Source organism: Papio anubis, chromosome 5, assembly GCF_008728515.1.
Source record: "Papio anubis isolate 15944 chromosome 5, Panubis1.0, whole genome shotgun sequence".
Classification (NCBI taxonomy): Eukaryota; Metazoa; Chordata; class Mammalia; order Primates; family Cercopithecidae; genus Papio; species Papio anubis.
In genome coordinates this window covers 83079987-83152075 of record NC_044980.1, presented here as the reverse complement: position 1 = coordinate 83152075, position 72089 = coordinate 83079987, and the positions used below count along the sequence as shown (strand labels likewise).

At 39.0% G+C, this 72089-nt stretch overlaps 1 long non-coding RNA gene across 1 annotated transcript; it reads left to right on the top strand.

The window, feature by feature from the left end:
• Positions 1-14744: 14744 nt before the first annotated feature.
• Positions 14745-57800, top strand: LOC108586347. Its single transcript, XR_001903553.3, has 3 exons — positions 14745-22077; positions 34107-34336; positions 50753-57800. It is a non-coding gene; the product is annotated as an uncharacterized LOC108586347 (long non-coding RNA).
• The last annotated feature ends 14289 nt before the right edge of the window (positions 57801-72089 follow it).

The following is a 72089-nucleotide window of genomic DNA, read 5'->3' as shown; positions in this document are numbered from 1 at the left end:
TGGTTTTCTGTTCTTGCGATAGTTTGCTGAGAATGATGGTTTCTAGCTGCATCCATGTCCCTACAAAGGACACAAACTCATCCTTTTTTATAGCTGCATAGTATTCCATGGTGTATATGTGCCACATTTTCTTAATCCAGTCTGTCACTGATGGACATTTGGGTTGATTCCAAGTCTTTGCTATTGTGAGTAGTGCCGCAATAAACATACGTGTGCATGTGTCTTTATAGCAGCATGATTTATAATCCTATGGGAATATACCCAGTAATGGGATGGCTGGGTTGTATGGTACTTCTAGTTCTAGATCCTTGAGGAATCGCCATACTGTTTTCCATAATGGTTGAACTAGTTTACAATCCCACCAACAGTGTAAAAGTGTTCCTATTTCTCCACATCCTCTCCAGCACCTGTTGTTTCCTGACTTTTTAATGATTGCCATTCTAACTGATGTGAGATGGTATCTCATTATGGTTTTGATTTGCATTTCTCTGAAGGCCAGTGATGATGAGCATTTTTTCGTGTGTCTGTTGGCTATATGAATGTCTTCTTTTGAGAACTGTCTGTTCATATCCTTTGCCCACTTTTTGATGGGGTTGTTTGTTTTTTTCTTGTAAATTTGATTTAATTCTTTGTAGGTTCTGGATATTAGCCCTTTGTCAGATGAGTAGATTGCAAACATTTTCTCCCATTCTGTAGGTTGTCTGTTCACTCTGATGGTAGTTTCTTTTGCTGTGCAGAAGCTCTTTAGTTTAATTAGATCCCATTTGTCAATTTTGGCTTTTGTTGCCATTGCTTTTAGTGTTTTACACATGAAGTCCTTGCCCATGCCTATGTCCTGAATGGTATTGCCTAGGTTTTCTTCTAGGGTTTTTATGGTGTTAGGTCTAACATTTAAGTCTCTAATCCATCTTGAATTAATTTTCATATAAGGAGTAAGGAAAGGATCCAGTTTCAGCTTTCTACTTATGGCTAGCCAATTTTCCCAGCACCATTTATTAAATAGGGAATCCTTTCTCCATTTCTTGTTTTTCTCAGGTTTGTCAAAGATCAGATGGCTGTAGATGTGTGGTATTATTTATGAGGACTCTGTTCTGTTCCATTGGTCTATATCTCTGTTTTGGTACCAGTACCATGCTGTTTTGGTTACTGTAGCCTTGTAGTATAGTTTGAAGTCAGGTAGCGTGATGCCTCCAGCTTTGTTCTTTTGACTTAGGATTGTCTTGGAGATGCGGGCTCTTTTTTGGTTCCATATGAACTTTAAAGCAGTTTTTTCCAATTCTGTGAAGAAACTCATTGGTAGCTTGATGGGGATGGTATTGAATCTATAAATTACCTTGGGCAGTATGGCCATTTTCACGATATTGATTCTTCCTATCTATGAGCATGGTATGTTCTTCCATTTGTTTGTGTCCTCTTTTATTTCACTGAGCAGTGGTTTGTAGTTCTCCTTGAAGAGGTCCTTTACATCCCTTGTAAGTTGGATTCCTAGATATTTTATTCTCTTTGAAGCAATTGTGAATGGAAGTTCATTCCTGATTTGGCTCTGTGTTTGTCTGTTATTGGTGTATAAGAATGCTTGTGATTTTTGCACATTAATTTTGTATCCTGAGACTTTGCTGAAGTTGCTTATCAGCTTAAGGAGATTTTGGGCTGAGACAATGGGGTTTTCTAAATATACAATCCTGTCATCTGCAAACAGGGACAATTTGACTTCTTCTTTTCCTAACTGAATACCCTTTATTTCTTTCTCTTGCCTGATTGCCCTAGCCAGAACTTCCAACACTATGTTGAATAGGAGTGGTGAGAGGGCATCCCTGTCTTGTGCCAGTTTTCAAAGGGAATTTTTTCCAGTTTTTTGCCCATTCAGTATGATATTGGCTGTGGGTTTGTCTTCATAAATAGTTCTTTTATTATTTTGAGATACTGCCCATCATCAACGAATTTATTGAGAGTTTTTAGCATGAAGGGCTGTTGAATTTGTCAGCTAGTCTTTTCTGCATCTATTGAGATAATCATGGTTTTGTCTTTGGTCTCTGTTTATATGCTGGGCATTGCACACATGAGCCTAGACATGTTGAACCAGCCTGCTGGATCTTGGCTAGTATTTTATTGAGGATTTTTTGCATAGATGTTCATCAGGAGACAGCCTAAAATTTTGTTGTTGTTGTTGCAAGTTCTGCCAGGCTTTGGTCAGATGATAAGCCTCTATAAAGTGAGTGTTAGGAGGACTCTCTTTTTCTATTGATTGAATAGTTTCAGAAGGAATGGTACCAGCTCCTCCTCTGTACCTCTGGTAGAATTCAGCTGTAAATCCATCTGGTCCTGGACTTTTCGCCGCTGGTAGGCTATTAATTATTGCCTCAATTTCAGAGCCTGCTATTGATCTATTCAGAATTCAGCTTTCCTGGTTTAGTCTTGGGAGAGTGTGTGTCCAGGAAATTATCCATTTCTTTTCAGATTTTCTAGTTTATTTGCATAGAGGTGTTTATAGTATTCTCTGATGGTGAAGGGAGTTTGTGGGTCGGTGATATCCCTTGACATTTTTAATTGCTAGCTCATTTGATTCTTTTCTCTTTTTCTTCTTTTATTAGTCTTACATGTGTCTATCAATATTGTTGATCTTTTTCAAAACCAACTCCTGATTCATTGATTTTTTGAGGGTTTTTGTGTCTCTATCTCCTTTCCAAGTTCTGCTCTGATCTTAGTTATTTCTTTGCCTCTTCTAGCTTTTGAATGTGTTTGCTCTGCTTCTCTAGTTCTTTTTAATTGTGATGTTAGAGGTCAATTCTTTAGATCTTTCCAGCTTCTCTCTTTGTGGGCATTTAGTAAGCAATTCCCTCTACACACCGCTTTAAATGTGTCCCAGAAATTTGGTATGTTATATCTTTGTTCTCATTGGCTCTTAAAGATCTTTATTTGCCTTCATTTCCTGCTATGCACCCAGTAGTCATTCAGGAGCAAGTTATTCAGTTTCCATGTAGTTGAGCGGTTTTGATTGAGTTTCTTATTCCTGAGTTCTAGCTTGATTGCACTGTGGTCTGAGAGACAGTTTGTTATAATTTCTGTTCTTGTACATTTGCTGAGGAGTGCTTTACTCCAATTATGTGGTCAATTTTGGAATAAGTGTGATGTGGTGCTGAGTAGAATGTATATTCTGTTGATTTGTGGTGGAGAGTTCGTAGATGTTCATTAGGTCTGCTTTGCTGCAGAGATGAGTTCGATTCCTGATATCCTTTGTTAACTTTCTTGTCTCGCTGATCTGTCTAATGTTGACAGTGGGTGTTGAAGTCTCCATTATTATTGTATGGTCATCTAAGTCTCCTTTGTAAGTCTCTAAGGACTTGCTTTATGAATCTGGTGCTCCTGTATTGGGTGCATATATACTTAGGATAGTTAGCTCTTCCTGTTTAATTGATCCCTACCATTATGTAATGGCCTTCTTTGTCTCTTTGATCTTTGATGGTTTAAAGTCTGTTTTATCAGAGACTAGGATTGCAACTCCTGCTTTTTTGTTCTCCATGTGCTTGGTAGATCTTCCTCCATCCCTTTTATTTTGAGTTTTTTGTATGTTCTGCATGTGAGATGGCTCTGAATACAGCAAACTGATGGGTCTTGACTCTCTCTTTATCCAGTTTGCCAGTCTGTGTCTTTTTAATTGAGCATTTAGTCCATTTACATTTAAGGTTAATATTGTTATGTGTGAACTTGATCCCATATTATGATATTAACTGGCTATTTTGCTTGTTAGTTGATGCAGTTTCTTCCTAGCCCCGATGGTCTCTTACACTTTGGCATGTTTTTAAATGGCTGCTACCAGTTGTTCCTTTTCCATGTTTAGTGCTTCCTTCAGGGTCTCTTGTAAGGCAGGCCTGGTGGTGACAAAATCTCTAAGCATTTGCTTTATCTGTAAAGGATTTTATTTCTCCTTCACTATGAAACTTAGTTTGCTGGATATGAAATTTGGCTGAAAATTCTTCTTTTAAGAATGTTGAATATTGGCCCCCACTCTCTTCTGGCTTGTAGAGTTTCTGCCGGTGAGATCTGCTAAGTTAGTCTGATGGGCTTCCCTTTGTGGGTAACCTGATCTTTCTCTCTGGCTGCCCTTAAAAGATTTTTCCTTCATTTCCAACTTTCAGAATCTGGCACTATGTGTCTTGGAGTTGCTCTCTTCTCGAGGAATATCTTTGTATGCTTCTGTATTTCCTGGATTTGAATGTTGGCCTGCCCTACTAGGTTGGGAAGTTCTCCTGATGATATCCTGAAGAGTGTTTTCCAACTTGGTTCCATTTTCCCCCTCACTTTCAGGCACCCCAATCAGACGTAGATTTGGTCTATTTACATAATCCCATACTTCTTGCAGTCTTTGTTCATTTCTTTTTCTTCTTTTTTCTTTAGGTTTCTCTTCTGGCTTCATTTCATTCATTTGATCCTCAATCGCTGATACTCTTTCTTCCAGTTGATCGAGTTAGTTACTGAAGCTTGTGCATTTGTCACGTATTTCTCGTGTCATGGTTTTCATCTCTGTCAATTCATTTATGGCCTTCTCTGCATTAATTATTCTAGTTATCCATTCTTCCACTCTTTTTTCAAGATTTTTAGTTTCTTTGCGCTGTGTACGTGATTCCTCTTTTAGCTCTGAGAAGTTTGATGGACTGGAGCCTTCTTCTCTCATCTCATCAAAGTCATTCTCCGTCCAGCTTTGATCCATTGCTGGCGATGAGCTGCGTTCCTTTGCAGGGGACGATGTGCTCTTATTTTTTGAATGTCCAGCTTTTCTGCCCTGCTTTTTCCCCATCTTTGTGGTTTTATCTTCCTCTGGTCTTTGATGATGGTGACATACTGATGGGGTTTTGTTGTGGGTGTCCTTCCTGTTTGTTAGTTTTCCTTCTAACAGTCAGGACCCTCAGCTGTAGGTCTGTTGGAGATTGCTTGAGGTCCACTCCAGACCCTGTTTGCCTGGGTATCAGCAGCAGAGGCTGCAGAAGATAGAATATTGCTGAACAGCGAGTGTACCTGTCTGATTCTTGCTTTGGAAGCTTCCTCTCAGGGGTGTACTCCACCGTGTGAGGTGTGGGATGTCGGTCTGCCCCTAGTGGGGGATGTCTCCCAGTTAGGCTACTCAGGGGTCAGGGACCCACTTGAGCAGGCAGTCTGTCCGTTCTCAGATCTCAACCTCCATGTTGGGAGATCCACTGCTCTCTTCAAAGCTGTCAGACAGTCGTTTGCGTCTGCAAAGGTTTCAGCTGCTTTGTTGTTGTTGTTGCTGTTGTTTAGCTGTGCCCTGTCCCCAGAGGTGGAGTCTACGGAGACAGGCAGGACTACTTGAGCTGCTGTGAGCTCCACCCAGTTCGAGCTTCCTAGCCACTTTGTTTATCTACTTAAGCCTCAGCAATGGCGGGCACCCCTCCCCCAGCCTCGCTGCTGCCTTGCCCCGAGATCGCAGACTGCTGTGCTAGCAATGAGGGAGGCTCTGTGGGCGTGGGATCCTCCCGGCCAGGTGTGGGATATAATCTCCTGGTGTGCACGTTTGCTAAGATCCTTCGTAGAGCACAGTATTGGGGTGGGAGTTACCCAATTTTCCAGGTGTTGTGTGTCTCAGTTCCCCTGGCTAGGAAAAGGGATTCCCTTCCCCCTTGCGCTTCCCAGGTGAGGTGATGCCTCACCCTGCTTCATCTCTCGCTGGTCGGGCTGCAGCAGCTGACCAGCACCGACTGTCCCGCACTCCCTAGTGAGATGAACCCAGTACCTCAGTTGAAAATGCAGAAATCACCCGTCTTCTGTGTCACTCGCGCTGGGAGTTGGAGACTGAAGCTGTTCCTATTCGGCCATCTTCTGGATTCGGTTTTATTGAAGATTTTCTCATCGATATTCATCTAGGATATTGGCCTGAAGTTTTCTTTTTTCGTTGTGTCCCTTCCTGGTTTAGGTATCAGGATGATGCTGGCCTCATAAAATGAGTTAGGAGGCGTCCCTCCTTTTCAATTGTTTGGAATAGTTTCAGAAGGAATGGTAGCAGCTCCTCTTGAATCTCTGGTAGAATTTCGCTGTGAATCCTTCTGGTCCTGGACTTTTTTTGGTTGGTAGGCTATTAACTGCTGCTTCAATTTCAGAACTTGTTACAGGTCTATTCAGGGATTCGACTTCTTCCTGGTTTAGTCTTAGTAGGGTGTATATGTCCTGGAATTTATCAGTTTCTTCTAGATTTTCTAGTTTATTTGCATAGAAGTGTTTATAGTATTCTCTGAAGGTAGTTTGTATTTCTGTGGGGTCAGTGATAATATTCCCTTTATCGTTTTTATTGTGTCTATGTGATTCTTCTCTCTTTTCTTCTTTATTAGTCTAGCTAGCAGTCTAGTTTGTTAAATTTTTCAAAAAACCAGCTCCAGGATTCATTTTTTTTTTTGAGCGTTTTTTCCTGTCTCTTTCTCCTTCAATTCTTCTCTGATCTTAGTTATTTCTTGTTCTGCTATCTTTTTGATTAGCTTTCTCTTGCCCCTTGAGCGCTTTTAATTGTGATATTAGGGTGTCAATTTGAGATCTCTCTAGCTTTCCAATGTGGGCATTTAGTGCTGTAAATTTCCTTCTTAACACTGCTTTAGCTGTGTCCCAGAGATTCTGGTACATTGTCTCTTTTTTCTCATTGGTTTCAGATGACTTTCATAGCTTCCTTCTAGTAACTCTCCACTTATTTTTCAAACCCTTTACCATATCAGACATTTTAAAAAAAGTTTTTGAAACGTTTTCCCCTGCTGTCCTCATTACTTATTTTTCATCTTTTTGTTCCTATGTGGGAGAGTGATTAACAAGCTTGCTATAATGTAGTAATCTTAGAATAAGAAATGTCTCCCTGGTTGAGTCAACTGTTTCTTTTTTGGCATACTTTTTTGGCTTACTTTTGGCTTACTCCCATCTTTTGCTGGATCACATTCCCAAATAACTTCCTAAGAAAAGGTGTGTGTGAGGAAAATTGTATGAGCTCTTACCTGTCTGAGTATGTCTTTATATTTAAACATTTTATTTATAGTTTAGTTAAATTCTACAGATATAAACATTGAAAAGTGTTTTCCCTCAGAAATTTGAGGCATTGCTTCAGTTTTCATTCTTTAATATTCAATGTTGTTGAGAAGCAGCATTCTGAATTCAAATTTCCGCGTAAGAGTGCTGGAGGGAAATTTTAGCATCTCTTCCTTTTTATGATATTCTGAAATATCACTAGAACATACCATGGTATGATGATTTTCATTCATTTAATAATAATTATATTCTTTTTGTGGGGTGTTGGGAGTTAGAGACCAATCTCAAAAACTTTGGAAATTTTATTTTGTCTTTTTTTTTTTTTTTTTTAAAACGACTTCTTTCTTTCCATTTGTTCTGTTCTTTCTTTTGCCAGATGGTGAACCTCCAGTACCACAGTGTTATATTTTATAAAATTTCTGTCAGACTTTCCATCTCATATTTTTTCTCTCTTTTTGTTTAATCTTTTGGGAGATTCATATATTTTATCTTTTAACAATTTTTTTATTTCACTTATATTTTTTAATTTGCCAGAGGTCTTTCGAATTATCATTTCTTTTTTTCATAGCACTATGTTTCTGTGTAATAGATGCAACAGAATTGTTAAAGAATTTTTAAAAATGTTTACAGTTTTAATTGTCTTTGGGGTTGTATATTCTTTTTGATTCTTATTATTCTTTTTGTCTTTTTCTTGCATCTTGAATGTTTTCCTCAAGTCTGATGATTGTGTCCATATTTAAAAATAAGACCTCAAAAAGTTAAATGGGAAATCTGTGTTTTTGGATGTGGCTCATGGACTGGAAGGTATTGTTTTACAGTTATTTTGTGAAGAGCTGACACTTACGCTAGAGAAGCCCTATGGATCAGAATGTGGTCTTTCTCTAGGCTCATTCAGGTTCCTATAAAGGAAGAGCATTCATTCTCTTTCCAAGGACAGATTCCTGGTTTCTAGAGTTTTCTCTAGCACATGGCAAGTAAGTCCAGAGTTCCAGGGGCTAACTGACCCCTTTATTAGATGCATTCTCCTTGAAAACTTACTAATCTGTGGTTTCATCTACATAGTTATCATTCCTCTATTTTAAGATTTTCAACAATTTTGTTAAAATTTTTTGTCTGCCAATGGCGCCTCTCCAGATTCTATTCTGGGTGCCCTGGGCAGTGTAGGTGGAATCTTTGTGGGACATTCTGTCAGTGTAATTTGGACATTGTTCTAGACTAAGTAGCACTTGTTATAGGTTCATAGCTTTTCATTTCTTTACTTTTATTTTAGTAAGGTTTTGGAAAAAGCACAAGTACATTCTTCTGTATAATCCTCATCTGCAGCTCAAACTTAAAGCTTAATTTAATACTGAATTTCTCTATTAAACTTTCCTTTCTTAACTTCTTTATCCACTCTGATAGATGGCTCCTCAAAATCTTTATTGTAATAAAATCAATTTGCTCATTATACTAATAATTCCTTAACTTTTTTCTCTATGTTATTTCTAAGATTTTCAGTCTAATCATGGCTTATACTTTGTTTGAATTTCTCCAGCACAAGTAATTATACTGGATAATTACTTGAAACTAATTGTTGATTGATTGTATTCAGGAAATGAGGGAGAAAAAAGATACACATGACTGATAGAATCCTTGGTATTTGGTAAAATGATGGTAACATTGGCAGAGATAGAGAAGTGGGGAAGGAAAGCCAGTGAGTTAATGTAGTGGATATTTGTCAGATCTTTTTATTTGTGTAGAATCCTTGGATACCCTTTCCAGTTTGAGGATATTTCTTACCTTCTTAGTCACTCTCCACGGTTGAGGGTAGTAATTCATTTTCCCAGTCTCCCTCATAGGTGTAATAGTGTCATGACTGAGCTATTACCAATCAGATGGCCCTCAGTGAGACTTCAGTCGAGAAGTCAGCAATGGGAAAAAGTAGGCACAATGATTAATTCGTTTCTGGTGAAGCTGGTGGCCAAGACACTGCCCTTCTGAGGCAGCAGTAGAACAATATCTGATGTCCTATGCTGAGTGCCCTGGGCAGTGTGGCTGTGGTTTTTGCTGGACAGTCTCTGAGTGTGGTTTGGGCATTGGTCTTGACCGAGTAGAGACACCATACCTGACTCTTAGGTCATCCTGAATAATCATTATACATTCATTCTGTAGCATTTTTTGGTGTCTGTTTACATTTAAGAACCATGAATGACTGAATGATAAAGCAAACAAGAAAAAGAATGCATATATGAGATGAAATATAGAATAAGACAAAAGTAAATCTCATAGTTTTTTTGGAAACATGCAAACATGTGTAAAAAATAATCCAAGAAAAACAGGTCTCTGCCAAAAAAGTAGAACCAAAAATAAGAGGACAATAGACTGGTACGTTTAACATCAACCATAGCTAAGGAAAGGAAAGGAAACATGTAGCTTCCCATTTTAAAGTACAGTGGAAATGGAAGGAACCAGAAGCACTGCTCTGATTTGGTTCTAGGGTAGACGGTGCTATAGGGCCACCCTGAGGAAAGTCTGTTCAACATCATGAGTGTAGAAAATGAGGGAACAAAGAATGGAGGGATTTTTGTTGTTGGGCTTTTCTGTTATAAATATTTTTATCTAAGCCTGAATATTTGTGAGCTCTTTGGAGACTAAGCATATTACTTCTTCCTCAAATACTTGTCAGGTTAACGTTGTTAGTACATATGTAATTGCTTATTGACATTTCTTCATTTGTTCCCCCACTTATTTGGCACTGCATAAAAGACACTATGCTCTGAGGGAAGGTAAATACCTGTTTTCCTCCTATCATGAGTGAGTTGGCCTAAATTAAAGCAGACAAAGAAATAGATTGTTTGGATTGGAACTTCTGTTTTACTATTGTCCAGGAAGGCTTGGTTAACCCAAAAAGAGAGAGCGAGACAAGAAAGTTTATGTACATGTATGTAGGGGAGTGTGTCAGAGGAATATATTAGATGAGGTGTAGGAATGGGAGTATATGTAAGGTAAAGAAATCTGTTTAGTTTTAAACATGTTGGGATTTCATGGCTAGTGAGGTAATAAAGTGTAATTGGGACTATGAAACTGAAGCTTGGGTGGAAGTTTATGCCTAGAGACAGATGAAAATCATGTACAAAAGACAGTCAGTGAAGCTGGGAGAACTGATGCTATTTCAAAAGGAGAGAGCACAAAGGCAGAACAGAGGACCTGGTACTGAGCATTGGAGGAAACCTCTATTAAGGAGTATTGAAAGCAGATCAGCCCAGAAAAAGAATGAAATAATCAGAACAGTAGGATGAGAAGCAGAATGGTGTGTTTCCATGGAAATCATAAGAAGTTCAAGGAGATTCTTTAAAACAGTCCAATGTTATAAAACTGTGAAGATCTTCAAGCACTGTTCTTTGTATTCTAATCTGCCTATTTCATGACATATGGATGAGGCTCAATAAATGTTTGTTGAATGCATAAATAAATAGTCTAGGAACATAAGAAATGGGAAAATAGAGTGGTTATCTTTTAAGTGAAATTGTAGTAGATTGGGATGAAGCAGACACAAGTTTAGGGATTTAAGGAGAGAATGAGAATATAGGCATAGAAACAGTTGTCTTAGACCACATTGAGAAATTTGGGTAGAGAAAGTTATGTATAAAACGAATCTTATCAGAGGAACAGAAGAATCCAATAAAGAGATTTTATAAATTCAAACAGACCTTTGAGTGACTAAGGGTCCAAAGGAAGAAGCCAGTGGACAGATAGGAATTTAAAATATTGCAAAGAAACTGTTATATAAGGAAAATATGTGTATCAAAACTTTTCTTATCTGGGAAATTATAGAAACAGCATTTACAGATGTACTTCTTTGGATACAATGCCAGAAACATATTTCAGATCTGGTCTACTTCCAGTCATAGTAAAGTTCAGAACCTTAAACCATTGGATTTTGCAACTTCAACAGCCTCATCCTCCTTATTTTGCAGAACAGAGCCCATGAACTAAGTTTGATATTAAAGACAAGTTTAGTTCAAGAACCGCCAAAAATGAGGTTTAGCCTAAAGTTAAAGTTACTTTCAGTTTTGTTTACTAATGGACTGAACAATGCAAAAGATATACACAAAATTCAGGGCACAAAAGAAGATGCAACTTATTGATGCTCCCTTTGCTTTTCTTAGTTGAGGTACAACCTAACAAAGTAGCCCTCATCCACAGCGTATTAACAGTGATTGAAGTTTATTTCTCTCATGGAAGAGTATATAGAGGAATGATCCAAGGCTGTCAGGAAAGCTTTATCACCGATGTTGATCACCCAAGGTTGCTAAAATTATCACTTCATAGCCAGCAACAGGGGGACAGAGAAAATTCAAGGCAAACCATCTGTATAAAGGTGATTTGGAAGTTGTACACATCCTTTCCACTCACATCCTGTGAGACCAAACTTTGTCCTATGAGTACACCTAGCTACGAGAGAGGCTGAGAAATGTAGTCTGCAGCTGAGCATCCATTGCTGTTGCTGAATTTTTATTCTTCACAGTCCTCAATAAACATTGCTGCTCCAAAGCATTAGTTAGGTATTTCAGATGAGAGAACTGAGGCAAAGAAAAAGACGAGCAAGGTGAATACTTCATGAAACATCAAGAAATACTGAATACATATGAGAGAGATTAGACACAAATTTACAGAAGTATCTATTTAAAACAACAATTCTATTTGGGTACCCGTTTAAGTTTCTGCCATGCAGCATTATCAGCCAGTTTGTGTCTGTTGTCGCTGGTCAATTAAAATTATTCAGCATCAAAATCCTAGCTCTAGGACCGAAGAAAAAAAAAAAAAACCAAAAAGGAACCTAAGAGGCATTCACTGATAGTCTGATTCTGAACAACTGCTTTGCCTCTGGTCTATTCATGCATATTTCAATTGGCATTAAGGTAAAGTACCAAGTGGGCTCTCTTCTACATGAAATCCTTGTTCTCAACTTGGCAGCAATCCTGGCAGTAGGTTCTAAATGGTCATTCTGGGATGGTAAATCAGCAATCCTCAGCTGATGGGTCTAACAATGAGGAGATTGCTGGAGGCAGGTGGTGTTGTAAGGCCTAATTCTGTTGGCATTAAGTGACCATTCATATTTGCTGCAGGAGCAGTAAATTGCACTGTTTTAAAACAGGAAGTCTGAGTTAAAAGCTGTGTAAAACCATTATACTGTAGCCAGCACTCCAGGCTCTTCTAATTAGGTCATTTGGAAAAAGATGACCTTTTAGTTTCTGTGCCTCTTTGCTGGGGACACATGTTTCTAATTATCATTTGTATTTTACTTCACTAAAGCTGTTGACAAGCTGAGCTTTTTTTGTGTGCATGTACGAGTGTGTGTGTGTGTGTATACACACTTTGTGAAGTTAATAACATTTTTGTGTTCTAGTATTCCACAAATAGAAGACGAAAACAATGTGTGCAGTAATTTTAGTGTCAGAGCAACCAAAAACTCTAAGGACTTGAATGAAGAACACGCTAAGGGACATTTCTGGTATTTCTGGTGCTTTAGGCCGACTTGACTTGAACTTTGTCTGAAATCACCGTGTCAATATTTATTCTGTTTAGATCTGGCAAGTGGGTGTGTAAGACAAAATGGAGAAATGGACTTTGGTTCACACTGTTATTGGAAAAATACCTGCAGGTCCTGCTTGACATTCTGTCCAGCACCAAAGCCAAAAATCTCATGATGATCTTTTAAGGCTCATTGTTCTGCATGCTGTTTTTGGAATGCTTACAAATGCAGACAAATACTACCTTCTAATAACCACCTATTCCAGCAGAAGCTCAGAAATAAAGGGACAATATGAGTATCTACGGTTCTAACATACAGTCTATATTTTAGGAGATAGCCTGGGAAGTGAGGCATTCCCTAAGGCTGGTTTCTCCACTGACTTTCCTTTCTGTTTCAGGGACAGTTTCTCAATGTGCTATCAGGTTTTTCATCTGAAATCATAAAATCACAGAGCTGGCAGGCCTTTGAGAAGACTTCTAGCTCACAGTCTGCCTTGAGGCCTTTCTGAACTCAAACTCTCCTGGAATATAATGCTCTTCTCTTAACAATCTCTGACAAGGGAAAGTTGACAAGGAATGATGGTACTATCTAAATGTTTAATAGATGAATTACTCTGGCAGTTTGAAGAAAATGTATGGAAGATGATTTGAAGTTTATTATGAAATTGCTAATAATTTATTCAACTCAATTTTCCCTTAGAAGTTCTATGGTAGGTAATGATGGTTCTCTCACAGAGCATTTCAGAGTCTGGAAGGAGCTGGCAGTCATCGTATGACAGAGGCTGGCAACATGCCAAGGTGTCCTGCAGTGGGGTTCTGAGTGGCATAGCCTGGGCCAGTTTCAAGTGAAGTTAAAAAGTAGGTGAAGAGTTTCTTGATTTGGGTACTCTCTAAAATCTGAGAGTTTTCTCCTGCTTCTCTGGTGATTCTAGAACACTTGACTTCTCATTTTCTTTATTCTTACACTTGGCTGGCAGCTGTTTACTTTTGAGAGATTAATCAGCAGTTAAAGTATCTGTTGCTCCTCCTGTAGAAAAGAGGGCATATGAACAGATGGGGGGTTTGAGACATGGAAGTTCTGGGAAACACTTCCTCTTATCACGCAAATAGCTAGTTAGTTTTATTCAAGATGTGGCCATGAGAATGCACCTTGCTGACCTCCCAGTATAAGGACTGTAACTGACCTTAGCTGTTGCACTCTGAATCTATGGCTCCACTTACTTTGAGGCCACCCTTCCCAAGGGCTCAGCCAATTAAGGGCTCAACCAGTGACTAGGCCATGCAGGGATACTGAAGTATTTCATTCCTGGGAGACGCCAGATTCCCCTGACAGCCAACTTAACTCAGTAACTTCCCTGCTGCGTTGCAGAACCTCCGTTATGCTGTTGGGTGCTCTAGGAAGCTTCTGCCCAACCTTATTTCCCCCTATGCCACACTCAGGGTGTGGTATCTCACTGCTCTCCCAGTCTGCCCTGGCTTCCTTCACACTTTTACCTACTTCCTCTAAAGACATCCTTGAGTAGGTAATTCTTATTTCCTCAGACACAGTGAACACTAGGCTGTGGTGCTTTATAAAACTTTCTTTGAAGGCTTGCGGGTGTTATAAGAGAAAAACAGTGTGAAAAAGGAAAACTTACAGCTGGATGAAATCCCACCAATTCCAGATGCCATCTGCCATGCTCAGCATGGGGAGCACCATTTTGACTGGCTTTATTTAGCCTCTTGCCTACTGCGACATTGCTGAGCGTTATTTTATCTCCCTCCTTAGAAGAGAATTCCCTCAAATGAGTCCTTCCTGGAAATCTGGGACACTTCTTGACTCTTTCTTCCTTTCTCACTCAACGAATTTAATAGGAAGTTAACATCATACCAGTCTCTGCAGAGACGCTGTTCACAAAACCATCAGTAGGGCTTAGAGTCTGAAATGATCTATTTCAGAATAAGATTTTGACTTTTCTTTTGCATAAGTCAAAGGATTATTAAAGTGATTTCCCTCAAACAAGAAGCAATCTGGCATTTGCTTTTTGGACAGGGTCTCCCTCTGTCGTCCAGGCTGAAGTGCAGTGGCATGATCTCGGCTTACTGCAGCCTTGACCTCGTAGGATTAAGCAAGTCTCCCACCTCAGCCTCCACGAGGTGCGCACCATCACACCTCACTAATTATTTTTAATTTTTTGTAGAGACAAAGGTTTCACCATCTTTTCCAGGCTGAACTCAAACTCTTGGGCTCAAGTGATCCTCCTGCCTTGGCCTCCAAAAGCTCTGATTACAGGTGTGAGCCACTGCACCTGGCCAAGCATTCTTGGCTTGAAATGTTGTATTGCTTTTACTTCTGGGACAGAGTTTCTCAAACTTGACACTACTAACATTTTGGACCTAGTAATTCTTTGTTGTAGGAGATTGTCCTGTTTATTGTAGGATGTTTACCAGCATGCCAGTACTACCACTCCAGTCAAGACAGCCCAAAATGTCTTCAGACCTTGGCAAATGTCCCCTGGGGGCAGATTCACCCTTGGTTGAGAACTGCTGCCATAGAGCAATAGGCACAAACTGAAGGCAACTTTTAAAATAGCATTTTGCCTCTATAGGGATGAACAGCTGAATTGTATGTTTTAATGGTATTGTTAACCAAAAAGATAAAGTCCAAGGAAGATTGTGTGTGTGTGTGTGTGTGTGTGTGCAGCAATCTACCTCTATTAATGCCAGGAAAAGTGAACTTATTTACCATCTGAATCATATTGTTGACTAATGAGGAAAAAAACACTGAAAACTCCACACTTTACTAAACATGCCACTCTGCGGAAACATTTAAATGTATATAGCACTACATATTATCTCCAAAGGTAACAGAAATCTCCTGTTTTTATCTTTACTTTTATTTATGGTAAGGCATTTGCTTATATGCTATAAGCACTTGGCTTTTCAAGATTTCATTCCCTGGGTGTGTCTAGGATGTCTGTGCTCTGTGACATCTTTGTGATGCAGGCTATTTACCTGGAGGGTAGCTTATACCTGTGGGGCTGAGGGCAGGGTCTGTAGCTGACAGTAGCTGGGTGTTGATTTTTTCTGGTTATGCATGACACATTACTTCTGTCTGATTCTTTGTACAATTCCCACCCCCTGGCCCTGGCTGATGTTTCAGCCCTGCTGGTGAAGCAGTCTATTTGCTAGAGTGGCTAATCGTGATTATCTCAGTTTTGGCCTTCATTTGAGTATGACTACAAGAGGCACACAATTTGAGGGGTGACTCTTGCGGTAGATGGGTGGAGATGAAACTCTCTGTACCTTCTATGCTTATTGTAGATTAGATGCAGAAAATTTCTAAAAGTTGATGATCTAAGAATTGGGAAAGATCTTAGTTGCCATGTGGGTCTCTCCTGAAGAATTTCATTCTTTGGTTTATACATGTACCCTCCACTGTATGACATTTTGATCAAATGGAAGATCCAAGACATACACAATGAAGCAATTGCATGATGATGTAAAATAGAATAAGGCTAAACATCAGAATAAATGGCAAGCACAGCAATTGCTGTCAGAATTCACAGAAGTGAGTTATTGTTGAGGATAAATTTGATATGGGAAATGTTCCAGGAGTCTTTGGGAATTGGGTTAGGCTTTGAAGGTTGGACAGGATTTACATTGACAGACAGAAAACATTTGTGCATCACAGACACCGGGTACATGTGTGTTTAAATAGTGTGAGCAAAACCTCGGAGATAGAGCCAGCTCGGAAAGTTGCTAGGGAGGTGTACTTGACGGGGATGGAGGACTTTAGGGAGAGGATAGGGACAAATTTGGACAGGTAGAATGGGAACCATCCTGGGGCATTTATTTTGAGAGCTTTTGGAAATTTCTAACAAAGTTTTCTTCTGTATCTGCAATAATAGCATAACCGACAAAATCTGATGTAGGGTGGTACTCACTGTTCTCAAAACAAGTTTCACAAAAGAGCATTGCAGGAAAAAAATCTGTTTACTGAGAGCAAGGAAACCAAAGTGTATTTGTGAGAGCTATGTCCTCTAAAAATGAGCAGGGACTTTTGCAAAAATAAAAGTAGTTCTTTTTTGTGAGTGATGTGCATAAAAAATGAGTTAGTAAGAAACCTGAGTTAATGCTTGTGGACATTGAATGGCATGGACTTTACATGGCTCAGAGCATCTCACAGTGGTGAGCAATTGATAATGTCTGTATCAGAAACTGGCCACACTTACAAGAGGTAGGACTCGACTATTGACTTTTACAAACTATTGATCTTAAATTATCGTAGGCTGATTTTATAGATACAAAGAATGTTGGCAAGGGTGCTTCTAGAGTTTCAGATTATCTTAACTATATATAATTAGCTCTGAAAGACTGTGAGTGAGGGTGGGTTATGATTTTTAAGTCCTTTTCTTTTTTTAAAAAATCTGGTTGCTTTTCATCTGCTTTGAATTCTCCCACTTGAAAATTTAGGTTCATAAAATTCCAAAAGAGACTGAAAAAGCTAAGTTCCAATTAAAAAAAGAAAACATAAATGTTACTTCCAAACTTTACCTAAGATATTGCTTTTAAGAATGATCTGGCACTAAACTGACTGCAGAAGGTTATTTATTCAAACCCTGCCTTGTTCCAAAGATAGCTATTAAGGGATTGTTCATCACTGGGGAACCTTCTCAGAGACACACACACACACACACACGTACACACACAAACACACACACACACATACACACACTTTTTTTCTCTCCAATAGCTCATTATATTTAATGACCCCCAACATGGAGATAATTGATTAGATTATAAAGATTGAAAGTTGGAAAATTTGAGGGGAAAGGCAAACTTTGTCTATTTTTTATCTTTCTATGGTGAGAAGTTGGGAAAGAAAGGAAGGCAGAATATTTGTTACATCTCTGTGAACAGTGATGATTTGGTAGTGAGGTCAGCTACCTCACTGACACCATCCTAAGTCAGCAGTGAAGGGGCAATGGCTGGTTCTCACATGAGGATGACTGTCCCCCTTGTGTTGCTGAGAATACTAGAAGAATCATTACTGCACATGCTTAGGTATGTGTGGCCAAAAGAGCACTGGCCTTGGATCCACCAACCTGGGTTGCATTTCCTAGCTGTGTGACCTTGGATGAGTCACATAAATTGTCTGTGCCTCAGTTTCTCTTCTGTTCACTGAGGCTGCTTCTCTCAGAGGTCCCTTCTTTACTGGAACACCTTATTTTATCCACTAAATCTGTGCTTCTGAAATTCTTTGAAATCTCCTGTTTCATCTTAAAAACTAATAAAATTTTTGTACTCATTTGTGTATGTTTGAATATAAAAATAACATTTTAAATTAACAGTGAGTCCGGTGGACGCTCTGGTAATATGTGCCTCCCCTATCCCATGGCAGGGGATTACCCTGGCATAGAACAGTGTAACCCTGAAGGCACTTCAGTTTGAGAAGCAGGGGATTAAACATGGTGAGGTAATCACTGATTTTATTGATCAGGATAGGATGGGTTAAACTGTGATAAGAAATAATTCCAAGAGTTCAGTGGCTTAAAATAACAAAGGCTTGTTTCTTCTTCATATTAAATCGCCCCTACTGTTCATTTGGAGTACTTGGTTTCTTTCACTCAGGACCTTTGCAGAGCGAGTCTCTTTCTCTGTTTTCGTTGTGATCTGTGATGAGCAAGGTAGGACAATGGACATGCAGTGGCTCATTCTCTGGCTCTTAGGTCACTCACATTTCATTGGTTAAAACAAGTCAAGGCTATCCCGAATAGGAGAATGCAATTCTATAAAGTTCCAGAAGATGGAGAGCCAGAAAAATTTGGTGAACAGGACTAATAACTACCACATCAGCTGAGGTCAAGAATATGGCAGAAAGAGGTGCCCAGAACACAGCGTCGTTTTGGAGGTGTCATCTGAAGATGATCAGCTACCCCTGAGTCTCTTCACAAAGGGAACACACGCAATGAACTCATGGCTAACTTGTGTTTCCCTTTACTATTCACACACACTTTGTGTCACAATATCTTTCTCAAAAACAGTATGGGATTCTGGATTACATTAGAATCACATTCTAGTCCTGCTTCCCTGAGATCACTTCTGGAAACTAGCTTGATTGGAGTTCTGGATTTTTTAGAACCCTTTGGCTGCACATCACAGACAGTTTCCTGCTTGGCTTTCTCTCACATCTGGTGAAGCACAGCTATTGGCTCTAAGTTCCACTGGTTTACAAAGCTGCCTTATCTTCAAGTTCTTAGGAGGTGCTTTATTATCAAACAAAGAGGACAGCCCCCTTCTTTTGATGCTAATGCTGTTATCAGGAAGGAGACCAAGGTAGCTGTACAGGAGAGAGACCCTGAAAACACACACAACTGCTTTAGGGGCTCGCTCTAGCCAGTTTGCCTGGGATCTTTTCAGTTGCCCTGGGTCTCTGACTCTGCTTTTGTTATAGTCAAGTGCTGTAACAGTTTTGTACTTCTTCCCTCCATCTGCAGCATATCTGGTGACCATTAGGGAGCATTTTCTGCATTTATCTTTTGTAACAGAGTGCCAGGCACTACAGAAAATCTGAGGTAAACTAAATTATTTCTTTATTTTTGAGGCTTCTGGAGTATTAAAATAAGTAATACCAAAAGAGCATCATAGAAACTGATGAATTTTAAGTTGTTGGATGATATGCTTCTTTTAAAAACTCTTGCCAGTATGTCTATGAAAATTGAGGTATAACCTTATTTGGAGATATCATCAAAAATCTAAATTTGAGGCCTGTTTTAAATACGAGGCTTATGCCAAGTGGTCCTCTTGGGTCCCCTTTCCCCACTCTTCCTGTGATAGGTCCTGAAAGTAAGTGAAATACATTCTCTTTGCCCTTGAGACACTCAAAATCAATTTGGAGAGTCAGTATTAAAAATATAATACAGAGGCTAATACAGGTAAGTATATAATAAAGTGCTAAGTTGGCAGCAGATACTATATGTATTTTTAAGAGCTCCAAGAAAGGAGGGATTACTGTGGCTAGTGGAGTCAGGAGTAGTTTTGTAGAAGAGATGGGGGCATTGATATAGGACAAAAGGATTTTAGGAACAATACCACCGACAAAAGATATTGACTTCCTTCTATCAATTTACATTCAAATAAAACTGGCTCTGCTTTATGAGTTTCCACTTGTTGGTCTAGTCTCCATTCTCAGCCTGGGTCAGAACTTTTCTGAATCCTATATAATTTAAGCCCTGTGTTGCTAATCTTTTGAATTAAGTTAATATGTGAACCACTAGCCACCAGGGTTGCAGGTTTGAGAGAAAACAATGAACTCTGCTCCCCCTTCCCTTTGAGGCCAGGAGGGAGCTAATAGCTTTCCTTGACGGGCATGCAGAACCAGGAGGGGGATGAGCAGCATGGATGCTGAGTTGATGCAGGCAAGCCCTCTGGAAGGGCTTCTAAAGCTGCCCTGTCTTTGAAGTGAGTGAGAATACCTCACGTGGAGCTATCCCGAGGATTGACAGGACCAGACCCACAAAATTTTCTAGTTGTAGTGGGGCCGTGAGCATCCCCTACAGCTTCTCCTTTGGACAGCAGAAGGCTTGAGAGCACACCCCATGGAGCCACCAAGTCTGCAAGAGCAGTGGGGAGCAGTTACCACCAATTGAATTCTGCTCCCTGCTGCGGTGCTGAGTGGAGGGGGCTTCTCATCAGACGTAACTTTCTTTCCTTCTAAGAAGATATATATATATATGTAGTTTTTCCTCTTAAAACCAAAGTTGGAATATTTACTTGAAAATGAATTCCTAGACTCTGGTTTTAGTTAAAAATTTCCATAGGGAACAATAGAACTATAGTACATTTCTAATTTAAAACTTTGCATTGTTGATGAAGTTTTGAAAATAACAGAAGTAGGCAACCCAAACATCTGTTACTTTAATTTTTTTTTTCCTCCCTCAACTTGTAGCAAACTTGTGGCACTAGTCTTGGAATGTGGGCACTGTCTCTGATCAGTATTTTAGGGAGTTTTGGAATGCACAAGAAAATATAGATAAGATTCTTTGCTTAAAATTTATAATGCGTTGCAGATTGCACTGTGGGTTTCTGAAGCAACGAAAAGTCATGGTAGGTTTTAAAGCAGTTTCAGAGGAATAGCTCAGATCTTTGATGCAAGGCATTTAAATTAATGCTAGTCACAACATAAAGCTCAAGTTCAAAATTTATGTCTCCCTCTGATTACCACACATCAAACTACTTGAAATGGAGATGAAATTGCATTTCTCTGGGGGAAACATGGTGCTATTTTGATGATCAAATGTATTGGGAACAGAGGTTCTTGTTAGCCATGTTGTGTGTGGTGTGGGGAAGTTTCAGGCAACTTGGCGCTGGACCGGTGCGGGGAGGTTGAGCAGGGTGGCCAATACAATTAGACCCTCTGGTGAGGAAGAGGGGGCGCCAAACCCTTAGTTCTCATTGAGCTGGGTTACAGAATGCACTAGCTGCCTGTGCCATGGCTTCTGGGTCACTGGGAACGGGTGGCTCACTCTGTGTAGGTCAAGGAAATCTGCAGCGTCACAGCTTATCTTTCTAGAGGAAGCATTGGTCAAGGATTAACATTCTGGAACAAATCCTTGTATTTCACCGTTATTATTTTTGTTATTATTTTCTGGCAAATGAATGTGTCATTGAGATGATCATTACGTAACCAAAGTACTATTGCAATATAACTTGCCAAGAAGTTATCATTCTGCTCAAAATATTAAAGGTCTTTTGCTTCCCCTTTTAAAATGTCCTTCTGACCCCACCCCCCTGCACTGGGCAGGCTGCAGCCTGGCAGGTATGGGGCTGGGAGGCCACAACGAGATGGTAGTGTTCTTTGATCATCTGCCATGAGGTACTGGGCAGATCTAGTAGGGAATGAAAGATGACCAGGTAAGCTGGCTTGGTCTGGCACTATTTCTAAAGTAGAAGCTACAGAGGTATTGGTGTTCGCAGTTAGATGGCTCCTGCCAAGATACTTTCTGTGCTGACTAGGTTCACCTCTTTTCAGGGCTCTGTCTCTTGGGCAGACCTTTAGGTCTTAAGCAGACAAGTCTGCTTGGCTCCTTCAGCTTCACAATGAGCCCTGTTTTTTTTCACAGTGAGACATTTTCTCTTGTTGAAGTGAGTGTTGATCTTCCTGGGAAGAGCAATGGAGGGAATGTGGGTTCTAATAGTTTCTGGACACTCTTTCCACTTCAAAAAAAAATGAAGTTTTTTTTCTGAATTCCTAGGGCCTGGAGTTTTTTCCTATGTACTTCTCTAATGAAATAATAAGCTTCCAATAGGTGTGTGTTATATTTCTAAGCCAGAATTAATAACTGGATATCTATTAGTTTGGAAATCTTGGGTCTGGCTATTATAATTACTAATCTATTTTTATCTCTGCATAAATTACGGTTTAATATTCTATCATGTTGAATTTTTCTCAATGGTAATCTTATGATGGCTGCAGCCACCTGTTAACTTCAACAAGCATGCTGGCCTGGAGACTACATAATGGTGTATCGGTTATGATAAGAGCATCCTTTTCCCTACTGTCACTAGGTAAGTTGCTACCTACCTTAGAAGCATCTTATATATAGATTATTAATTTAGTTCCTTATTTCTGGCTATGAACGGCAATTGAAATATTGGCTTGCCAGAGATTAAGGAGAAAAGTTAATGGCCAGCCTCTACTTTTTCTTACTTTAGAAGTGAAAACGGTGGTCATTACTATTATTAATTACAACCCAAACAACCACAAATTTTAAGCAGTCTTCCTGACAACTTAAGGAGTATTTTTAAATAATCAAGTTTACTTTAAAATGTTGAATTAAAAAGTTTACAGAAGAATTTCCAATTTTAATTATTGCTCTCAAACAGTTTATCTTTTCTGCCTTTTCCTCCATGTCCTCTCCTAAGAGCAGGTGCCTCTCCATCACTGCCCATCAATGACATTTCTGATGCTCCAGAAGGATACCCTTGAGGTCATCCTGTCCTCACCTCTAATATTCATTATGATCTCTAACATCACTATATACAACATTTGTGTGTATATAGGATAATTTCTGGTGCCTTCATGTGGTTGGGGGTTTCTTCACATGAATATTTGCTCTTTCTCCTTAGGCCTTCCTCTTGGCTTTGCTTTTGCAGATATATTCACACATATGATTATAGTCATGTAAAATATACATGTCTATGTTTATACAATGTGTACAAATTAATGTAAACAACTCTCAGTAAAATTGTGTTGAATCAGTTAATAAACATACACACACACGTGCTTGTGTGTAGGGGGTGGTTTGTTTGGTCTGTACTCTATAGATGCAGGCACTGAGAATAATTTTCTTTTGTCCCTGAAGATTTTATTGTAAAGCTTCGGAGATTTTCCTTGCTGGATAATTTCTTTCAAAAAAAATTTGATGAAAATGTGCATAGCAATTTTGACTTACTTGTAGGTGGAAAGAAGAATAATTTTTACACTTTGAAGCAATTTTGGATTTTTTCACATGTGGATAATTCTCTGAGCTTTCAAAGCAAACATTTCAGAATTTCCTATTCTTCAGACTGAACTGGTTGAAAGTAATACTATAATATTTGTACCTTGCTTTTTATAATTATTTATACATGTACACTTATATTTATGTAATCAATGTTACTATACATTTCTAATTGCTAATTAGTTGCTTACTTTTTCAGTGCATTTTTAAATGCTCTGAAATCCATCCATCTATATATCTATCCTAGGGACAAAGGTAATATTCTTTTCCTTTTTGAATCTCTAGAAAATTTATTTATTTGCTTTTAGCCCTGGAAAAAAATTTATTTTTTGTCTAAGTAGGCATTTATTTTGAGGTAAATATAAAACATAAAATTTTCCCCAAAGTCTATTTTAATATTACCTTTTAACTGTGTGCCAGTAATGGGTACAGAGTAACTATCACCCTCACCCCATCCATTTTACCCCAGAATGGTTGACATTATGTGGAATTGGTCCTCTATGCAGGTGAAAGTCTGCCCATGAAGTTTACAATAGCTATGAAGCCCTATGGAGGGAATTAAAAATTCTCTCCCTTTGAAAGTGGAACATCCTCCACCAACTGGTAAAAATAAGCCTTTTTTTTTTTTTTTTTTTTTTTTTTGTATTGGAAGAACTTCAGGGATTCTGAAAACTAGGAGGAAAACATACCACACAGTCTGAGAATACTGTGTTTAGGAAGGTTTGACAACAGAGGGAAAAAAGCCTGTTTTAAAACTCTCAGGCTGGGAGGTAGCTGTTTTAGTGGGGCTACTGAAGTCTGAAATGACCTCTTTTTATATCTTGAAGAACTAAATCTACTGCAAAAAGGTAAGATTTTCAAGTTGTAATAAAGACTAAATTTTAACGTATGAGGTCTTTCGGTATACTAACTCAACTCTAATTCAATATTATTCATAAACTGGATATTATTTTAGAGTACACTGAATTAAAAAATGTAGTCCACAGGCAAAATATTGTTATGACATGAATCTCATGTATGGTATTCCCCTTCCTTCTCTGTGTAGGATTTACAACTGCAAACTTCTCAAGCAGCAGCGCCACATCCCTGCTACCTCTCTGCTTGTGCATGTGTCCCTACATTATCCAAAATAGGGGTGGGCTAACGATGATTGCAGGCTAACTCCAGCCCACCACTTGCTTCTGTAAATAAAGTCTTATTGTACACAAACATAGCCAGTTATTTAAGCACTGTCTGTGGCTGCTTTTGTGTTAAACATCAGGGTCAAGTAGATGAGACAGAGAGCATGTGGTTTGCAAAGTTAAAACTAGCCTTGCTCTTGTAGAAAAAGTTTGCCAACCCCTGACCTAAGATATTAATTTTCTTCAATTGATATGAATTTGCTTCACTGATGGTATCATAGAAAACTCTTAAGTGATGTGTGTTCCTTCTCCTGTGACTTATCTCTTTCTTTTTGATAGGAAAACTAAAAGCAAAACAAGAACACTTAAAAAATGGGGCTGGGGGGAGCCCCCCAAAACAACAACTAAATATCCTTACAAAATTTAAGAAGTGCTGATAAGAATCATGAAATAAGCCCATTAAAATATAGTGATGTTATTGAAAAATGATATTTTTGCCGAACAACATAGTAAGAAAAGAATACTTAGAACACTTATATTCTCGTTCTAGCTTTGCCATTCTCCAACTCTGAGATCAGCAAACCTTTTGGGTAGAGGGCAAGGCAGTAAATATTTTAGACTTTGTGGGCTGTATCTATTTTATTTTATATAAGACAAATGGTGGGCCAGATTTGGTGAGCAGGCCCATAATTTAACTACCTCTGCTCTAACTCAGTGGTCTTGATAGACCACAGCTTATACAGGCTGCATTTTCAGAACACTGAAATCAACATGCTTTCTAGTTTTAATGATTTTCTATCTTGTTGTGTGAATCAAAACCAATGTTGATAAAATCCACTACATTTTCCATGGATTGTTTTCTTACCATGTGGAAAACAGAGTCAGAACAATACAGGGGAGACAGCATTTCCTGCTGTATAAGTTTCTATTGCTGGGTAATAAATGACTTCCAAATGTAGAAGTGTAAAAACAACAAATATTTAATTTTACTCTAGTTTTGTGGGTCAGAAATTCAGGAAGAGGCTGGTTGGACATCTTCCCTTGGTGTTTCTCATTTGGTTGTAATTAGGTGTCAGCTAGGTCTGTGGCCATTTGAAGCCTGGCATAGGCTGGTGGCCAGCAGTTGATGCTGAGTGTCAAATGGGTGCTTAGCTGGGACGGTTGGTTGGATTGCCTATACATGGGCTCTTCATCAGGGAGGTCTTAGGGTAGGCAGACTCTTTTTTTTTTTTTTTTTTTTTAATTTATTTATTATTATTATACTTTTAAGTTGTAGGTACATGCATAACATGCAGGTTTGTTGCCATATGTATACTTGTGCCATGTTGGTCTGTTGCACCCATCAACTCGTCATTTTACATCAGGCATAACTCCTAATGCAATCCCTCCCTCCCTCCCATGATAGGCCCCGTGTGTGATGTTCCCTTCCTGAGTCCAAGTGATCTCATTGTTCAGTTCCACTCTATGAGTGAGAACATGTGTGTTTGGTTTTCTGTTCTTGTGGATAGTTTGCTAAGAATGATGGTTTCCAGCTGCATCCATGTCCCTACAAAGGACGCAAACCCATCCTTTTTTATGGCCGCATAGTATTCCATGGTGTATATGTGCCACATTTTCTTAATCCAATCTGTCACTGATGGACATTTGGGTTGATTCCAAGTCTCTTTGCTATTCAGGAATAGTGCTGCAATAAACATAATACGCGGTGCATGTGTGTCTTTATAGCAGCATAATTTATAATCCTTCTTGGGTATATCCCCAGTAATGGGATGGTTGGGTCATATGGTACATCTAGTTCTAGATCCTTTTGAGGAATCGGCCATACTGTTTTCCCCATAATGGTTGAACTAGCTTTACAATCCCACCAACAGTGTAAAAGTGTTCCTATTTCCACATCCTCTCCAGCACCTGTTGCTCTCTGACTTTTAATGATCGCTTATTCTAACTGGTATGAGATGGTGCATTCATTGTGGTTTTGATTTGCATTTCCTCTGATGGCCAGTGTGATGATGAGCATTTTTTTCATATGTCTGTTGGCTGTATGAATGTTCTCTTTGAGAAATGTCTGTCTTGTCCTTTGCCCAATTTTTTGATGGGTTGTTTGTTTTTCTTGTAAATTTGTTTGAGTTCTCCTTGTAGGTTCTGATATTAGCCTCTTGTCAGATGAGTAGATTGCAAAAATTTTCCCATTCTGTAGGTTGCCTGTTCACTGATGGTAGTTTCTTTGCTGTGCAGAAGCTCTTTAGTTTAATTAGATCCCATTTGTCAATTTTTCTTTTTGGCTGTCAGTTGTTTTGGTGTTTTAGGACATGAAGTCTTGCCCATGCCTATGTCCTGAATGGTACTACCTAGGTTTTCCTCTAGGGTTTTATGGTATTAGGTCTAACATTTAAGTCTCTAATCCATCTTGAATTAATTTTCGTATAAGGAGTGCTAGGAAAGGATCCAGTTTCAGCTTTCTACTCTATGGCTAGCCAATTTTCCCAGCACCATTTATTAAATAGGGAATCCTTTTCCCCATTTCTTTGTTTCCTTTTTCTCAGGTTTGTTTTCAAAGATCAGATGGCCGTAGATGTGTGGTGTATTATTTCTGAGGGACTCTGTTCTGTTCCATTGGTCTATCTCTGTTTTGGTACCAGTACCATGCTGTTTTGGTTACTGTAGCCTTGTAGTATAGTTTGAAGTCAGGGTAGCTGATGCCTCCAGCTTTGTTCTTTGACTTAGGATTGTCTTGAGATGCGGGCTCTTTGGTTCCATATGAACTTTTAAAGCAGTTTTTTCCACCTCTGTGAAGAAACTCATTGGTAGCTTTCTTGATGGGATGGTATTGAATCTTATAAATTACCTTAAGTAGTATGGTAATATTTTCACATATTGATTCTTCCTATCTATGAGCATGGTATGTTCTTCCATTTGTTTGTGTCCTCTTTTATTTCACTGAGCAGTGGCTTGTAGTTCTCCTTGAAGAGGTCCTTACATCCCTGTGTTGGATTCCTAGATATTTTATTCTTTGAAGCAATTGTGAATGGAAGTTCATTCCTGATTTGGCTCTGCGTTTGTCTGTTATTGGTGTATAAGAATGCTTGTGATTTTTGCACATTAATTTGTATCCTGAGACTTTGCTGAAGTTGCTTATCAGCTTAAGGAGATTTTGGGCTGAGACAATGGGGTTTTCTAAATATACAATCATGTCATCTGCAAACAGGGACAATTTGATCTCTTTCTTTTCCTAACTGAATACCCCTGATTTCTTTCTCTTGCCTAATTGCCCTAGCCAGAACTTCCAACACTATGTTGAATAGGAGTGGTGAGAGAGGGCATCCCTGTCTTGTGCCAGTTTTCAAAGGAATTTTTCCCAGTTTTGCCCATTCAGTATGATATTGGCTGTGGGTTTGCTTCATAAATAGCTCTATTATTTTGAGGTACATTCCATCAATACTCGAATTTATTGAGTTGTTTTAGCATGAAGGGCTGCTGAATTTTGTCAAAAGCCTTTTCTGCATCTATTGAGATAATCATGTGGTTCCTTTGTCTTGGTCTGTTTATATGCTGGATTATTATGTTTATTGATTTGCTAATGTTGAACCAGCTCTGTATCCCAGGGATGAAGCCCACTTTGATCATGGTGGATGTTTTACGTGTTGTTGAACTGGGTTTGCCAGTATTTTATTGAGGATTTTGCATCGATGTTCATCAGGATACATTCAAAAATTCTCTTTTTGTTGTGTTTCTGCCAGGCTTTGGTATCAGGGATGATGTTGGCCCCATAAAATGAGTTAGAGGATTCCCTTTTTCATTGGATTGAATAGTTTCAGAAGGAATGGTACCAACTCCTCCTTATACTCCTCTGGTAGAATTCAGCTGTGAACTATATCTGGTCCTGGACTTTTGGTTGGTAGGCTACACTATTGCCTCACCTCAGAGAGCCTACTATTGGTCTATTCAGGGATCTGAACTCTCCTGGTTTAGTCTTGAAGAGTGTATGTCCAGGAAATTCATCCATTTCTTCTAGGCTTCAGTCATTTTGGCGTAGAGGTGTTTATAGTATTCCTCTGATGGTAGTTTTGTATTTCTGTGGGTCGGTGGTGATATCCCCTTTATCATTTTAATTGCGCTCTATTTGATTCTCTTTCTCTCTTTCTCTTCTTTATTAGTCTCTTGCTAGTGGTCTGTCAATTTTTGTTGATCTTTTCAAAACCAACTCCTGGATTCATTGATTTTTGAGGGTTTTTGTGTCCTCTATCTCCTCCAGTCTGCTCTGATCTTAGTTATTTCTTGCCTCTGCTAGCTTTGAATGTTTGCTCTTGCTTCTCTAGTTCTTTTAATTAAGTGCATGTTAGAGTGTCAATTTTAGATCTTTCCTGCTTTCTCTCTTGTGGCATTTAGTGCTATAAATTTCCCTTACACACTGCTTTAAATGTGTCCCAGAGATTCTGTATGTTGTATCTTTTGTTCATTGGTTTCAAAGAACATCTTATTTCTGCCTTCATTTGTTATGTACCCAGTAGTCATTCAGGAGCAGGTTGTTCAGTTTCCATGTAGTTGAGCCGGGTTTTGATTGAGTTTCTAGTCCTGAGTTCTAGTTTGATTGCACTGTGGTCTGAGAGACAGTTTGTTATAATTTCTGTTCTTGTACATTTGCTGAGGAGTGCTTTACTTCCAATTATATGGTCAATTTGGAGTAAGTACGATGTGGTGCTGAGAAGAATGTATATTCTGTTGATTTGGGTGGAGAGTTCTATATGATGTTCATTAGGTCTGCTTGCTGCAGAGATGAGTTCAATTCCTGGATATCCTTGTTAACTTTCTGTCTTGTTGATCTGTCTAATGTTGACAGTGGAGTAAGCCAGTTCCCATTATTATTGTATGTGAGTCTGTCTCTTTGTAAGTCTCTAAGGACTTGCTTTATGAATCTGGGTGCCCTGTATTGGGTGCATATATATTTAGGATAGCTAGCTCTTCCTGTGGAATTGATCCCTTTACGATTATGTAATGGCCTTCTTTGTCTCTTTGATCTTGATGGTTTAAAGTCTGTTTTATCAGAGAGACTAGGATTGCAAACTCCCCTGCTTTTTTGTTCTCCATTTGCTTGGTAAATCTTCCTCCATCCCTTTATTTTGAGCCTATGTATGTCTCTGCTGTGAGATGGGTCTCCCCGAATACAGCAGACTGATGGGTCTGAGTCTCTTTATCCAGTTTGCCAGTCTGTGTCTTTTTCATTGGAGCATTTAGTCCATTTACATTTAAGGTTATGATTTTTATATGTGAACTTGATCCCAAGCATTATGATATTAACTGGTTATTTTGCTCAAGTTAGTTGATGCAGCTTCTTCCTAGCCCCTGACATGGTCTCACATTTTGGCATGTTTTTTGCAATGGCTGGTACCGGCTGTTCCCTCCATGTTGAGTGCTTCCTCTCAGGGTCTCTTGTAAGGCAGGCCTAGTGGAGGACAAAATCTCTAAGCATTTGCTTATCTGTAAAGGATTTTATTTCTCCTTCACTTATGAAACTTAGTTTATTGGATATGAAATTTTAGTTTAAAAATTTTTCTTTAAGAATGTTGAATATTGGCCCCACTATCTTCTGGCTTGAGAGTTTCTGCCGAGATCTGCTGTGAGTCTGATGGGCTTCCCTTGTGGGTAACCCTGATCTTTCTCTGGCTGCCCTTAAGATTTTTCCTTCATTCTCAACTTTTGGGTGAATCTTGGCAATTATGTGTCTTGGAGTTGCTCTTCTCGGTATCTTTTAGGGCGCTCTCTGTATTTCCTGGATTTGAATGTTGGTCTGCCCTACTTCAGTTTAAAGTTCTCCTGATGATATCCTGAAGAGTGTTTTCCAACTTGTCTCCATTTTCCCCAATTTCAGGCACCCCAATCAGACGTGATTTGGTCTTTTTACATAATCCCATACTCTGTTGCAGGCTTTGTTCATTTCCTTTTTCTTCTTTTTCTTTTTTGGTTTCTTCTCAGCTTCATTTCTTATCTATTTGATCCTCAATCGCTGATACTCTTTCCAGTTGATCGAGTCGGTTACTGAAGCTTGTGCATTTGTCAATGATTTCTCGTCATGGTTTTCATCTCTTTCATTTCGTTTTTCTTATGACCCTCTCTGTATTAATTACTCTAGCCACACCTCTTCCACTTTTTTTTCAAGATTTTTAGTTTCTTTGTGTTGGTAATGTAATTCCTCCTCTTTTTTAGCTCTGTTGAGAAATTTGATGGACTGAAGCCTTCTTCTTCCTCATCTCGCCAAAGTCATTCTCCCATTCAGCTTTGATCCGCTGGCTGCATGAGCTGCGCCCTTTGCCGGGGAGATGCACTCTATTTTTGAATTTCCAGCTTTTCTGCCCTGCTTTTTCCCCATCTTTGTGGTTTTATCTGCCTCTGGTCTTTGATGATGGTGGAAAATTGATGGGGTTTTAGTGTAGGTGTCCTTCCTGTTTGATAGTTTTCCTTCTAACAGTCAGGACCCCTCAGCTGTAGGTCTGTTGGAGATTGCTTGAGGTCCACTCCAGACCCTGTTGTCTGGGTATCAGCAGCAGAGGCTGCAGAAGATAGAATATTGCTGAACAGCCAGTGTACCTGTCTGATTCTTTGCTTTGAAGCTTCCTCCTCAGGGGTGTAGTCCACCCCGTGAGGGGTGTGGGTGTCAGACTGCCCCCTAGTGGGGATGTTCCCAGTTAGGGCTACTCCAGGGGTCAGGGACCCACTTGAGCAGGCAGTCTGTCCCTCTCAGATCCCCAGCCTCCGTGTTGGGAGAGATCCACTGCCTTCAAAGCTGCCGACAGAGTCGCTTGCTCCTGCAGAGGTTTCTGCTGCTTTGTTGTTGTTGTTGTTGTTTTGTGTAGCTGTGCCCCTGTCCCCAGAGGTGGAGTCTAAGCAGAGACAGGTAGGTTTCCTTGCTGTGAGCTCCACCCAGTTGGACCTTCCCAGCAGCTTTGTTTTTACCTACTTAAGCCTCAGCAATGGCGTGGCTTCCTCCCCCAGCCTCGCTGCTGCCTTGCCGGGTAGATCGCCAGACTGCTGTAAAAGCAGCAATGAGGCCTCCTGGGCGTGGGACCCCTCCCGCCAGGTGTGGGATGATCTCCTGGTGTGCCTGTTTGCTTGTGCCGCCACATTGGGGTGGGAGCTACCCGATTTTCCAGGTGTTGTGTGTCCCAGTTCCCTGGTTAGAAAAAGGGATTCTTCCCCCCTTGCGCCTTCCCAGGTGAGGCAATGCCTCAGCCCCAGCTCAGCTCGGCCTGGTCGGGCTGCAGCAGCTGACCAGCACCGGACGTGATCAGTCCTGCACTTCAGTGAGTATACGAACCCAGTACCTCAGCTTGAAAATGCAGAAATCACCGGGTTCTGTGTGTCGCTGGCGCTTGGGAGTTGGAGAGACTGGAGCTGTTCCTATTCGGCCATCTTGTTCCCTAGGCAGACTCTTTAGATGGTGCCTGGCTTACCCTCGTGTGAACGTTCTTAGAGAATAAAGTGGCAGTTGCACAATCTATTCTGATCTAGCACAGGAAATCCATGCTTTATAAGTCAAGAAGTCACAAGTTTGCCCACATTCAAGGGGAGGAGAGATAGACCTTACCTTCCAATGGAAGGGCTGTGAAATCATTTGGGGCCATATTTTAAAATTACTACACCCAGCTTTGGTGATTTTACGTTTATAACTCAAACATGGATTTAATAGAATTTTAAAATTCAATTATTATATAATTGTACCAGTATTGTATAATTAGCCAAGGTTATTAAGGTCAAGGTGTCATAACTAAGATCATCTCAGATATACAATTAAACTGATAAAAAACCAAAATAGGTTGATTTTCCAAGAAAGTAAAATAGTTGTAAGATTTCAAAAAGATCTGCTACCGAGTTTTTGTCTTAACGGGATCACATATTTATCCCTTCTGACAGAATAACATTCATTCAGGTATAAATCAGATCTGAGTTAGTGAAAAACTTGGTTATGGATTATATTAAGAAAAATGAATTTGTTATTTTCATGTAACTAAAATAGGCCATGAAAGGCATTACTAAGCAGAAGAAACCATCCATTTTTATATACTTGCTGAGAATTTACTATATGCCAGGCACTATTCTCCATGCAGAGGATATAGCAGGGAATAAAAGAGACAATAATCCTTCTTCTCACAGAGGCGAATCTGTTACGGAGAAACAGATATTAAACAAAAGCCACCTTCTAAGTCACATCCTGAGAAGTATTGTGAAGAAGAATAAAGCAGGGTGAGGGGCATACAGAGTGTCTGAGAGACTAAGGATGGAATGTTATTTTAAATAACATAACCAGGGAAGGTGGCATTGAACTGAGAGTGGGCAGACAAGCCATGTGACATTCTGGGAGGAGTGCATTTCAGGTTGGTGCAGAGCTTATGTGAAATGCCCATGTGACTAGGGTGGAAGGACCAACATTTCCAATTGAGAGAGTGGTAAAAGATGAGGTTAGGGAAGATGTGATGGTAGTGGGGGTGTGGGTGGGGGTAGTTCATGTGGGTCTTGTTGGCCACAAGAGGGAGTCTGAATTTTATTGAGTAAAATAGGAAGTCATTAGAGTTTCTATTAGAGGAGTGAAATAATCTGACTTAAAAAAAATCACTCTGGCCTCTATATAAATAATAGCCTATTTTTTTTTTGGCGGGAAGGGGGAAGGTGGAGTAGACAAGAATGGAGTCAGGGGAACTAGTTAGGAGAGTTTTGTAGTATTCTAGGTACAAAATGTTTGCAGGTTGGAATAGAGTGCTAGCAGTAGCAGTAATTAGAAAAAAATAAAGAGATTGTATCCATTTTACATATGAGTAAACAGAGGTTTAGAAATTTTAATAAGTTTTCAAGTGGTGAACTGGTATTCAAATCTAGATATAATTTCACAGATCAACTTCAGCCATATGGATTTTCATATATTTAAAATTAATAAAGTCCAAATACATGACATTTTACTGTACTTTTCGTGAATTGGGTTAAATTAAAAGTGGCTGGCCATGGTCCTGCTTTGTAGACATTTTCTATGAACATAGTTCTTCTTCATGATCTGCATGCAGAAAACATTTAAAATCCAGTAAATTGAATAAAATTTAAATTACATCATCATTGTTGTCCGGGCGCGGTGACTCATGCCTGTAATCCCAGCACTTTGGGAGGCCGAGGAGAGTGGATCATGAGGCCAGGAGATCGAGATCATCCTGGCTAACATGTTGAAACCTCATCTCTACTAACAAAAAATATAAAAAATTAGCCGGGCGTGGTGGCTGGCGCCTGTAGTCCCAGCTACTCAGGAGGCTGAGCCAGGAGAATGGCGTGAACTCAGGAGGTGGAGCTTGCAGTGAGCCAAGATCGCGCCACTGCACTCCAGCCTGGGGGACAGAGCGAGACACTGTCTCAAAAAAAAAAAAAAAAAAAAAAATTATATCATCATTGTTTATACGATTTCTATGGAAAAATGAAGGAATGACTGCAGATATAAAACCCATAAACTACATACAAACATTCAGCATAATCATGATGAATGAGGTTTAACAGTCAATCTAAGAACTGCCATCGTCAGTTTGGGGGATTGATAAGTGATCAATAATACATCAGAAATATTTTTTTCCAGGTTCAATAACAATGGAAGAGAGTACTCACAGTCATTTTGGGAGGAATTTGGAAGTGAATCTACGAGGTCCATACTTTCCATTGAAAGGTGGACATCAGTAGACCTATTCATTATGAGACTTTAGTCATCCTGGAGCGTCTCCTGTGATTAGACCTTTCTTCCTTTGGGCAAAGTGTGGGAAGGAGACTCTTTTCTTCTATTCTTGCTACGGTGCTTACAAAATGTTTATTGGAGAAGAAATTGATTCCTTTATCATCAGGTTCACGGACTCTTTATTTTATTCACCATGTTTACCTTCTTTGTGAGCTCTCTGAGTTATTGACATGGTGGTTTACTTGTGTCTCTAAAACCTCACTGTTTCTTGATTTATAGGTTACATCGTGCCTTTTCTCTTCCACATGACGGAGATCTTCAAAGTAAGCATCTTTCAAAGCAGTGACAAGCAAAATACAACTGGAAGATCAGTAACTCTCTGTTAAGCAGCTTTGCTTGCTGTCATTGTTGACTGCCAGGGGGTGGTGATCCATGTCAGTCACTAAAATGACACCTTGGCAAGACTGCTGTCTGCTCCTGGAGTTTTTGTGTATGGAAACAATTTTAAGGTAATGAGATTTTCATATATTTCTAGCACCTTTCACAGGGTCTGGAACATAGTAGGTACCAAGCAATTATTTATTAATGTTAATTATAAAATCATGTTTTGAAAGCCCTACTAACACATGGTAGGTAGTTTTGTTGCAGATTGGAGCGATGCAAGAATTTCTTCTCAATCCTAAAGTTTATTAATAGTAGAATAAATAACCCTCCAAAGAGGCAGAGTCATTTAGCGAGACCCAATGAATTGATATAAACTTATATTTTTAAGCCATCAAAGTAAGAAGAGATTAAGACTAACGTTTACTTATTAAGATAATTTCCTAATCATTCTTATAAGAACTTAATGAGTGACAAACTGACGCTGGATATAAATTTATGATTTCCCAAAATAACATTTGATTGGTTTGAGTGATGTCTTACATCAAGTAATCATAGTTAATTTTTGCTTCTGGAGAGATTTGACTTTACCAGTCTATCATGTCATCAGATGTATTTCAAGAATGATTTCTTTGTCTGTTGATACAGAGTTAAAGGATTCCTATGGATATTCTTGAATCTATAACTTGTGTTTTTATTGGGGCAGATGGGACAAATTCTGAATAGTGGCAAAAGATTACATCTTCATTTGAAATGTACTGCAAACATCAAAAGAATGATTTCACATTTAAAAATATTTTTGTCATAAATCAAGGGCAAAGGTAGGATTTTTCCTGTAAACTCAGAGTTGACAATAATGCAAGAAGCAATAGGTCACTTATTTTAAGTTGAAATAAAAGTCAATAAATGCTGTACCTTTGAAAGATTATGTTTCTGTTACCAGTCACCACCCTAACAATCAAAGCTCCAACAACAACAACAACACAATCATGAATGTCACAATGGTAACTGAAAATGGGGGTAATCCTTACCAGCTAGAAACAACTTGGGTAACATATAGATATGGAAAGCTTAGGCTGGATGAAGAAAAGAATGCTCCCTCTATTCTGGCACTTGCTGCTAGAGATGACATGAAGAATCTGGCTGTCTCTTCACTCAGATTCCCATTTTTGCCCCTGGAGCAGGCACAGTGCATGTCTTTCTCAGATCTCTGTCCTTCTCTGGAGCAGTGATGGGTGCTTATTTTAAGAGCTACTGTGGTTCCCCACTTTGCCTTTGAGATCTGTTGGTTATGCCAGCACACTGGTTTTCAAACTCTGGCTGCGCACTGGAAGCACCTAGGAGCTTTTGTAAACTCCCCATATCCCAGCTCCATCTTCAGAGATTCTGAGTTCATTGGCCCTGGGTGTGACTCAGGTTTTGGCATTTTTGGAGAGTTCCCCAGATATTTTTTAGGTGCAGTTAGAATTGAGAACCACTGGCCTAATCAAGTTTAGAAGAAGGAAGAGAGCACAAACTTTGAGTTTTGCCTTAGTTCTCACCCTTGATTTTGTTTTCCCAAAGGTTCCTTAGAGTCTCAGAAAAATCCAGTGAATTCAGTCTCAAGTGAATCCAGTGATGGTGATTCATGGTTCCTGATTCTTTTCTAAACTGCTTTCTCAATTCTCTTTGCCCATAATCTTTCCCAGGCAGGAAACTCAAAAGAGAGGTCAGAGAAGGACGAGAATCCTCATGCTATTTGGCATCTTATTGTAAGACGTGGTGGAATGTGTTCAGCAAGTCAATTTGGCAGAATTGAAGAGTAATGGATTGGCATATCAAAATGCATATACAAAAAATTAATCAAGGCAAACAACTTCATTCATAGTGTTACAGTAAACAAGTTTTAGTATAGGATTTTAAAAGTCTTAGATTCAAGTTGTGGCTTCACTATTTCCAGGAGCATGACTAGTTTGATTTATGCACCCACTCTGAACTTTAGTTTTCTTGTCCATAATATAGAAACAATATCTGCTGTACTTGTCATATGTGGTTGTTGTAAGATTAAATTAAATTATAAATTATAAAAGTGAATTATGAGATTAAATTAAATTATAAAAGTTTATAAAACACTTTATATTATATATGTGATATACAAATATTATTATTATGGCATGAACTGCTTTATTATGTATTTATGTGAATGCAATTCATGGTTCACTTTTTCCATAAAGGAATAATTCTGAGGAAACAATGCTTATACAAATGTAATTAAATCAATGTGTTAGAGTCTTCAATCTGCTGGGTGGGACGCTTCTTTTGTAAACCTGGATGTTTCAACCTTATATGGGATATAATTGGTTACTGCTTCTGAAAAACAAAGCTTCATATTATTTTCTCCTCACTTAAACTTATATTTAAGGGGTTTATTACAATATCAGTTATGCCAATTGTAGCCATTAAGAGAAAAATAACAAATCTATAGGACTAGAAACATTTGTGATTTTGTTAAGTTGTGGAAGAAGCCTTAGTTTTGTCTTAATTTATAGTATTTCAGTGAGTTCGGGCTGCTGTAACAAATTACCATAGACCGGGTGACTTGAACACAAATATTTATTTATTTATTTATTTATTTATTTATTTATTTATTTATCTATCTATCTATCGACACAGAGTCTCGCTCTGTCATCCAGGCTGGAGTGCAGTGGCACAATCTTGGTTCACTGCAAGCTCTGCCTCCCAGGTTCACACCATTCTCCTGACTCAGCCTCCCAAGTAGCTGGAACTACAGGCACCCACCACCATGCCCGGCTCATTTTTTTGTATTTTTAGTAGAGACAGGGTTTCACTGTGTTAGCCAGGATGGTCTCAATCTCCTGACCTCGTGATCAGCCCGGCTCAGCCTCCCAAAGTGCTGGGATTACAGGCAAACAAACATTTATTTATCACAGTTCTGGAGGTTGAGAAGTCCATAATCAGAGTGCCATCATGACTGGGCTCTGGTGAGGGCCCACATTCAGGTTGCAGATGGCTGACTTTGACTTGTATCTTCACATGGCAGAAAGAAAGCAAGCTAGTTCTCGGTCCTCTTCTGTAAGTGCACTAATCGCATTCATGAGGGCGCCACCCTCACCACCTAATCCCTTCCCAAAGACCCCACCTCAATGTAATAATTATTTCATTAATAATAATTGTTGTAATTAATAGTTACATTGTAATAATTATTACATTCATGAGGGTGGAGCCCTCATGAACAGAATGAGTGCACTTAAGGATTATCACGTAAGAATCTGGAGGAACATAAACATTAAGTTCATAAGTGGCTACCAGAAAAGGAGTGCTTGCTAATGTTACCATTTGCTGAGTTAATGATAAGTGCCAGGGCCCAATCTTAGTGTTTCAGATACTTCACCTTATTTAGGCCCACAAAATTTCTTTGTGAATTAGTATATTAGTCTGTTCTCAAACTGCTGTAAAGAAATGCCCGAGACTGGGTAATTTATAAAGGGAAGAGGTTTAGTTGACTCACAGTTTCACATGGCTGGGGAGGCCTCGCTAAACTTACAATCATGGCAGAATGCAAAGGAGAAGCAAGTACCTTCTTTACAAGGTAGCAGGAGAGAGAGTGAGTGTGTGCAGGAGGGACTGTCACATACTTATCAAACCATCAGATCTCGTGAGAACACACTCACTATCACGAGAAAAGCATGGGGGAAACCGGCCTTATGATCCAATCACCTCCCACCAGATCCCACCCTCCACACATGGGGATTATGAGGATTGCAATTTGAGATGAGATTTGGGTGGGGACACGGAGCCAAACTGTATCAATTAGGCTCTATTACTACATTACTTTTTTTTTTTTTTTTCCTGAAAACAACCCAAAAACTGAGGCACAGAGGGGCTGTTCTTTTCCCCTTAAATCTAAACAGTGTGACTCAGATCCTTTGCTTTTAACCACTGAACTCTACGTCTTCAAGAAGTCACTGTTGCAAGGGTTTACCAACGTGTTGATTTTGCAGGATATGGTGACAGGAGCTTGGAAGAGGGTAGGGATGAAAGCCTAGACTTTCTTTCAGAAATAGTTACTTTGACTGAATGCATGGAGTCACGTATATATGGCTGTGTGGAGAATAGGGTTGCATATAATAGCTAAATAAATTGTTCTCGTAAGACATTCTGTGGATTATTGGTGCTCTATCACCCTGCTCCAGGTGATAGAGTGTGACATTCTTGGAGTTTTGAGAGCAACAGAAGGCATCATCATAGGCTAGGACATGGGCATTCTCAGCAGTAGTAGTGACAGTGGTGTGGTCCCTTGGAAGCATAGACAGGGGATATATGTCAGGGCTCCAGGCAGGAGAGGAAGAACATGATGGATGCCTTGAGGCAGTTTTCCCTTGATCATGTGTACAGGGAGCATTCTCTTTGGAGTTCCCAGAGGAGACCTGTGAGGACACTGTGCATGAGAAAGGGAGACACATAGTAAACAAGTGATTCCAGAGGATGTTACCTCATATAGTACCTGAAGGCTGGAGTGCCTGTATAACAACAGCAAAAAAATAAAGATAGCTAACTTTCCATATACTCTTCTAAAGGCTTTCCTTATGTACAATTGTCTTAATTTCAAAGCAGTTCAGTGAGCTAGAGAACCACATAGTATTAAAACCTCAGTTTTACTGATAAGAATCTCAGAAATAAACAACTCACTCAGGTTCACACAAGTTAATCAGTGCAAGGAGAGACTGAAATCAAGTCTTTCTGATTCCAGTGCCCATACCATATACTACACTTTGCTTTTTCCAAACAAACAAACAAACAAACACTAGTTGTGGAGGGTGTTCTATATATGCCTTTTGCTTTGAACTACCATGAGTGTTGGAAGTAGATGAATGTCATCCAGGCAAGAATGCCAAGAGCATGAACACAGGGTTGGATTAATTAATAAACAAGACACAGCTGGGGCTTCTTGCTTGCTATTGCTCATAGTTTCTTGGACTAATCCTGTGACCTGTAGAAACTGTTGGTTGTTTAGGAACCATAAGTGAAATTAATTACCACTAAATGCAGATTAAGTCAGAAAACAGCTTTGAGTAAAGGGATTTTAATTGTTTGCTTTGCACTACAAAGACCTGCATTGATCAGCAATTCCAAATTATCATCGCAAATATCATAGAAGTGGGTCTCTAATCCTGTTACAGGACACCTTAATTCAAGATCAAATTTTGGTTAGAATGCAGTAACAGTTTCTACCTCATTATATAAAGTAGATGAATGTTGAAATACTGAGAGCTGAATATCTACAAGAAGAGAGAATAATACTAGAGCCAAAGGGATTCAGTGATTTTATTAGAATACTAAGTTATAACATAATAAAGCACACCACGCCACACATCATTTATTCCCAGGATATATGGGGCCTGACTGATTTTCCAGCCTCAGAAATTGTCTTCTTTCGACATCAAAGTCTCATTGACTCCCAGCTACAGACCTGGCCCAACAACCTGGCACTCAGCATGAGGTCACCTATGTGACCAGTTTATCTTTGACTTTAAGATCAAGTTATCATTTAAACTTTTTTCTCATTCTTGTCACTTGGTCCTGCTCTGTCTTTCAGCTCTGGTCCCTTAATGCTGACATCTTCCTCTGTGGCAGAATCCTGGCTTGACAATCTGATAAGGATTGCCATCCCTTTTCTTAAATAACTTAAATCTGTTTCAAAACTCCAACCCAGTTACTGGGAATTCACTCAGGGTTCTTTGTTGCTGACTAACTTTCCATACAGACACATGACCACCTTTAGCTCCTGGACCTTGGCAGCCACCAGCAAGAAGGGGCTGCTTGTCATTGCAGTGGTTCCTAAACTTCAACTTTTACCAAAATCACTTGATAAACTTTTACAATTCAGTACTCCAGACTCCACCTCAAGAGATTCTAATTCAGCCAGGCTGGGTTGGAGCCCACAAATCTGCACATTCAGCAGCTCCGAAAGGTGGGACTCTGCAGGTGGGTGGAGGACCACAGCTGTGTGGAGAAACACTGCTCCACTGGCTGTTGCCACATGAACACTCTGCTAATATCGAACTTCCTGTTCTAGCAGATGGGTCACTCTTCTTCAAGGTCGAATCGCTATATAGTACTCTAGTGGTCCTCCAGGTCTCATTTTATATATGTCCCCCTTCAGAATGCCTTCTGTGGCCTTCCAAGATGGTTAGATGCCTCCTCTATGTGTGACTGTAGCTTCCTGTCCTCATCTCTGCTTAGCACATATTTCACTGTATTTCTCTATTCATTTTTAAAAGTATCTACCAGGCTATGGCTATGATCTCTAAGGGGAGGGTTACATATTGTTCACCTCTGAATTGTTACTGCCGCATAGTACTAGGCACAGAGGAGGAGGTCAATAAGTACTTATTGAATAGCAAGATCTAAATGGTTTCAGGTGATGGCTGGGTCCTAGTCAACCTTGTTCGACTGAGTTCACTGGACTACTTCAAAGTCCCAGTTTAGACTGCTTTAAGGATACTGGTGTAGACGTGTTTCTGGGATGTGAAAATGCTGAGTTAGTTAAGGACACAGTCTAGCCCAACCTGCCTGTTGATTGCTGGACTATGACAGGACTTTCAGCACTGGTTCTCACGTAAGGATCTGCCTCATGTAACAATAAGAAACCCAGTCCATGTGATTTCTTACAATTCAGAATATTCTAATTTACATTCTGGAGATAATACATTCTGGATATAAGGCATTTCACATTTGAGAAAATGGGAAGCCCTCATTTTGATTCTGAGGTGGACCCACTGTTTTTAGATGATTGCTGATAAACTTCAGAAAGCAGCAGTTTCCTCATTTTACAAAGAGCTCTTCTAATTGTAGTATGACTCTGATTCCACGTCCCTGAAAACCTTAAGTTTTAGAATCATTGCATACTAATCCTGGAATGGACTTTTGAGATTATCATTTTATAGATGAGTTAAGTTGCATCAGATATTGATTCAGTGTTTTTAGTGTGCGAGAAAACAAAATAAAACCAAAAATCATTCCAAGACTGGAGGCTGTCACACACTCAGGCTCTCATAGCTGCTTAGTTTTATGTTTCAGATACATCCCAGATCTCGTGATCTCCATGAGAATCTGGCTCTGTCTGGGAATTTTCATGCTGCAGTGGAATCATGGAGACCACAGTCCGTACCTATCTGACTCAGTCCTGCACCGCAGCCGTATTATTTCACCCTCCAATGGATCGTCATGATTTCTTTTCAGAATGCATTTTTTCCTCAAGGTCTTGTCTTATTTTAATAGTTGGCCTGTTGAGTGTGTATACTTCAGGGCTAATTATCTTATTACTTATTTAAGACACATATCTGGAATTGGCAATAAGGGAACATTTAAGTGGCGCTTCAGAAGGAAATGGAGGGTAGTTGAAAATGGCCATACTTAGGCAGTTAGATGTTTTTTGGCTTATGTTTTATGAGCATAGATTTTATGTTTTTGTATATCCCCTAAAATATAATTAAACTATTGCCAACTGCTGATGATTTTCTCTAATGGAAAAGAGCTGAGGTTTGGGTAATATAAAATGGAGGATAGTCCAAAAATTATTAATATTTGATATTTGAGTGGTTTTTGCTCATTTTTTTCCAGCAAAGCTTTGCTAAGCATCTGTTATGTGTCAAGCACTGTGCTAGGCACTGAAGACATTTGTATTTATCTGTGTATAAATATGAAAACTGATATAAAATGTCATCGTAAACAAAATGTTAGGGGTATAATTTGGAGTAGAGAAGCTATTGAGTTTTGTCATTCTATATTTTACTCCACACGGAAGTTTACTCTTGCTGAGGACTTGAATTTTTTTTTAGGTTAAGGCAAGATTTATTTTCTTTCAAATTGTTCCTGGAAGAATCCTTCTTGATCAGCTGTTGTCATTTTTATGCAAGTTGCATAGAGGGACTTGAGATGTCCATGGGGCTGTCATTAAGTATTAAATAGATTAAATGCTGGTTGCTGATGTTGTTTCTGAGACAGAACCCAAGCAAATATTTAGATACAAGTGCTCTGAATATATTAGGTAGAAAATTTTGCTTTTGACAAGCCATATTGTCTGGTCAGGTGATTAAAATTGAACTGTACCATTATGGGGAAGTGTGATAAAGATTTAATGATGCTGGATTAGTTAGTGTACCCTTAGACTAAGAAGGCAGTCATACGCAAACCAATAAATGGTATTAGGTAACTTTCTTTTGCCTCTCAAAGCTGATATTTCTAAATGGTTACAGTAAGAATATCATAATATGTCTTGTGCTTTTAATCATTCCAGAACTGATGACAACTAGTCAGTTTTCTTGAAGATGAAGCACACAGCATCAAATATTCAAAGACTAAATAAAATAACTAAAACGCAAAAGTAATATATAAAATCTAAAAGTAAAGGAAAATGTAAAGGACCTACATATTAATTAAAGTTAGAACACGTAGGTAGAAACCTAGAAAGTATTAGTCTTAAAGGGATACACACGCACATACACAAGCACACACACTTTTTAGATGATAAAGAAGAGTAAGAGGTGGTAAAGCTTCATTCCAATTGTGATGGTTAACATTGAGTGTCAACTTGATTGGATTGAAGGATGCAAAGTATTGTTGCTGGTGTGTCCGTGAGGGTTTTGCCAAAGGAGATTAACATTTGAGTTAGTGCACTGGGAAAGGCAGATCCACCCTCAATCTGAGTGGGCACCATCTAATCAGCTACCAGTGTGGCCAGAATAATATAAGCAGGCAGAAGAATGTGAAAACGCGAGACTGGCTTAGCCTCCCAGCCTACATCTTTCTCCCATGCTGGATGCTTCCTGCCCTCAAACATCGGACTCTTTGGGATTTGGGCTGGCTTCCTTGCTTCTCAGCTTGCAGACAGCCTACTGTGGGACCTCACTTTGTGAACATGTGAGTTAATACTCCCTAATAAACTCCCCTTTATGTATACATCTGTCCTATTAGTTCTGTCCCTCTAGAGAATGCTGACTAATACAGATTTTGGTACCCGGAGTGGTTCTAGAGGAACAGAGTATTAAGGATGGAGTTCTTTCATTGGTAAAGCTTCATTCTAATCTACCCCGTTTACCTTCTTCACTGGACAGACCCAGTGATTAGGTAAAGCCTACAGTGGTCTAATGTCCTTTAAAGGACATCCATAAGATCCTCCTGCTTACTGTATGTTTCCAGCCATTATTTTTGTACTAAGATGTCATCTTCATATGTTATGTATTATTATTTGATATATTAAATATATATGCATAATATATGATATATCAAATATATAATATATTTCATTAACTCCATCAAAATATAAATATTTTTATATTTAAAAATATAAATAAATATAAACATAAAAGTGTATGAATATAAATATAAAAAATGTATAAATATAAATATAAAAATAAATATAAAAGTGACATGCAGGGCATGCTAAATGTGTAACAGAAAGTATTTTATTAATTCTGTTGCTCAGCATATAGACTAAGACATAGGATTTTGGAAAGATGAGCAAGTTTGAATGTGAGCTGATGGGGTGGTGGATAATGGATGCAGTCCTAGAAGAGACAAATGAGGGCGTTGAGGAGGTGGGAATGTTCAGGAAGACTTGGCCAGATGGAGCGCCATGAGTGGCTTCTCCACTCTGGATAGTAATCTGTCTGTAGGGAGCCAGGCCTTGGCCCAGGGATCTGGTAGTGCTATCACTGTGTGCTCTCTCACTCTTATTAAGTGGGGTATTTAAAATTGCAAAGCAAATAGTTCTACCTGCCTTATGTAGCTGCTTTGAAGATTAATGAGGTAATGCTTAAAAGTGCTGGGAATGAAAGGTTCAATATAAATGTTTGTGTACTCTGCCAAGAAGAGTTCTCTTTTCAGCTGGTGTTTTAAAAATAAATGTAAACACCTAGTGTTCTTGGTGCCTTTATCCTATTATCAGGGAGCTACCACATTGGCAGTTGGACAAAACACTGGTATTTGATCCTCTTTGATGTTTGTTTTTACTGTTTCCCTAGGACATTCTCCACAAGGATGAGCCATGTAAGTTTGGGTCTGTCATTTTATATAGAAGTCACATCAGAGAACAAGTGTCCAATCCAGAAGTCACAGGCAGGGCTAGCTCACACACTGATGTTCAAGACCCCTACCTTTAGGATCCCAGCAAAGCAAACACAGACACTTCAACAGAATATTTGTAGATTTAGAAGATTTAGAAAGAACATAACTTAATTTTTGCACAAATGTGAATCTGGGGTAATTTTCAAGAATATAAACATCACTCATGGTGTGCTACTGGTCTTCTTTTGAATGATGTGTTGGGGTTGGGAGTGAGGGAGGGGCCTATAGAGTTCTGAGGGCCTCTGAGGGTCATAACTCTTCACTGGCCAGGAGAAATAGTAGCTGAGAGCCACTGAGTGACTCTTCTTGTGGCTGTAGGAGGAGGAAGTCAGTAAGTAAGTCGGGATGATTTCCTGAGTGTAATCTGTAATTTTTTCTTGCCTTCCTCCATGTCAGAGTTCTATGCTTGATCTGTAATTGGGTGCCCAAAAAGCAAATCCAGAACTGAATCACCAACTTTCATTTTATTCTGCAACATGACCTGATGGGACAGCAATGGTGTCACTGGGGGACTGCAAGAGGATCAGCAACTTACTAGGGAGATGATAACAGATGGGAAAGACGTAGACCATCTTCTTACTTCATTGGGCTCTATTAAGCAGAGAAGAGGGGAGTGAAAAAAGAATGCAGCCATAGAAAAGGATGAGCTCATGTCCTTTGCAGGGACATGGGTGAAGCTGGAAACCATCATTCTCAGCAAACTAGCATAGGAACAGAAAACCAGACACTGCACTTTCTCACTCATAAATGGGAGTTGAACAATGAGAATACATGGACACAGGGAGGGGAATATCACACACCAGGGTCTGTCAGGGGCTGGGGGTCTAGGGGAGGGATAGCATTAGGAGAAATAGCTAATGTAGATGACGGGTTGATGGATGCAGCAAACCGCCATGGCACGTGTATACCTATGTAACAAAACTGCACATTCTGCACATGTGTCCCAGAACTTAAAGTATTAAAAAAAAAAATAAAAGAATGGGGAGGGGGATCATCATTTCTACAAAGCTGGGAAATAAATAGTGCAAATATTGTAAGAGGAAAGAAACAGGACTTCTAGACAAAATAGTTAAAAGCAAATCTATTTCTTCTTCCCTCCTCAAGGTGTGACCTGTTTTCTCTACCTCTTGTATTTCTCCTCCCAAATACAATTGATGGTGGTGGCAGCCCATCTGGAATGGCCACTGCAAAGATGCCAGTTGCAGCAGGGGAGGCGTGGCTAGGGCTGTGCACTCCATGGAGCCAATGTGGGCTAGGAACAGGCGGGAGCCCCGCCCCCTACCTAGTTGGCAGGGTGGGAGCCCTGCGGACCTGGGTGCAACTGCAGCCACCTAGCTGCGACTCCAGACCTGGGCATCTCTGTGCTCTTGGGGGCCCAGGAAGCCCTTGCCCCTGCTGCAGGCTTGAAAGTGCCTGCTCCCACTGTCTGGCCTCTCCCCACTCCTGGCACCCCCTCTGGGGTGCAGCAAAGTTGTGGCTGAGCCTGGGAGCTGTCTTGACCTGGTTAGGTGTGCACGTGCTTGGGGTGGGGCTAACATGCTAGCCCCCTGCTGCCTTTGCCCCCTCCAGACTTTGGGAGTTGACAAGCACAGGAGGGAGGCTGAGTGGGGACTGAGGGCAGGTCAGCACAGGCCTGCAAGTGCCCCTTGGCATGAACAGCCTGGCACCTTGGACATGTTGGTGGTGACAGGAGGCAGACAGGCTCCTGGGTGGAAAAGGGCAGGTCCCCAGTGAAACCCCAACTTCAAGCCAAGGAGGGCCTGAGGCCTGGGGGCCAGGCTGTCAGTTCCAGGTGGAGTCCATGGCCTGGAGTGAGAACTTATGGTGCTTTCTCCAGGCCAGCCCATGGCTGCCCATGGACCAATTAGTACACACTGCCTCCGTTCTGAGCCCATAAAAATCCTGGACCCAGATAGACTCACACAGAAATTGGGACTACCAGCCGCAGAAAGGAGCTACCCACTGCAGGTCTCCTCTCCACTGAGAGCTGGACATTGGTCGGGATGACCACTGTGTATCTCTTGCCTGCTGGAAGGAGGACACTCATCTGGACAACCTGTTTGCAGAAAGGAGCTATGCACTGCGGGTCTCCTGAGAGCTGTTCTGTTGCTCAGTGAAGATCCTCTTCACCTTGTTTACCCTCCAGTTGTCCATGTACTCTCATTATTCTTGGACGTGGGATGAGAACTCAGGACCTGCCAAATAGCGGGATTGAAAGAGCTGTAACACCAACAGATCTGAAACACCCTCCTCTGCCCCGTGCTCAGTGACCAAAAGGAGAGAAGACCTGTGGCCCTTTGGGGAGCCTAGACCTAGGGGCCTGCCAGAGCCAGGGCTGTGACACCCTCTTTGGGGCTCTGTGGTTCCTGACATCTCCAAGCTTCCAGCAGCTGCAGCTTCGCATGGAGCTGGCCCCTGTGCCTGTGGCTGAAGCTGCTTGCCCCGCCACAGCAGTTGGCATGTCTGACTGTGCACAGTGGCTGACCCTGTGCTCACTCGTCCACACACCCCTCTCCACTCTGTGCCTGGTTTACTCTTGGCAGGTGTGGGATCTTGGCCAGTAGTGCAAGCTGAGCACAGCCTGCCGGGCTGAGTGGGCATAACGAGCCCAGCAGGCACAAGCAACACTCAGGTAGAACGTGCCACCGCCTGGCGAAGCAACACCCGAGGATCCTGTGACACAGTCATGAACTGCTTAATGACATGTTGGTCAATGATGGACTGCAAATACAACAGTGGTCCCATAAGATTACAATGGAGATGAAAAATTCCCATCACCTAGTAACACTGAAGCTGTGGTAATGTTGTAGTGCAACACTGGATCTTTTCTATGCTTAGATATGTTTAGATACATAAATAGTTACTATTGTGTTACAATTGGCTGCAGCATTCAGTGCAGTAACATGGTTTGTAGCAATAGGCTATACCATATCACCTAGGTGTGTAGTAGGCAATGCCATCTAGATTTGTGTATGATGTTTACATAATGATAAAATTGCCTAATGATATATTTCTCACAATGTACCAGGTTGTTAAGCAATGCATGACTGTATTGGACTTTGCATTTAAAAATAGAATGCTAGAAATAATACGCCAGAAAAATTTCCAGAAAGAAGTTTCTAAACCTCTTTGTCTTGGCAGGTTCCTAGACAAGAAATATATTTAACCACATTAGTGATGATACACTGTAATTCTAAGGCCTTGGGTTCAGAATGGGATAAAGAATTCTTCAGAACGTGGAAAAAAGATACAGGGGGAGGTTAAACGTGGTAAAGGTTTTCTAAGGCTGGGGTTCTTTGGAGAAGGAAAAGTGGATCTATAACTTTTCTAGGAAGCAAAACCAGAAGGCCAGAACCACCTTTCCTTTTATTCTTACCAGTCTGCAGAAACCTGTGCTTGCCCACAGAAAGAAACTCAAAAACACTTGGGCCTATAAACACTGGCATCCCAACTGTACTAAATTTCTGCCCAGCTATTTTGGGTAAGTTAGAGGAAAAATAGCAGACTGCATAGGAGGAAGCTTGGGGGCCCGCCAAGGCCATGACGTACAGTTTTCCAAGCAAAGGTTATGGCTGAATCAGAAAAAGCCTGTCTGAGTCAGGCTCAGACACAAGGCTTCCTCTTCTCAAGTTCCTCTGCTTATCTCATGGGCAGGGAAGACTGGAGTTCACAGCGACTCTCCACCTCTCAAAGCTGATCCAGCAGGTCACCACACCACATTGTGTTGAACTTTCATGAACCTAGAAGGGGATGTTGGTTGGAGGTATTCTCTGTATTGTTGTTTTATTTTGCCATTTGTCCAACAAACCACCCATTTACCTTTTTTAATGAAGCCAAAGATTCCCAATGGAGAAATAATTAGAACTACTGTCATCTTTCTAAAGTTGTTTGATGTTTCAACAGCTCCAGTGAGTGGCTGCACAGCAGTATTATTCACACTACTCTTAGCTTGGAAAAATAAAGAAACTTTGAAAAAGAATATTTTTGTTATGTTAGGTTCTTCTTAGTTTCTGGATCCAATAACTGGGCAAGTGATTTATTTTTTTTTTATCAGATGTGGATGGAATTGGTAGCAGGGTCATCTACTGGAGAGTGAATAAAATAACTCCAGAAAAAAGTCACTACATTCCAAACCCACATGTAAATAAATCAAGTGAACTCCGTCTTTTTTCTTCTTGTTTCTTGTGGGAAGGATCCAGGTAACCTCTGTCAAAATCTGTTTTTCGGAAAATGGCTTTCTATCTTAAATGGCCAGATAACTCTTGGACAAATGATTTAAATAATGGATCAGTTTTAAGTACAAGTATCTTAGGACTGTGCTTCTTCTTTGTCCAGGCTCAGTAAGTGCAAACATGCTCAGTAGTGATATGCATGCTCAACTTGAAATCATACAACTGATGTTTTAAGTGTGAACTTTCTTCATAGAGAAGGACCATATTTTAAAAACAATTGTATTAGTCAGCTCATGCTGCCAAGACAAATACCACAGACTCAGTGGCTTAAACAATGGACATTTATTTCTCACAGTTCTGGAGGCAAGGTGTCAGCTGATTTGGTTCCTAGTGAGGGCTCTCTATCTGGCTTCCAGGAGGCTGCATTCTCTGTCTCTTCATATGACAGAGAGAGACAGAGAGAGAGAGAGAGAGAGAGAGAGACATAGAGAGAGAGAGAGATCTGGCATTTCTTTCTCTCTTAGAGTTACACAAGTTTTATCAGATCAAGGCTCTACCTTTATGATCTCATTTAACCTTAATAACTTCCTTAAAGGACCTATCTCCACTATAATCTAATGGCAGGTTAGGGTTTCAACATAGGAATTTTTCAGGGCACAATTCAGTCCCTAACACCAGTTACGGATAGTATGAAACCGTTTGCCTTACCAGTAAGTTTTGACTTAAGAAACAGATCAGTGAAGGGCCACACAGAAGTAAACAGCAACTTTGTTTTGACATTTTCTTTTGTGGGAGAAGAAACATAGATGTATAAAAAGGTACCTCCTTCTCCCATATCCATTTTAAATTAAGAACAAGGGATATAAAATAGAGTCACCATTTTAAGAACTTACTTCAACGCATATTTAGTTTGATTTAGAAAAAGGGAGTAAGGAACTAGGCGCAGCGGCTCATGCCTGTAATTCCAGCACTTTGGGAGACTGATGCAGGTGGACTGCTTCAGCTCAGGAGTTCAAGACCAGCCTGGGCAACATGGTGAAACTCTGTCTCTACAAAACAAAACAAAAAAACAAAAAACAAAAAACAAAAAAAACCCAAAATTAGCCACACATAGTGGAGTGTGTTTGTAGTTCCAGCTACTCAGGAGGCTGAGGCAGGAGGATCACTTGAGCCTGGGAGATTGAGGCTTTAATTAGCCATAATCATGCCACTGCACTTCAGCCTGGACAACAGAGTATGACCTAATCTCAAAAAAAAAAAAAAAAAAAAAAAAAAAGAAGAAAAGAAAAGAAAGAAAGAAAGAAAAAAAAAGAAGTGGGGAGTGAGGGAGAGAGTGAGAGAAGAGAAATGTTGGAAAAGTGAGAGAAATAAATGGAGACAAAGATAGTCTTAGAGAAGGGAAGCCGCACACTTGAGAGGAGAGGCCCGTGCAGAAGAGCAGATGATTGAGGGACATGGACGGTTTGACTCATGAGTAGTGAGGTCAGAGGAGCAGCCACATGTGGCTGTCTAGCAAATGGGTTAGTAGAGGCTCTGGCAATAAGTATATGGGTTTGAAACCTGCCTGATCTCACCAGTTATTCACTGTATGGCCTTAAGCAAATTAAGGCCTGAACTCAATTTACTAATTATAATACTCATCTCATGATCTTATGATAAAGATTACATGAGATAATTCTTACTGCCTGACACATAGTAAGAGCTCAATAAATGTTGACTAGTATTATTACCACTTGTCCCCCTTTGACAAATGCTATGTAGCTGTTATTGATAGCTCCTCACATGGGGATCACTCCCAGGTTATTTTGTTGGGATCTGGAATTTGTTTCCCATGCTGATTATGGACTCTGAGATTTTTTTCATAGGATGTTACTCTAGGCATCTTGATTTGATGTAGTCTCTCCACTACACCAGATTATAGCTATTATAGATGGTACTCCTAATGGTAAGATTTTGACTTACTGAAGCTTATTATAGTTGAGGCCTAATGAAGATCTCTTAATGGATATGTATCATTTGATATAGCCATTCATGCATTTAAGAGAAATGAGAATTGGTTGTTGGACTTAAAGTACTTCTAGTCTATTTGTGTTAAACATGATTTGGGTAAATCCCATATTTTTGAATCTAATTTCCTCTTTATTAAAAGGATATTCAAAATGTTTGTAAAATATGATGCATTGAGTGAGTGGAAGCTCTGAAAGTTCTTGTTTATCTTCCATTTTTGCTTTTTTAAAATTCCAGGTTCCTGTGTTCCAGCGACAGGCAGTTTCATTTGGGATTTCAACTTGTCACCAGAAGCAGGAAGTATCAGAAAGCTTGTAATGTGACCTGCTTTTGTGAAATTTGCAGTTCGAATTTGCAGTTCGGCTTGACAGATGAGGATGCTAGAAAAAGGGTCAGCTAAGACAGACTTGAGAGATGCTTGTTACTCTGCCTGGCATCCCCGAGACTGCAGTCCTGATCATGTGGCCCTGAATGTGTGTCAGAATTTGTGAAAGGTGTATAGTCAACTGGAGACGGGACAACAAAACCCTGGTTCTTTTATAACCCCTCGTTCCTTTTCACTTTCTGTTCTCATTCTTACTTTCTCATGTGTCCTCTTTTTCTTGGCCTTCTCTTCTGCCGCATTTCAAAGAACATCGCCTGTTTGGATTGTAACACTAGTTCTGAGAAGAGACTCATAACAGGCATTGGAGAGAAGGTATGCAGAGGAACAGAGCAACGACAAGGAAGCTATTCCAGTGCACAGAAAACCAAAACTATGCTCTCTGTTACATTCTGTCTCTATTGAGGGTTTTTATAGCAGATCCTTTGGAGTTTTATTTTACATGGTGATCTCTCTCTCTCTTTCTCTTTGACTTTTAAATTTATACCTTCTCTCTGCTATTGGCCCTACTTGAGATTGCATATTCATACACTATTACCATGTCTGCATGAATAAACAGATTCCAAACCTCTGTTGTCTGATATATCACACCAGGAATCTCATCATCTGAGTCTTACGTGGGGTGGTGGTGGCAGGATGGGGGACTTGGGGGATACACTTAGCAAAAGTTATGGGAAGGCAGAGGGGAAAGGTTGGACTGCAGAGCACCACTATTTCCCTTGAGAACTAGTCACCCCCATTATAACTATTTGCATTCTCTGCAAAGCCTCCATTTCTTCCTTTCTGCCTTTCTAATTTTCTCAGCTGCTCTGCTGCTGGGATTGGTCTGACTTCAGATCTCTGCGTTGCGGTTCTGGGCCTGTGTGCTTCTTGTGTAGTGTGCCTCTTTAGACTGACTTTGCAGCTCTTCACTCAGGGATGTGGCTGGCATACTTTCTTTTCTATTAGTATACTGTTCAATTAGTGTTGTGTGACAGGCCGAGATAGTGTCTACAGCCTCGCTGGGGAGTGGCAGAAGAAACCTGCTTTTTGTCTGGTGACCCTACAGGGACTTCTCCATCAGGATTTGAATCTCCGATGCACAACTCACTGCATCTCATTCTCTGCTAATTTGCATCTTAAGCGAAGCATCTTGCTTTCTAGTCATCCATATTTATGATCTATCACAGTACATGGGTGACTCTTTTCAGTGCAATTTTCCAATGCCATTAGTCTCTGTATTCCAAATTAGGGCCACCATGATAAATAGGCAAATAATTTAGCAGATTTCAAATAGGGATTAGATAAACAGGGGTAAATAAGAAAAAGATAATAATTGTAGCTAGGCCAACTTAGAGAAAAATATGCACATTTTATGTCAACATCTGATTACCTTAAATATAGTAATAAAATGTGCCTTAATATTTGTATAATATTTAAAAATATACCAAACATTTTCACATGCATTTTTCATGTGTTCCCATCTAAAAACCTGTAAAGCTGGCAGAATGGGAATATAGGTGACAAGACTATAGAGAAAAGGCTTATCAAAAAGTTACAGAGTAGAGCTGAAACCCTAACCTTCTGTCTTAGACCTGTACTGCTGTCACTATAATATATTGTTTGGTAGAGTAATTCTACAGCAGTAAAGGTTTAGACAATTTAGTTCAATTCAACAAAAAACAACTGAAGCTCCATGGTAGGAACTGTGTTAGGTTCTAGGAGCACAAAGATGAATGAGAACTGAATCTTTATATTTCTTTGGTTTACTAATTTCTGTACCAATATACATACATGCTCAGTGATTAGCCTGGGCTTGTACGGTCTGGATACATGACTTAGCATCACCTCTCTTCAACAGCATTCCAGGACAGAGCTAGCTCCCATGTGAGAAGTGAGGCTCTGTTTTCTTTTAAACCAAAGAGATCTTGCATCCCAGTCCACACTTCCTGTTCTCAGCTTAATAGAAATAGTTCTTTCCCTATGGCATGAAGGCGAATCCTAAGATCTGGAAGGCATTGTGGCCACCTTGATGTCCTGTGTCAGATGTGTCAGGATGGATGCACTTAACCTGTTCAACGTTGTCTCGTCTTCCCTGGGAAGTGTGTCTCTGGGAGGGACAGTGAATGAGACAGTTTGCAGGTGGAAGAGGTTGAAGGGATCTATGCTTTGATTGACCCTAAGAGATAGTGTATTATCCTTGATCATCTCTTATTGGAAGGTTCTCCTTGACCTTGAAAAGTATATTTCTCGTTACCTTATTGTAGTGACCATCTGATTTCTCTCCTTTCTTGTTTGGATGATTTAGTCTGTACTTCTAAGTTCTTTTTTTGTTAACCCTAATTCTTTCTTGTTAGCAAAAAATATGGCTTTCCCCTTTCCTCTTTCCTTACTTTCTCAAGGGTACAAATGACCTAATTGCTCAAAAAATACCAGTATTTTTTCTATTCCAATCTTCTTTGATATTACCATAATAGAAGACAAAAATTACCAGAACCTCTTTCTTAAAACTATTCTTTTCTTGGTTGAGACTCACAAATTCTCTATCCTACAAGTTTTTCTTTTCTCCACCTTACTTTTCTTATTTCTCCTGTGGGCCCCTGGAGGTGGATGCCACATATTCACTAGAGTGTTTGTCCTCTAACTGGATAATTCTATTTATGTTCACTGGTTTAATAACCAACTATATGATTATCTTTCACAGATCAGGAAAGTCATTAAATCACTTTAGACAGATGATCAGCAACTTTCTCCAAAATATCTGTATTAAGAAGTTCCACAAATCCCCATATTAAAAAACAAAGTTCCAAAAAAACTGTTATTGTTATATTTTCTGACCTAAACCTTTTCTTATTCTTGTATTTTCTAATTTAATGTCATCACCCCATCCATCCCACATAGCAAATGAGTCAACTTTGACTTCTTGCTGATATTCCAAATGCAATAATTTACTAAAACTAATTTACTAGAACTAATTTAGTTCATGAGGGTGTCTCTCAAAGCCCTCTTTATCATCCCTGGTTTTACTGTTCTACTAGGGGACTTCATCACTTTTCCCTTAGATTATTGTAACAGCCTCTAACTACCCTGCAATTTACTTGTTACTTTTCATGCAGATAAGACTTTGTTTCCAAGTAGTTAGCATGCTTGTGAAAATATCTCATGTCTTCTTGTGTGTGTGTTTTTTCTTTTCTCTTTTGAAGACTGAGTCTTGAACACCAGTGCTCAAGCAATCCTTCAGCCTCTACCTCTGGAGTCACTGGTACTACAGGTGCACACTGCCACGTCTGGCAAAAGGTGCAAGTGTGCCATGTCTGTGCACACTTCCATATTTTCTGCGGTAACTAGGAAACTAGGACAGTTCCTTGTGTATAGTGGAGACTGAGTCAATATTTGTTTATTGATTAAAAAAATCTCAGTTGGCTTTCCTTTAATTTAAGAATGGCTTAGAGGCAAGTTGGATCTTTCCAGGAAGAATACGTATTAAATTATTCTTTCTTCTGCCCTATAAAACCTTTTGCCATAAAAAGGTAGGCCTGCTCTGGTCTCATCAGTGTCTAACTTTTTGAATTGGGCAGTGGTATTAGGCAAATATCAATTTGCATTATAGATATGTTCTACTTCTATGTGAAATCTTCTTTGAGATGTAAATATTCATATTTATTGATATTTACATATTTAAAGCAAATTGCATTATGAGTATGCAATGCATTATGGGTGTGTGATGCTTCCATGTGAGATGTAAATGTTCAAATATAATCTAGTTTGTACTGAAGAAAAATGTTTCTTGGCACTATGGAGAGAACAAGGGTATCTATACAATAATAGGTGGTTGCAGTGAGGTTAGGTACAGTGGAAACTTCTTTTATGTGAGAATCAGGTTCTTAAATGAACAAGTGGGGCAAAAATTGCATAGGGCCAAAATAACACTAAAATTCCCTTAAGAAGTTGTTACGTAGGACATGGATATAACCTATTGTTTCGTTGAGCCTCAAATATTTATATTTTACTCCCACTGTTTTACATAATTGCTCTTTCCTTAGTTGAGAAGCAGATGACTGGCTAGCTTTTGCTTACAAGACACACTAAAACAAAAATGCATACTGTTAAATATCAGAATTATACTCAGCATGATGGGATGCTCAGATCATGGGAGGCCTACATGAACTGTGATGATCAAGGGAACAGGGAGTCATGTCTCCTCTTTCTGCACCCTAGTCTAGTCTACCATATGTGCCCATTGAGTGCAAAAGTAAGGGAAATTGCCTGCCCTATTTAGTTTTTATATAGTTGGAAATGCATACTGGTAATTTTGCATAAATGAAATGAGCTTAGTGTACAAGCTATTGACCATGCAATCACTTATGCATACAATCTATTTTGAGCATCCTGACAATGTTTCTACTTGATTCATTTTCAGAACACTTCTAACACCTGAAACAACTTTTAGCAATGAATCTTGAAGATGAGACATAAAATTTAGATTATTCCAGAAATTAAAGATCACATGGTCTTTAATTTTTTAACAGAGAAGGATGTGTTACAGTGTCTTTTCAGGGCCTTGGTCACATTAACAAAGGCATGAAATGTTATGTTCTCTGAATTACATTGGCCCTATCAACTTCGAAAAGGTATAACTATTGAATTTACTTTCATTGTACAGCCCAGTATCTTCTGGGATAATGTAACTCACTGTTAAATCATACGTATATTTTACCTCAGATTTATGAATATGTGTAAATAAGTTTCTGGGACTCTTACAGATTCAACATTCTCTACTAAAAATTGCAAATACAAGATGCATTGTAATTATCTAAGTAACTTTTTAACCTGGGCAAAATTTTATAAAGTAAGTGGGTGTGAGGTTCAGCAGGATCAAAGGTAATTAATGTTTTCCAGCCGTAAGTGTGATAAATACTTGCTTGTTAAGTCAATTACATCCAGACAAAACTTGAATATGAAGTAAGGGTGTACTATAAGTAAACTGTAAATAGCATTTATGTGATAGATCCACTAATTTGCTACTTGTTATTCTAGCAAGATTTGAAAAATTAGATAGTTGAAGTTGTTGTAAGGAATACAATTTACTGCAGAGATGCCTCGGGAGAAAACTTTAGACCTCAGCTTTGCCTGTTGATTTTTGCCAGATAGTCATCAGGGTCTGTTTTGAAACAATCTGTGATTATTCACACAAAAACAATAGTTGTATAGAAAAATTGGAAACAAACGTTGTACTTATTAGTACTATAATGCTATTTGGTGAAAGTAGTTGCTACAGAATATCAGTGGTATTGGCCTAAAATACAAGTATAACAGGAAAATTGGAGGAAGAAATGACAGCATTCCCCGTTGAACTGAAATTTAATGAGGATGGTGGAGAGATGTAATTGTGCGTTCTACCTGACTCAACTTTTAATTTAACTGGAATCTATAATATGTGCTCTAAAAGTTATTGGCACTTAGTTAAAATAAGTTACAATTCTTGCTTCTCCTCATTTACTTGGGGTTAAAAAAAGTAATTGAGCCAAAATTGGAAAAATAAAAACTTTACTATCTGGTCCATACTTTTGTATTCACATAGCCAGGAATTTTTAAGATGAAGGATTCAATGTATTTAAAAGTTAGTTATAGTCTATTTAATAACACCCAAAGATAAAAATTCATAGGATCTATTTCACTGATTGTGGGTCCTCTTGAAAGTGTAACGTATAGTACTCTTATATGGCATTCACATACCATGGTTTTCTGGTCTACGGATATTTTCAACTTTTGACATTTATTGATAAAGAAATTGAAAATGTCTGTGGAAGATGAGAAAATACCTCATGATTACAAGTAATTGAGTACTCTTTTCAGTTTGATTTTGTCTCAAATGCTTAATTTATGTACGTATGTATTCATTTCCTCAGTATCTTACTAATTTACTTATTTACTTACTTGCTTTTGGTGACTAGGTTTAATTCTCAGTTAACACCTTTTCACCTGGGAACTGTTTGGAGTAGGCTTTGTGAAATACTGTAGTCAATGATCAGCATGAGTAGAATAATTTTCAACCTTGAAGTGTGCCGAAAAACATTCTATAATCGTGTATAGTTTAAAATGATAAAAACCAAACACATTTCTGAAGGAATGAATCTGTGATGAGAAAACGCTTGGAGAACTCTGCCTTTTAAGTTACAAAACACTGTTTCACAGAAACATGCTCTCTCTTGCCTTGTGTTTCTCTGCCCCTCCTTCAAAGCTCCTGGTGTCACGTAGTAGGTAAGAGCTTGAACTGACGTCAGGTGGACATGGCTTCAGGTTCTGCCTCTTTCCCTTGCTAGTCAAGAGACTGAGCAAGACACTCTCTCTGGTGAAAATGTAGGTTGATAATGGAGGGGTGATGATAATAGCTCCAATGTTCCAGGGTTGCTGTGGGGATTACAAGAGCTAATGTTGGTAAAGCATTTAGCACAAACAATGCACGTAGTGAAAACATAATCACAATTCCTTCTATGATCAGGACTAAGGCTCCTACTTGTCTCAGCTTCATTTACCCAGCCTTTATCTGTATCCTAGAATCAATTCCACATCTCGCAGTTTGCATAATATAAGCGGAGAAAAATCTATCTTCCACACATTTTTCTTTCATTTCCCCCCTCAATATCACATCCTTTATCTTAGCCCCAATTTTTCCTTGCTTAGTTGATAACGATAATGTTAAATAACTCAGATGATGATGATGAGGAGGAGGTGAAGGAGGATAAGAGCAACTCGCAGTTTTTTAACACGATGTGCCAGGAACGTTATTAAGCATTTTGCCTGCATAATATTATTTAATCGTCAAAAAATCTTGATATAAAAAGTATTAATATAGGCTGGACACAGTGGCTTACTCCTGTAATCCCAGCACTTTGCAAGCCCAAGGCAGGCAGAAGACAAGGTCAAGAGATCAAGACCTTCCTGGCTACCCTGGTGAAATCTCGTCTCTACTAAAAATACAGAAATTAGCTGGGCATGGTGGCGCATGCCTTTAGTCCCAGCTACTCAGAAGGCTGAGGCGGGAGAATCACTTGAAGCCAGGAGCTGGAGGTTGCTGTGAGCCGAGATCATGCCATTTCACTCCAGCCTGGCGACAGAGCAAGACTTCGTTTCAAAAAAACAAAAACAAAAACAAAAACTATTAATATCTATACGATAAATGAATAACATATTTACAGGGATTAATAAGCAATTTTGTTTTAATTTTCTGAAAAAAACTTCGCGCTCTGCAATATTGGTACTACATAACACTGAAATTGGAATCGAGGTTGGTATTTACGTTTTTCTAAAACCAATTCCAAAAATCCACTTCTGAATAAAAATAACAACAATAATATCAGTAATTAACTTTATTCAGTCCTTATGTCATGCTCTGTATTAAAAACTTCATGTGTAATCTCTTCATTCTATGACATTAGGTAGGGCTTTAAAATTATCTCCATTTTACACAGGAAGAAACTGCAAGTAAATACCTTGTCAAAGGTTATGGAGGTGTTTGACCCTGGGTAATCTGATTTCACTAGTCACCACTCTACTGCCCTGTCCCCAGTGTGTGTCATGATATGGACATGTAATGGATTGTGTTGTATATCTTCTTCCTAGCACTAAGCAAAATTTCAACAACTGTCAGAATTTTTTTTTCATTCCTTCTTTCTGAGGTTTTGCAATTCCTGTTTTCAATGATCAGTATAATCAGTATAATTTCACACTCTTTGCCAGTCACAACTCTTTCATTCTTCCCTATATAACTTGATACAATTTGAGTCCTGTTGACTTCAGACAGTCTTTATGGACTGACAAGAAAAGGAATGATGTGGCCTGTAATTCTCATTACCAATTGCCCTGTGGCCAAATCCACACACTAAAGTCTGCATGGTTTTAATTTTCACTTTTGTGCAAGGTCAGGTGCATATTTGCTTCTTTGTCTGCATTATTCCTTTTGTAAATTCTGAGTTCAATAAAGGGTAGGAAACAAGTTTCTTCTTGGTGCCTCTGTGAAGTGTGGCGCATGCACTCATAGAGCTCAGTAAATAGATTTCCATGATTTTATATTCCTAAAAAGAGCACAAATATTAATGGAAACTGCTTTAACAATTTAAACCTGCCTGGGCCATCTGTGTTTTGTCTGTGTACAACTCCGCACACTAAGTGTTAATTTTTAGATTCTATCTTACTCTGGAGGCATAGTAGAAATGATTAGTTTGAGAATCACAACCCCGATAATTAGCTCAGAGATTCTGAATCAGGATGTATGCTGAAAAAAAAAAGTGATTTTTTGGAGCATTTGGCCCTAAGGGGTTGGATAACCAGCTGTCTCAGATTTTATACCTGCCAACATCTGGTTCGGTCAATAGGTACCAGGAAATGTAACAGAGCAGAAGGGAGTTCTCCTAACTTTATCTTGACCTCTGGAGAGTAGGACAAGGCCTTGAATCTCTTTTGGGAAGTGTTGGAAAAATATAGAATTATTTATATTGTATATTTGCAAAATGATTCGAAAGCATTTTTTTAAAGCTCTTGCTCTCAACTTTATTTGAAGTGAATTTATGTGTTATCCCTATTTTATAGAGTTTAGTAAGGTAAAAAAAAATGTAATTTATTTGCTTTGGTATCCAAATGAGTTAACAGCAGACTACAACAAATACTCATATGCTTTGGAGGGCCACTCTGTTTTGTTTTGTTTTTTTTTTTTTTTTCAATTTCTATGTAATCTTATTTCAAAGGCAAATAAAACCAAAAGGGGAGGATAACGAAAAAGAAAAATAGTTGAGTAACTAAAGAGAAAAAGGTTAAAAAACAGAGAGGATTATTTATATACTTTTCATCTTTCTGAATCTCAAATGTGCATTGGTTCTGTAGTGGTTTAAAATTTTATTCACAGTCTGCTTAGATGTTTAAAGAAAACATTACTTCTTTATTCTATAACTGGTATAATTTTGCTCACTAAAATTTCCCCATCCTGTCCTAAATGTGCTATGTCATAGAGGCTTAAAAAAACCACCTAACCTGTAACTTTAAATTTATGGGTTTGGGCTGCTTCTGACTCTTCCAGTTTAATTGGCCTCTTGAGTAGTCCACAGATGAATCTCTTTCTCCCAAAATAGCACCTGGGCTCAGGAGAAATATTGATAATCTCAGGGCACTGGTGTGGGAGAGGGGTATCCTGGATTTTGTGCTGGTCTTGGCTGCTGAGTAACTATGTTGATCTCAGGTGAGTATTGGCTGGCCTCTGCTGAGGCATGGCTTGTTGATAAAGTATGGGGTGTCCTGGTCTCCCACTGCTGTAGTTCACAACTGGTATACCTTGTGGTCTATTTCATGGCCTGGGTTTTGTACTTCTCAAGAGCCTTCCCACTTGCTTTCTAATGAGTTCCATCCTAGCTTCCCCCAGTTCTGCAGAATGCATAGGGAGAGGTTGGGCCTCCTATTTTCCATCTGCCCTTCCTATGCTATGGGCATGCTCTACAGCTGGACATTCAGTTACCTTCTACTCCTGCCCCATGGCACAAAGAAGCTGCCAAGTCCCTTCTGCACCATGTAGGAGAGGAGGACAGCTTGCAAGTATTAGCTCAGGTTCTTTGTCTGCCCATCATCAGTATTCTGCTTTGGTAACTCCCAAGTCAATGGTGGTGGTGGGATTGCTGCAAAGCCATCTCCTCCTAGGGTTCCAAATGAGAAGTGGGGCCAAATCTTTATGTTTTTGATGTTTTCCTCAAGATACCGAACACAGCTTCTTTCTCCTGGACTCATGCTTTGGGCACTGAAGTCAAATGAGTTTCATTTGGTTCTTCTATCTACTTCATCACACAATTTAACACCCAAAGGAGTCAGTCTTTCCTCTTTCTCTTCCCTGTGAGAAATTTCTTCCATTTCATAGTCTCCTTTCTTTTACTTTAGCCTCATAATATCAGACAAAGTAAAACTTAAAATCATAATATATCAGAAAATTACAAAAAAACCCTGAAATCATGATATGTTACAAAAATGTACACCATTGGCCCCAGAAAGAGCAGCAATAGAGGTTGAAAGATATTTAACAACTGAGCACTTGATTACCATGACTTGAACATAAAGGAAGAGAGTAAGTCTGATTTCACCAGTTTACTTGCTTGCTATTTGTGTGGTGTTCCAGCATAAACATTTCATTGAGGAATCCATGCATTGTTGGAAGCATTTGTGCTCAGTGTATCTATAGAAATACTATCATCTTTTAGTTGGACCTGTGGATTCTAATCTTGACTCTATCACTTTAAGTAGCTTACTTTATCTAACATAAACTTATTTTCTTCATCTCTAAAATGGAATACAAATTGCTCTTTGTACATTGCGTGGTTTCTGTGAAAATTAAAATTAAAATATGAGCAATATATATGAAAATGCTCTGGAAGAAAACAACTCTAGTGGGGATAAAGTGCTCACTTATTATGAGCACTTGGACAACTTGGGGGTAGAACTAAAAGTTTTTGACACCAATGTCAAGATTTTCATTCTTCCTCTCCTCATGCATTTATGCCTGACTCTGTCCCAGGTTGTTCCTTCATGATTCTTCATTTATTTGTATCTATAACTAACTTGCATTTCTAAATAGAGAGACAGTAATTTGTTTACAACCTGTCATCTAATAAAATTTAATACCTGTATATTCCCTGATGGACATAGCAGGACCTGTAGAGTTCTAGAACATACTACCTGCTCATTATAAAGTTGTTAGTGTCATAAATGAGTCACTGGGGAAGAAGCTGTAAAATTTTTGACAGGTTCTAGTGTATGCCCATAATGGAATATATATATTTATAAAATAGGTTTACATGTTTAATAATACCATAACTATATTTATATATGTATATATAACTCATACATATGCACAAAATACATACAGCAAACATATACATATGTATATGTAATTTGAAAGAGTTGGTACAATATGAAAATCCAAGCTCACGAGTGCTCTAAGTTGTGGGCCTATTTTCCGAAGTAAGTGAAGTAGATAAGCTATACATAAATTATCTTTTGGCAGAAATTTTTATTTTCTATGTCATTGAGGGGTCTTCCTACTCATTCTTTAAGTCAGTTCTGATTTGAAAATAAATCCTCACTAGTCACAAGAAACTTTATACTTAGCTGACCTCTGTAATACTAGCTTTTGGAGGCTCCTAATTTGCAAACCAAAAAATTTTGTGTAACATTTGCAGATAGAATCAGTTTGTGTAATGAGAAGGGGAAACCGAAGAGACACTTCCGGTTAGATTACTATAATGATATGATGCATAAACTTTTTTTCTTTCTTAATGTTAATATCTGTTTCCACAAATCAATGAAGCATATACCTTGTTTGAGAGCAATGTTATAGGATAAATATTTCATTAAAATATCTGTTATAATGTAAAATCTACAATATAATTCTGAGTAGGCTTAATTTCAATGAATGAAAATAGTCCTAAAAATGAAGATTCTTTCAGATATATACATTCTTTCTAAAATGAAGACTTTAACCTGGACATTAATTTTAGAAGTACATCCAGTAAAATAAACTATAATTTCTCTTATTTTGTTGGTATATTTCTCTAAAAAGAAAGAATATTTTACTCCAAGACAACAACAATATTATAAAAAGTAAGAGAAAAAATAAAATGCAGTCAAGATACATTTTGCAAATATTAAAGAAATTATACATATACTCTGTCGTAAAAAAGAGGTCACAGACATGAGTATCAGACTCAGAATTCCTGAAACAGATCCTTTTGAATTTATAGCAATTTGGCATTATATTATAATGAAGGAGATTGAGTTTCAAAGGACTTGAAAACCTCTTTTACACTAGTCTTCCAAATGTGAATTTTTTTGGACAGGAAAAAACTTTACTTAATTTTGGAAAGTCATGGAAAACACAAAGACAGCATAATATCTAAAATGAATTATCAGCCTTCAAACTCAAAGTTTCTCTTTGAAATTGAATCCAAAAGCAAGTTCCGTATTCGTTGCACAATTTTTACCTAGAGGACTTCTTTTAGATTTTTTGAACAAGCATAATTCCAAGATTTATTGAAATTAATAGTAAAGGTAAATATTTACTGAGTGTCTGCAATGGGAGAGATGTTGAAATCTAGTATGTCTTAATATTTAGTTAAAGGGATTTCTTTTTCATCAGGGTAAATAAGGCCTACTTCCTATTACTGAGAAATACAGCAGCCTTATGGGTTGAATTGGGAAAAATGCCAGTTTACACATATGTTCAGCCACCTTTAGGGCATCTTACACATTTCACAACTCTTCTTAATTTCTTTTGGCCAGTTTCTTGTCTTTTTTGGGGGTTACATAACTTCTTCTTTGGTATTTTCTAACCTAAAAGGTATGTATTTCTTAGGCCTGTTCCTCTCAAATATTGGCCTAATTTTAAAGTTATGTGAAGTATTCACAGAACAAATTTATTCAGCTTTATACAAGACAGTTCCTTTGGCAAAGATTCTTTCTTTCTCTTTTTCTCTCTCCCTCTCTCCTTATTTTGACCTGTTGCTCCTCCCATTTGGAATCCTCCCTACATCACCCCTCTACCTCACGGCACCCCAGGTTGAAGGTAGTATAATCTATATTTTATTATTTAAGTACTTGTTCTGCAATTCAAAATTTGTCAACCTTTGAGACTTTTTAAAATCATAAATGGGAAATCAATATTTAAAGCATATTATCTACTTATAAAAAGTAAAATACATTAAAAAGTAACTTTCAGCATTCTTTTGAATACTTTCTAGAGCACCATTAAACCATGTCCAAATATTGTTCTGTTCTACGGTGTGGGTGGATATTGTTTTCATCAAATGCCTGAGACTTGTCAGCTCAGAAAGCAGTGAGGTCAAACTGATACACTGTGACTGCCTATAGTATAGTTATGCAAAAGAGTCAAAGTCTTTTACCTTGATTGTTTCTGAAAGAATTATTCAGAAAAAATACATTTAGAATAAAAAATGTTTCCATGTGGCTTTTAAAAATAATTTCATGGCTCAGAATAGTTGTACAAAATGGCTTCTGCATTGTTGATTCAAGTCAACTTTCCTCTTACTTCCCCACATCCACTCAGCCCTATCATCTTTAACTTTAATAATACAGATAATTACATTAGAGAATTTCTTGCCTAAGAAAATCATGAAATCTTTCATGTTTCATCAAACCTCTCCTCATGAATTGTTAATTTCCAAAGAAATTTGATTTTTTTTTTTTTTTTTGAGATGGAGTCGCACACCATTGCCTGGGCTGGAGTGCAGTGGCGCAATCTTGGCTCACTCCAACCTCCGTCCCCCAGGTTCAAGCAATTCTCCTGCCTCAGCCTCCTGAGTAGCTGGGATTACAGGTGTCTACTACCACGCCCAGCTAATTTTTTTGTATTTTCACTATGTTGGCCAGTCTTGTCTTGAACTCCTGAACTTGTGATCCGCCTGCCTCGGCCTCCCAAAGTGCTAGGAGTACAGGCATAAGCCACTGTGCCCGGCCCAAAGAAATCTGATTTTTAAAAACAGTAATAGAAGCTTCAACACAGAAGTACAGCAGAATGTCGGACATTTTGGAACTAGCTACTCATATGTTTTAACTGAAGTGTAGGGCATGGATGAGAGAGAGAGAGTTACAAAGTCTAAAAACAACATCATCACAAAAAAACCTAGTTTTGTGCTATATGAAAATGTTTGGATTCTCTTCTGAAAGTCATGGAGATCTACTGGAGGATTTTAAATGGGTGGGCGTGTGTCGTGACATAATTGGAGTTGCATTTTAGGAAGGTCCTTCTGGCTTCAGTTATGGAATATCAGGGAGATCTCTTAGGAAGCTGTGTTAGTAATCTAGGTTAAAGGCGGTCATGGCCTAATCCAAGGAGAGGTTGTGGGAAAGGAACGGAGAAAAACTACAATAAAGAGGTCAAACCTCCAGAGCTTAGAGTTGGGGATTGAAGGTAAAGTCACATTTGCTATAAGTTTAATTGTGGATGCGTTCTCTAGTCTTAACATTTGAGTTTCTAACTTGCTTCAGAAGCCTCACCTCTACATTGTTAAAAAGTAACTTTCAACATTCTTTTGAAGTCTGTTTTGTGTCCCAATTCTGGTATTCTATATTGTATGCTGATTTATACGAGACATCTACCTCAGTTAATTAGAGTACAGATTTGGAGTAAAACAAAGGGGAGAATTTACTCTTTATTTTTAATATTATTATTTTTTGGAGATGGAGTCTCACTCTATGCTCAGTCTGGAGTGCAGTGGCACGGTCTTGGCTCATTGCAACCCCCACCCACTAGGCTCAAGCAATTCTCCTGCCTCAGCCTTCCAAGTAGCTAGGATTACAGGCGCATGCCACCACACCTGGCTAATTTTTGTATTTTGGTAGAGACGGGCTTTCACCATGTTGGCCAGGCTGGTCTTGAACTCCTGACCTCAGGTGATTTGCCTGCCTTGGCCTCCCAAAGTGCTGGCATTACAGGCGTGAGCCACCATGTCTGGCTGTGAATTTACTCTTTATAAGAACAAGTTAGTTTTATACAGACTTGTATAAGAATTAGAGTGGTTACAACACTCTATGGTTACAACCACTCTAATTCTTAGTGGGTATGTCACAAAAAACTAACATTTTCTGGGTCATAGATTGGGCGGGACAACAGATGTGCTAAGGGCTCAGTATAAACATATCACCAGCATGAAAATAAATGAACTAAACCAAACTATTTCCTAATACTGGGGACTGACGAGGAGTAAGAAGTGTTAACATTCATTGCCTCAAATTGAACTTTGACGTACTCACTGTATTTGCATACTTACACTAGAAATCTACTGTCAGAATTCCACCCCAAAACAGATTTCTATGCAAATTAAGTTCAATCAGAAAAGAGCAGATGGTCAAAGTATTTTGTACTCTCCAGACTTTGGATAATTTCTTGATTGTTTGGTAGTCCAGAACTGTCCAGGACATGGGGAAGTCAGAAGTCCCCACTGTGGGATCTGGGGGTTACAGCTGGGCTTCACTGTGGAGAAAACTGTCAGCCCTGCTTAGTATTAAAAAGGCCTACAGAAGCACTATCCTATGATGTGTTGGAATTGATACGGTTTCCTGACTGAGCAGACAATGTCTCTAGGACAGGACCGCAGCTTATTCAGTTAGGCTTCCCTTGCAGCCTTCCTTTATGTCAGAAGCATTGTAGCAGTTTTCTCCTAGGGAATGAAAAAATTCAGATCTTGTTTTCCTAATGGCTAAAATCAATTGATGAGAGCACAGGGGGCAAAAAGTGGCATCAACATTGATTGTCCAAGATAACAGTGGTGGCACTGGGGTTGTTTTTGGATGTGAAGCATTGATCAAGATTGCATTGGGGGTTAGAGTTAATGAAGGAGAAAGTGGCTCTCCTAGAAGAAGCTGCAGAATAACTTTGGAGGAGCCTGAGTTCAAGATACTTTATCTGGTGTTGGAAACAGAAACTGGAATGGCAAAGCAATGAGAGGGCATGGCAGGTGACTGGAATATCTTCAACTAGGAGATTAACGTCTTGTCTTCCTTGAGCAATTGCAGGCAGTTGAGCATCAACAGAGACCATGAGAGCAGGAAAGGGAGATAACCATGTGAATTATTTTATTAGCTCTAATTGCTCCAATATTTTCTTTTATTACTCTAATTCACCCTTAAATTTAAATGTAAACATTGAAGCAGTGCTCATTGTTAAGGTTTTGTTAGATTTATGAGATGTCCATGAAGTGCTTGTATCTATGCTGGCTTTACTTTATGTGCCTTGAATAGTAGGTAGAAGCAGTTTTTAAGCAAATCACTGGAAATTGCAGAAAAATATTGCAATATGTCAAATATGTCAAATGATTTAAGTTGTCAGTAAGGATTGGGGATTAGTTCAGTTACTGACTTTCATGCTCAGTTTTCTTTTTTTGCCAAATAATACTAGAAAACAGAGGTTAGCTATTACTCTTACTTTAATATTTCTATTCTTGATTGAAATTGACATTTTTATGTGGACCACAAAGTATATAAAATACAGCCATAGTCTTCTGTCTTAAAAAAAAGAGATTATATAAAATAAAATTTAGACCATGCACCTGTCTCCATTTCTTTTACATTCTGATGCTGGCAGTAAAGGATCTGTATGTATTTTTTATAGAAGATAGTTTTAGTAATGTCTATTTAGACTGCTGAAATACATTCATTTAAAAATTATTTTTGAAAGGTCTACTGCGTGCTAGGCACTGTCTTGGCGATCTGAACACATTATTGAATAAAAACCACAAGGATTCCTTTTCTAGAATTTACATTTTTAGTAGGGGGAGGAAGATAATGAATAGTCAAGTAATAAATAAGTAAATTATAGTGTCTTAGAAGGTGTTGAGTGCTATGGATTTAAAAAATGTTTAAGACGGTCAGGGGAAACAAGTGATAACTTTGAGTTCAGTTTTGGCTTCACTGAGATGATATTTGAACAAAATCTTGACAAAGTTAGGAATATAGCTATGAAGATATCTGGGGTAAGAATGTTCCAGAAAGAGAGGGCAGCCCATGCAAATTTGTGTTAGAGGAACATCAGGGAGCCAAAATGTCTCACTATGTCCAGCATGCTTTGTCCGGCTTCTGACAGTGTGGCAAGTTATGGCTGTTTCTGTCATTCAATAAATTCATAGAAAATGCCTGCTTATCCCCAAACACTCTGCTAGGCTTTTGAGACAGCATGTTTACTGACCTCTCAGAGCTTACAATATCTCAGGGAAAGTATACATTAACACATAAAGCCGTAATTATAACTGTATAATGTTTTCCAAAGAGTTAGGATGCCACAGAGAAATATGACAGGAAAATTCAACCTAACCTGGTAATCAGCATTCATTTTCTGACTTTCTGGTGAGAGGTAAAGAATGAAGAGTGAGGTGGGCTAAGAAGTGAGTGTCACTTTCCGGGTAGAAGAACTAACATGTCCAGGAGGGATTGAAGTGGTAAAGAGGTGAGGAAATTTATAACACTAGTAAAAGGCCAGTGTTACTTGGGCACAGAGAAGAGGAAAAGTGGCTTGAGTTGAGGCTGCAGCCAGAAAAATGCAAGTCCTTAGGCCACCTTGAAGAGTTTGGATAATGTCCACAAGGCCAAAAGAAGCCATTGAATGAGTTGTACGGAGGCTCCAGCAAAACAGAAACAGCAGCAGCTAACTGGGAATCAATGGACCTGGATTCTAGTGCTGGTTGTGATACTAATGTGCTTTGTTACTTGGGTAAGTGAATAAAACTTCTTAGCCTCACTTTTTAAAATTCACTATAGATAGATAGATAGATAGATAGATAGATAGATAGACAGACAGATAGATAGATATCCTTTTTCATAATAATTTTTATATTTGTATCTATTCATTAGATTGCTTTGTCTCTTAAGGACTGTAATAGGTTGAATTGTGTTGTCCAGAAAGATGTGTCGAAGTCCTAACCCCTAATACCTCAGAATGGGATCTTATCTGGAAATAAGGTCAGTAACAGATATAACTGGTTAAACTTAGGTCATACAGAGTAGGGTGGGCCCTTAATCCAATATGAATGATTTCCTTGTAAGGAGGGGAAGATTTGAAGGCACACAGAAGAAAGACATCCATGTGAAGACAGAGGCAGAGATTGGAGTGATACAGTTATAGGCCAAGGAATGTTAAAGATTGGCAGCTTAACTAATTACATCTGCAAAGACCCTGTTTCCAAATAAGGTCACATTCACAGGTACCAGGGACGAGAACTTGAACATATTTTTTGGAGGAAGACAATTCAGTCTGCTATAACACCTATTGCACCAATTCTCTAAACAATTGTCCATACTCATTGTTTTGACTTCCTTACCATCCCATTTATTCCTGGATAAACTGGTTTTCAGTTCCACCATTGTAAAAATTGCTATGACAAAAGCCACCAATCATCCATACTCTAATTGCCATATCCTTCAGATAATTTTCAATCCTCATCATACTTAAATTGTAAGGCATATTTGGATCTGTTGACCATTTCTTTCTTCTTAAAGCTTCCTCTTCCCTTAGTTTCTAACCCAAATTCGTCATTTTCTCATGTTTCTCTATTTTTAAAATTTTCTTTGTGCTATTTTCTTTCTCTCTCTGCTCTTTAAGCACCAGGTTTTCCAAGGGTCCTACATGCTTTTTCTGGTTCATTCATCCATGCCTGTGTCCTCATTCACTGCATTTAAGTTGATGACTCTCAAGTTTGCATCTTCAGCCAAGTCCAACCTGAGCTCCAAATTATAATATCAAAGTGTCTACTGGACACCTCTGTCCAGCATAACTAAAGCAAAACTTACTGTCTTTATCTCCTAACCCATTATGCTTGCGTTACTCTTTATCTTATGAATAGCATCACTGTTCACCCATTTATCTGAACAGGGTATGTGTAAGTTTAGTTCAATCTCTTTACCCCTGTCATTTCTCACAATCATTTAATCATCAACCCTCTCATCCCTTTCCATCTCACTACAGCGGCTTTGGTTCTTAGAATATAGCTGCTCTCCCCCTTCCCAGCTTTGTACCTTCTTAATCTACTCCCCACTTTACCATGAAGGGATTTTTCTTAACAAGAACCTCATGATATACATCTTCTGTCTAACTTTAATCCCTTGAATTGTTTAAACTTTATTCCTTAAGCAAGCAGTAAAATACAGTTCAAATGGTTAGGGTGTCCTTGGTCAGCCATCAGACTATAGCTTAGCCTGTTTTTCACCTGCCAGTCTGTAGATAATGCTTCCCTTATTCCCAGATGGCTGCAGTTCCCCAAATGCACCAGGTGGCTTTCACAGCACTGTCTTTATTTATCCTCAGTCTCCTTCTCCAATCTAAACATCTTCCATCTTCCTTCAGATCTAACCTCTAGCATTATATTTTCTATGAGCTTTCTCTGATTGTCCCAATTCCCCCCTCTCTCCCCTTTGGAATGTTCTGTCATATCATCTATGATGCTCTATGAATTTAGTGTTTATACATCTGTTTCTTCTTTTACACTTCAAACACCTTGAGGAACATGAATATCATTTCTTCTTTTGATTTCCAGGACCTAGAATGGTGACTTCCTGTAATTAGTGCTTAATGAATATTCTTTGAAAGCATAGCATATACAATCCTATGTACTGCATTTTTATTTTTATTTATTTATTTATTTATTTATTTTTGAGACGGAGTCTCACTCTGTCGCCCAGGCTGGAGTGCAGTGGCCAGATCACAGCTCACTGCAAGCTCCGCCTCCCGGGTTTACGCCATTCTCCTGCCTCAGCCTCCCGAGTAGCTGGGACCACAGGCGCCCGCCACCTCACCCGGCTAGTTTTTTGTATTTTTTAGTGGAGACGGGGTTTCACCGTGTTAGCCAGGATGGTCTTGATCTCCTGACCTCATGATCCGCCCCTCTCGGCCTCCCAAAGTTACAGGCTTGAGCCACCGCGCCCGGCCCTGTACTGCATTTTTAAAAGGAGTACAGTGATTTTAGGATTTTGATTTCTGTATATACCAGATTATTTCTCTGCATTATCCAAAAAAGGGCAATTTTGCAGAACAGTCAGGAAAGAGAAAAGTATCCAGCTGACTATGAAAACACTTCATAGAGCAATAGACAATGAAATACCATACACTGAAGTTCTGTCATGGCCTACATTTCAACATGCTTTGTAGTTAATCACTTTTGCTTTAAGAATTCTAAATTGATTAGAAAGTCATCACTCAACTCGGTCAGTAGACACCTTAGGAAGGAATGTATTTCTTTAAGTCAGCCATGGCTGGTGAATGAGTATCTATTATCTCCAATGGAAAGGATACAGCAACTTCGCCTTGTTATCATAGTGGAGGGCAAAGAAATAGCAACATTAAGCAGTAAGCAGTAAGACCTGCTTGAAGAGGGCATGTCAATAGAGGTTTCCTCTGTAGCAATGAAGCTGCTCCCAGCTTGTTTTGAATGCTTAGTGCTTTATTATGTTGTTTCTGGATGGCTTTTCTCTTTTCTTTCCTCACTCCTTGGGCCCCTCCTCTAGGGCTCAGTAACATGGTAAAGATGCTTTTTGACAGACAAGAGATAATCTTACACTTGACTTCCAATATCAAGGCATTTTAACTGGCACACTTTATATTGAATAATTCATGGTATTCAAGCTTTACTTCACTCCACAAAGAAAGTGCTTTCTCTTAGCAGCCACAGTAGATATGAGCAGCTAATTCATTATTTAAAGAGATTAAGTATTAGCAACTGGTACTGGCTCTTCAGAGCTCTCTTTATTCCCTTTGCTCATGTTATCCCCAGCCTCTCAGCTGCCTAGAACAGTTTTTAGATTGATTTTACCATATTTAAGTCTTTTTTAAAAAAGATCTACCCAAAATCCTCACTATTTTCAGAACTACTTTGTCCTATTTTAAAAACGTAAAGCAATGTCTGTTAGAACTGAATCTCTGCAGGCTCACGGGAATACATACAATTGCAACACGTTTTGCTTTCAGTTAAGAAAATGTGGCAGGTGGGAGGAATGTAAGAAATCCGAGTTTGCTCAAATTTACAGACCACTTGCTGCAATAGGCCAAGGAAAGCTTGGGCGTTTTAAACAGGTGGTAAAAGTGCATGAAGCCCCAACTTTCAAGTATTGTTACTCTGAAAGGAAAAGTCCCCATGGAGAACTGTCCTCTTTATATTTTCAGAGAAAAAGAGAGGAGAAAGTGTTTGAAATGTGTTTCTCTTTTGTCGACATATCCTCAGGTTGGATCTCATTCAACACAAATTTTCACTCTTTCATTTCCAGTTAAGAAGAGAGAGGAAAGTTTGCCAAAAGGTCATGAGGTTTCACTTCCCGTAGACCTTGCCAGAGGGTAACATAACAACGTAATCAGGTTTGGAATGGTGAAATAGTGATATGTATGTATGAAACTTCTTGAAAAAAGTGACTGAGTCTAAGGAAATATATTTCTAGGATGTGAGATAAAAGAAAACATTGGACATCATGTTGCTTAAAGGAGTAATAAATATTTTTCTTAATTTACACTTTAGGTTTAGTCTTTTTCTTTCTTTTTTTTTTTTTTTAAGAGTTATCCTCTTCTAAGAGTTTTTCTTATGATTTCAACTTTCATTTTAGATTTGGGGGTACATGTACAGATTTATTACCTGAGTATATTTTGTGATGCTGACATCTGAGGTGTGAATGATCCTGTCACCCAGGTAG